Genomic DNA, 72,089 nt, shown 5'->3' with positions numbered 1-72,089 from the left:
AATAGCACAAATAAATTAAAGTACATAGTTACTCTTATAGAGTGCGAAGTTAGCCCTAAAATTTTGTATGTATCTACGTCTTATTCGTGTGTAAATAAAAGGCTAACGTATATAATAAGTGTATATTTTGGTATGATTTAAAGTCTATCATATTAATTGTTTGATATTGATTTTTATTTGTAGATATAAATATGTAGAATTAATCTAAAGTGTTATAAATAAAATTTTATTTAATTACAAATAACGACGCTTTTGAAATTAAGTGCCGTTAATATTGTCAATGTTATGACACTTCATATTACTGTCGCTATATGGAATAGCTATTACGACGTTTTGTTTTGAAGTGCCGACACTTTAAAAGGAAGTGTTGCGATATAATACGCGCAAATTGATTCACGCGAATTATTTTTTGATACGATGTCGCTTTTTATATAAGCGTCAATATATCAATATTGTAACGGCACTTTTCCTAAGTGTCGCATTTTTTTTTTATAATTTTACCACACTTGGGTAGAAAAGCGCCGACAAAAAGCATTGTAATAGCATCCAGTTCTTGTAGTAATATCTAATAGAGAGAGAAGACAACGAAGGCAAGAATAGATCTAATACAGAGAGAAGAAAAAGAAGGCGGAAGTTTTTGTGGGGGAGCAATTATTGTGAAGGTAAAATATAATTAGCTTATTACATGTACTTAAAAGTTAAACGATAAATTTTTTTTGATTGACTTAGATGTCCAAAAGTCACAAAAATGATACTGGCTTGGAATTGTCTCTTTGTAATATTGCTTAATTTTCGCCTTGAAGACACTTAATCATCATAATCACATTTTGTTTAGATAGGTCAAATATCGTGAATTGATAAAAAAAATCACTTAACCTTTTTGCATTAACTTTTGGTTTAACAAGGCTTTCCACACAAATTTCTCTATTAAATTCAACATGAATATTCTTCATCTTTCATTACTTGTTTTTGACATCATAGTTTTCTTTGGGGCTAAATTAAAATTGAACTATAATAAATTTATTAGTTTGAAGTATGTCTTAATATTCAGGCGATTGCAGATGATATAACTAGTAAATACGTTCCTCCTCATGTAAACATATTTTATTGTTTAGGGGGAATAACGCTTACTTGTTTTTTAGTACAAGTGGCTACGGGGTTTGCTATTGGCATTTTGCTCTTAGCCAACCATTACTGAGGTTTTTGCTTCTCTTCAATACATAATGAATGAAGCCAATTGTGGTTGGTTAATCCAATCAATTTATCGATGAAGGAAAATATGATTATCTAAAATTTTATCAGAGGTACAATTTCAACTAAAAATTTTGCCTTGACTAGGAGCATATCAACAAAATGTTGGGAAGACATGGACTAGGAGAGGAGACCCCCCGCTAAAGAAAGTTACCATCAATGATTGTATTGAGCTCCAATGTCTGAAGCTTGAGTGTTTCTTTTATTTTTCCTGTTTTAGAGACATCTTAGTCACTTGTTTTAGTACTGAAATATGATCTTGTGCATTCCAACAATGTATCTCTAGAATATTTGATTTTAATATATTGTTTCGTTTGATTTTGAATATTTTTATAAGCAAAAGCATTTAAAAACAAAAATACAATAAAAATGAAACAAATGAATTCTGTACAATACCGGCGGCTTAAAATACAATAGCAGCGGTTTAAACCGCCACATAAGATTTTAGTGACTTTTTTCCAATGGTTTCAAAAAGCGTCGCAATAGGTACAGTGACACAGGCTATAGCGACACTTATAAAACCGCCGGTAACATAACTTAGTAGTGGTTTTTTTTTATATATAGAGGCGGCTTAAACCGCCGCTATAAACTCCATTTCTTGTAGTGCAACTTCAATGTTCTTATTTGAAATCACATGTCCTAAAACTATACCTTGCCTTATCATGAAGTGGCTCTTATCACAATTAAGAGTGAGGTTCGTCTCTTCACATCTTTTAAGAACTAAGGTTAAATTGTTAAGGCAGTTAACAAGTTATGTTCCAAAAATAGAAAAATCATCCATGAATACCTCAATAAACCTTTCAAGTATGTCAGAGAAGATTGACGTCATTCATCTTTGGAAAATAGATGGAGCATTACATAGGTTAGAAGACATTCATCGATAGACAAATGTACAAGATGGACATGTAAATATTATCTTCTTTTGATCCTCTAGTACAATTGTTATTTGATCATATCTTCAAAATTCATCGAGAAAGTAATAGTAATAATAATTAGTTAAGAGTTCAAGCATTTGATCTTCTTTGTGCCTCAGATGTGGTAAAGTTTTAAGCTCTAGTGTAGGAGGAGAGACAATGGAAGCACCAAATTTGGAATGTGGAAGTTCACCATATTCGATTGTGGTGTTAGGATGAGTGGCAAGGGTGTAAGCTATCAAAGGTGATCATGACTTCCATGGTTTCTTCATCATTCTTTAATCTTCTTTTTTCAAAGTCAACGCTGCCCCTAATTCATCTTGTGCTTCTTTCTACAAGAAACTAGAGAAAACAAAAGAATCCAAAGTGTCAATTATAAAACAATCCAAAGAATTCGAGGGATGAGATAAAGATTCAAACACTTTGAATTTCACGGTTTGATCTAGGACTTTCATTGTAAAAATTCCATACTTCACGTCTATCAAAGTATTTGAGGTGACCATGAATGGATGCAAAAGTAAAATAGATTGTTCATGAAAAATATTTGAGGTGACCATATAGGGCACTTCAAAACCAGCAAGCATGCACAATTAATCTATCAACTTAAACTAGAATATCCTCTACTATACCTCTTGGATATTTGAAAAATCGATTATAAAATTATAAAGATATTGTGGTTGACTTCACCTCCCCCAACCGTAACTAAATGTGCGGAGTATGACATCAAAGTTATACTTGCTCCCAAATCTAGCATTGTCTTTTTAATCTTCTTGTCTCTTGCTGTTGTATTGATGGTTTACTTATGGGATTCTTAAGTTTTGGAGATAGCTTCCTTTGAAGTATGTCACTCACATTCTTAGAGACCATTACCTTTTCATGTCGCCCATACTTGCATTTGTGTGCCTTCAACTCCTTGAAGATTTTGCATACATTGGTATGTTCCTGATCACATCAAGCAAGGGTAAGTTAATATTGACTTTAGATAATATCTCACAAATTTCAAAAAATTACTTATCTAATTTACTATGCTTTAAGCGATCCAGAAAAGGAATCGGGGGGAATGTAAGGGGTTTGGAGAACTATAAAGGTTTTGAAGAATTGAGTTTTAATCATTGTGACAAAAGTATGATAAATGAAAGTCAGTTAAGAGCGATTATGAAACAGACAAAACCAAGTGTATCGAGAGTATTCTTCAATAAAAATAACAAAATACTTAGAACCACTTATTATAATAGTAGGGGAAGGATTCCAAATATCATAGTGACTTAAATTAAAGGAGCAGTGAAATTTTGAGAAACTTTATTAAAGGCTAAAATTGGTTGTTTGGCTAGTTGACAAGGAATGTAATGATAGTTGGATGGCTTAATTGATCTTAAATGAAGATTAGCGAGCAAAGAACTAAGAGTACTAACAGAGGAATGACCTAACTGATGATGCCATAACTTTGATGAGGAAATGAAACTAACTACATCATCAACGCTAGATGTAAGAAATCTAGTTGGAAGATGAAGAAAAACTAGTTCAAACAATTGACCACGCCCACGACCTATCCGAATTGTTTGTCCTATCACTGGATCCTGCACAATATTATTAAAAGAAGTAAAGTCTAAGGTAAGACCCAAATCACACAATTGACCAATTGAGCTAAGGTTGAGAGACAACTTTGGAATGTAGTACGTATGAGGAATTGTGAGGGAGGAAATAGAGAAGTGAATTCGGAACTTTTTCGCGAAACTGCGCATGCTGTGAATAGTACTTCCGATCGATCGGAAATATTTCCGATCGATCGGAAATACAATCTGTCTCCACGAGTTTTTTAGTGTTTTGGCAGGTCCGATCGATCGGGAATGGCTCAGATCGATCGGAAATCAGTTCTGGAGTCCAAATCTTCATTTTGCACTCTTTTCCTCCCTTTTTTGCCTTGGCACCTACAATATGCAAATATAGTTTTCTTAGGCAATATCAACTCTTAATCAACCCAAAATGGGATGAACTTATGTGTAAAGGATGTGCAAATGTATGTATATATTTGACACATCAAGGCCTCATGGGACAATGCCAATTGAATGCCTAGTATCGTCATGGCAGTAGCAATATTCAATAGAGGGCGTAGACCCAGTAGATTATTCAGTAGATGATATCCCCACAAGACATTGAGTGGAGTTATGAAGTATATGGTAGTGGTGATAAGTAATAGTTGGACAAATGAACAAATAATGCCCATATTTGCGACAGTGCTTACAGAACGATTTATCAGAACAAAAAACTCTTGCAGAGGCAGCGAGATCAAAATCAATGTATATAGGAGGCATAGTGCCTACATGGATCTCTTCAGAATTGAGCTGCTGAAGAGCAATATCAAGAGTCGACAATGGACTTCGCTGAAGAAGAGAGGCCTGAGTTGCTTCATATGTAGATAGAAGAGCCTAGGGAACTCAATAAGACGAAGTTGATCACGCATACTATAAGAATATTGAAAAGACAAATTAAAAACAAAACAAGAATTTACGTTGTTCCCTCAATTGAGTCATGTCTACTTGCAGCGGCAATCATAAAAAAATTCACTATGAATGAAGATATTATAGTACACCCAAATCTCTCTTTCACATAGAAAATAAATATCACTGATTTATTCTTCTTTCCTTCTGCGACTTACCTATGGTAGTTTACGAGTTTCTCCTAATTCTCTCCTCTTCTTCTCTCTTAATTCATCTAAATTGCATACCTATTTATATTAGTCATGCATAGGAAACCCTAAACCCTAAGTGGGTCACTCACTTAATTACTTAACTTAAATAACTAAACCCAACAAAATTCTTGAGGATTCGGGAGGACTCGTGCCTATGATCAGTGCACCATTTTGGTGCATCAAAAAATTTTAAAATTTTTTGAAAAATCATCAGAGTGTAGTACTTGGCATAATGAACCCAATTATATTTTTATGTCCGAAATAAAAATCGAATTCAACGCAATCGAAATATTGAATGCTTATTTGATGCGATCATAGAGTTGTGCATACACCAATCCAGTTCTCCTCTTATGTATAAAATCCTTGATCCAATGGGTACTATTCAAATATGCGTTATGTTTGATTGGAGTTATTGATTCAATCGCCACTTGAATAAACTAATTTGTTTTTAAATCATATGAGAAAATAGTGGATACTGACATCATAATATATTGAGTGTATTTAGCAAATACCTCACAACTCACAAGATATAATATTTCTAACCAGCCTCCTACTCTTGACTCAGTAACCTTGCTCATGCTTTGACCAGCATTAATCTTTTTTTTATCAAACGCAGAGTACATGTATTATTGTTTATACAATCAGAAAAATTAAATTTATTTCTTTTTAAAAAAGAGCATGTGTTCCTAGATTGTTTTTTTGTTTTTATTTTTTGGTACTAGCCACTAGGCTTTTTTATTTTTATTTTTTTAATAGATAGAGTAACCACTAGGCTTGATCAACAATAAAAGGAGGATGATGATTGTCAACTTCAATGTTTCTTCATCAATTAAAGTACAAACTATTCATCATCACAAACCTTTTGCTTAAAGCAAAACCAGTTATGATGAGAAAGTAAATATAAGATTATGAAATCTATGCAAACTTTAAGTAATGTATTGGGACCCCATTAACCCTAATTTTTCAATAAACTCGGAATCCTCAAAAATAATGGGTGTTACTTAAAAATGGTCCTTATTGTTAAAATTTTTAAAAAATGACAATTTGAAGCATTGAAATGGATTGATTCTCTGTAAAAAAACTGACAAGGATGGATGAGAATTTGATTTGATAATTTGAATAATCAAAATTAATTAGTGAATATTTTACTATTCAATTATTATCCAAGTTGATATACATATATATAATGATACTTAATCAACTAAAATCAAATATAAATTAATAATAAAAAACGTTTATTATCCACCCAAGTTGTTGCGGTTCCACGTGGTAGCGCAAAAAGATATCAAGAAACGACAGCTGTAATGTATGTGGGACCCATTTATTTATTTTATAGTACTGAAACTGAAAGGAATATATTCTGAAAGGAAAAACTCTGGTTGAGTTTGTTTGGTTTTGAGAAACTCAAACTGAGCATGTTCTACTTTTATCACTTATCACAATTTTTTTCCTTCTATCTTCACGGGCGGATTCTTTTCCTCTTTCCGTTTCTTAGAAACTCTGTCACACACATGGCCTTTTTTTTTTTTTAAGTAACTTTTCTTCGTCTTTTAAATTGAATTTCTCTGCTGATATTTTCTGCAAACTGTTTTGTTAAATTCTAAATGGGTTTCTCTCAAAAGGAGGAGCATTAAAAAAAATCCCAACCAACCATATAGAAATGCATTGTAGATTAGTAGTGGAGGAGACTTGCAAGTTGCAAGTGACCTCAAATTACTGGCCGCCTCTTGTGGTTGAGTGAGGAAATCACTGGGAGCCGTTGGCTGTCTGTTGGTTGGGTTTTTGTTTTTCCAAGGAGAAATCTCAGAGATTTTGAAAAAGAGAAATGGAGCCCGGAAATCAATACAAGTCTATGGAGAGAGCTGTTTCACAGAAGGCACTGCAAATGGGTAGCTCATTTCCATGCCAAATTTGTGTGGTGGGTTTTCTCTGTGGAGTCTGCCTCACCTATTTCTTTCTGGCTGCTCTTACTTCGTTGGGCTCTTTTGGGTTTGGTCCTATTCCATTCTCAGTTTTTTCAGCGGCCAATTCAACTTCGACTTCAGAAAAATTGGGTAAATTAGTCCTACATTTCCTGCTAATTGTTGATTCTGCCCTCATGCATGTGGCACTGTGACATACCCATGTGTGATTTCTTCTCAGTTTGTGCTTATGATGGACTTTGACTGGTTTTCTGCTGCTGCAACTCACTGATTACTGTTGAATTCAAATAAGTTTGTTAATTTCTTCTTCAAAAAGAAGCATGAAAGACCTTTTCATCACTATGAGGAACTCTGAATTTAGAACTCTGTCCATTATGTTGGAAAACTTCATGTTCTCACATATTTTGTTGCCAAAAGTTTAACAAAAAGTTGAATGATTTATGAACGGATATTTGAGATTTAGTCAAAATTGGGAGAAATTCTATGATAAGAAGGAATATATGAATAATTGAAGTGTCTGGGCTAATGCTAATGCTAATGCTTTGGGCAAATTAATCCTACTCTTACTCTGTTTTTTTTTATTTTTTTTATTTTTTATGCTTCTGTTAGTCTTATTCATGTGGCAATGCAACATACCCATGTGTGATTTATTCTCATTTCATGCTTACGGTGAACTTTTGACTGGTTTTCTGCTCCCCAACTCACTGACTTCTGTTGAATTCACATCAATTGTTGATTTCTCTTTCCAAAAAAATGCATGGAAGATCCCTCTATAGAGGAACTCTGAATTTAAAACTCTGTCCCTATTTTTGAGATTTTGCAAAATTTGAAGAAAATTGTGTATAAGAAAGAACAGATGAATAATTGAAGTGTTTTGGGGCTAAAAATAATGCTAATGCTTTGGTCTTATGCCAAAGAGTGTTTTAATACATTTAACTGGAGATATTGTTATGACTACAGATTGCAAATTTCAAGTAAAAGAAAGAGAGAGATGGGCTGAATTGCAAAGAAGTAATAGAGAGACTGATGATGAGAGAGTTTCATTATTACATTCTGCTTGGAGTGCATTGCTTCCTGAATCTGCCGATGAAGAAAGTAAGTTCTTGCAAAGTGTTGGCCTGAGCAAATCCATTCTGCCCAACGCTCCTCATTTGGAAAACTGCAAATTGAGTGCTCAGATGAATAAGCATCTCGATCAGTATGCTGAGAACAAGAGTTTCCCTACCTGGACATCCTGGAAGGGATTGTTAAACATGTATCCGGCATCTGCAAATCAATCGAGTTATTTTAGGCAGCAAGATATTTCAGAAGGTGCCTATCCTCCATGGGTATGTTTCTATGTTGACACAATCCAAGCCTGATGCATTGCAGTAGAAACCTAACCTTGCGTGCTTATGTGTGATTTTACTTGTCAGCCTATAGTACACATACCAAATCAGAGTATCTGTGCCCACATGCAATTTTTTTTTTCTTTTCGATTGTTCGATGGGGACGGGTATTCTAACCACTGCCCTTAGGCTGGGTAGTGAGGAACGTGGATCACTTGAACTAGTGCTCGTAGTGCTTGCATTTCCTTATGCATATAGTAGTACTATACAAAGTAATTCTTGCGATTGCTCAAACAATACTATAAGCAAATCTTGCCTTTTGCTATGACTTGCTGTTATTATTACCAGCTTTATGCACACGAATTCTGTTGTATCATTCCACGTACCATCTGAATGTATATATATCATTTCATAATTGAATATACCATCTGCGAGGGAGCTATACTTATGTCACTGTTAATACAAACTTCTTGCATACTAATACAAATTTCTATGGAACTCATATACTGTTTTGAACTTTGTGACGGAAGTGCTATAAAATGCTTAATATTATATTGGGAATGACCTGTCTGGAATCATTTTGAAAAAAAGGAAATATTCTTTAGTACATAATCATTTCATTGTCTTTCCTCACTAATACATGAGCTTTTGCAGGTCACTGGATCGGATGAAGACAATTATCCCTTTACAAGGAAAGCGCAGCGTGACATATGGATTCATCAGCATCCATTAAACTGCAGGGCTCCTAGTGTAAAATTCCTAGTTTCTGACTGGGAGAGATTACCCGGATTTGGCATTGGTGCTCAGTTTGCAGGGATGAGTGGCCTTCTTGCTATTGCAATTAATGAAAAGAGGGTACTTGTTACCAACTACTATAATCGGGCTGACCATGATGGTTGTAAGGGTATGGAAACTAATAATTTTCTTGCAGTTAATGTTGAAATTGATCTCTGTTGGATTCTAATATTTACTTTGTAATTGTTGTTGGGCTATGACGTTGTGTCAGAAAAACCTCTGTGATAACCTTTTACCCATGAAATGGCATCATCTACGAATTCAGTGAGACATGTACATGCTCTACTCTAGAAAACTTGTTCTTATTGAAAACTTGCTTATATTGAATGAACATGGACCCTAAAATCCTATATAAACCGTTAACATTTTGAAGACTTCTGGTCATGGCTTATCAGCTTTATCAACATTTAATAGTAACCAGTTAGCTAATTCGCCACAATTAGTTAACATCTCTGTCACTATGATATTAAAACTTCATTTGCTCTGGTCTAGATGCAAGCGTCTGTGGGGAATAGCTGTTTTTAGATATTATATCACCATCATTTCTGATGAAGACAGGCAGGCTTTTTCTTTATAGATTCTTAACATATTAAAACTTCATTCCCAACTTAATGTTGGCATATATAATATATAATACTAAAAGAATAATATATTCTGGCATATATGCAAGTTAAGGCTGCTGTGAGGAAGAACTGATTTTAGATATTATTTGGCCATCATTACTGATAACCACAATATGGTTTAATACATGCTCATTGTGTGTTATCTGCTTTATTAATACTTACAACCGACTACTTGTAGCTTTTTCACCACCATTAGTCTATCAATATGATACTAAGAAAATTATTTTCTCTTGCCTAAATGCAAGTTAAGGGCCCCTGTTTAGAAAAAATCAGAATTAACTTGGCTATTGTTATTGATAAACACAATATGCTTTTGTATAGGTTCTTCACATTCCAGCTGGTCTTGCTACTTCTTCCCAGAAACTTCTCAAGAGTGCCGAGATCATGCAATTGAGCTAATGTCCAGTAAAGAAGCTTGGGAAAAGGGTATCATAACTGGAAAAGACAACTATAAATCAAAGGAAATCTGGGCTGGCCGGAGTCCTAGGCAAGCGATTTCAGTAATCTCTACCTATTATTCTATTGTAGTTTATTCATTGAGTTCATCACCATTTCAGATCTCAAGTAGTTTATGTGAATTTATATAATCCAGGGTTTGGGGTGACCCGTGGAGTTACTTGCAGCCAACAACAGAAATAAATGGTAGTTTGCTGGCCTATCATCGTAAAATGGATCGACGGTGGTGGAGAGCGCAGGTATGACTTATCTCTCGTCTGGAAATTAGAGATTACTTCATTTTTTCAATTATTTTGTACGAATGGTATCATCCAGGTCCATATTCCTTTACCGAAAGTAGCATTCTAAATGCTAATTTCTCAGTGGGGGAAGGAAAACTTGAAGTTTTGAATCTTTATGAGTTTTCAATGAACACCATCCTGTAAATGATATATGATACAACTCCTTGCCACTTCGTTTCTCCTACGAAAAAAAGGAAAAGTAACACAATCCCCTTCAACTTGAATGCAATAGGATATTAGGGGAAAATGATTCGTTCGAAAATTTACTGCTGGTATTTTGAGCTACAATATAGTGAGTTCTGCATTTACTGTTGGTTCAACTTAAATGTACTTTCTCGTAAATATGGCACTTGATGCCCTCTGTTTCAATTTTATCTAACCTTGGCTCTCATATACTGTTTATTCTTTATAAAGCTCCTTTTATGTTATAAATGCTTACATGCGTAATTCAGTGAAGCTTGTATGGGACTTGCACTTGTACTTCCTATATATAATATCATCTTTTTCATTTTCTCAGGCAATACGCTACTTAATGAGATTTAAAACTGAATATACATGTGGCTTGTTAAATGTTGCTCGCCACACTGCATTTGGAAAGGAAGCTGCAAAAATGGTTCTCAAAACTCTCGATCGAGATTGGCCAAAGGTTTGTCGTGCCTTTCTTATTTGCAGCAGAATTAAAGAAAACAAAGAACATACAAATTTTTATTTCGACCCAATGGGAGTGTCACTCACGCACATTTGGCGGAACCGGATTTTATCTGTATCAGTTAGTTCCTTAGTCATGAGGTGAATATTACATTTTCTCATAGGACCTCTGCTTTGACAGGAAGCCACAAACAAGCCCATGTCAGATATTGAAAAGTACGTCTGGTCAAACCACGGCCCATTGATCCCCAGACCATTACTTAGCGTGCACGTAAGAATGGGAGACAAGGCATGTGAGATGAAGGTGGTTGAATTTGATGAATACATGCAGCTCGCTGAACGCTTGAGGAACCGGTTTCCGCATCTTAACAGCATTTGGCTCTCTACTGAAATGCAGGTCAGAATACTTTATACAATTTCTTGTTTATTCTGTTTATATTTTCTCCTGCATTTTTGTTAAGATGATATATTCTTTTATATATAGGAAGTTATCGATAAATCAAGACGTTACCAGCATTGGAACTTTTACTACACGAACGTGACACGACAAATCGGAAACGCAACAATGGCTGTGTACGAGACAAGTCTTGGAAGGAAAACCAGCACAAATTATCCCCTTGTTAATTTTTTGATGGCAGTGGAATCAGATTTTTTCATTGGAGCATTGGGTTCTACATGGTGTTTTCTTATAGATGGCATGAGGAACACAGGAGGAAAAGTAATGGCTGGTTACTTGAGTGTTAACAAAGATCGGTTTTGGTAGGCCATTATAAGATTTATCCTTAATTAGCCAGCACATCTTGTCCTTGTATATGGGTTGTTTCTTGTACATAAAATGAATGGTGATTGAAACTTACTATCAAAATCAAGAACTTGTAGACTATATTTATCTAGATGTTTATAGGTTGTGTTTCAAGTCCAAAGCCAATTGAGAATGAATCTCATGCATGTGCATATGAAATCCTAGTGTTTGATCTTCTATGCAATCCATACTCTCAGCAATTTCTTTGGAACAAGCAACGGGTCAAGTGCAATTACTAGCTTTCTTCACAATACATGATCAATTACACTTTAAGATGTTGACCTAATTTTCAAGAAAAGGATGTTACTATCTGTAGGCGGTTGTCAGTTTAGGTGACACGTCTGTTGTGGGTGTAGGCGGTTGTCAGTTTAGGTAACAAGTCTGTTGTGGGCGGCAGGCGTGACATAAGCTGGTATGATGTTTGATATTTCATGATGTCTTATGGGTATATGGGTATCTTGATGGATGTTAGATTGAATGATGTCTTATGGGTATCACACTGCATGACATCTGGGATGGGTGGCTGGTGGGCCTTGACCTTGATGAACTTGCAAAGTTACATAAAAGTATTGGGGTTGAGCCAATGTTTTCAAGGTTAGTGGGCTAAGGGCCATAATCTTGTATTGATTTGTACTATAAACTTAAGGGAAATTTTATCTACACACCACAAAAATACTATCTTTACATCATTTTTTGAACATGATAAGTTTACATTAAAAAATTATAAATCTACACACAAAATTATAATGAAAAGACGACTATACCCTTGATTTGTAAAATATTAAAATTTTTATTGTTAAGTTTACACACATATTGTCTTTCTAAACCCTAATTCAATCACAGCCTCTCTTACCAATCTACACATTACCTAGATGATTTCGCAGACCGATTATACAATCTGGATTCGAATTTCTCTTAAAATGACTTCTGAAATCTATGTAAACCCATCAATTTGTATGAAAAAAGAAGAAGAGCATTTTGTTGAAAATTTTGTGGGAATGGGGAACTCCGATGTGTGATGTGTGTAGAATCAATCATATTGTGCTCTAGCTTTTTCGTAATGGATTGCATTAACCATGATTCTTGCTCAATTCTAGAATCCTTTGATTGCCATTTTTTTTCTTTCAGTTTGTCGTGGAACAATTTTTTTTTCCTCGTACTTTCAAAATTACCATCCCTTTTCCTTCTTCTTTTTTCAATTTTACTTCTCCTATTCTGGGATGGGAACTCATGTCTTATTTGCTTTGCTTGGAACTTGTCTTTCGATGGTGTTTATCAAGGTTGGCCACCTGGATATCAAGAGGGGGCGGCTGATTGGGATGAAAATTGGGATAAGTTTGAAGATGAAGGTTGTTGGCGTGAAAATTAACACATTTTTTCTTAGAGAATTTTGGTGTAAACTTAGTAATCACTAATTAATTATGTAAAATTAATTTATTTTAAATTATTTGTTTAAGGGTTAATATGTCATTATATACAAGAATATTTACGTAAACTAAAAAAAATTAAAAAGTGGTGTAAAGAAAGTATATTAATGGTGTGTAGATAAAATTTCCCTAAACTTAAATGTATTGGGCTTGGACCCATGTTTTCAAGGTTAGTAGGTCCAAACGATTTTTGACCATTACAGTTTGTTCCCTACTCTCTAAGTTTGAAGTTTCAATATTGGAGAGTCGTTTGAGTTAGACAAAAGATAGTCATGTCAAAAGAGAGCCATCGAAGGTGTCTAGAAGTTGAGATTGACATCAGCTAAGGGCATCTCCAACCATAAGTTGAAAATTGGGGATGCAATTTAAATTTTGCATCCATGAATAGTGTAGTACCCGATTTTCGTCCGACTAAAATACAAAAAAATACAAAAATGAGAAAAAACACAAAAATGCAAAAAAACACATTTGTTGTACCTATAAGCCCATAAATATTCTCTTTCTTGGATTCTTAAGCCCACAAATACTCATATCTTAGCCCAATTCATACCAACCTATGTTCAACATTTGTTGGCCCATTTCATGAAGAGCTAATTTGCTTGTGTCCACTACCATCTTGACCAATGTCTTGATTATCATTTGAAAGCCCACCACATGATTTGTCAAACCCATTACTATTTCCACCTATACATATATACACATATATGTATATCTCTCTTGACATCATTCCATGCATCACCATCATTTTAGTGCAAATTGATGTGCAACTCCACTTAAATTCAATGGTGGTGACTCCATTTACATTCAATGGTGGTGAATCCATCATTTTAGTGCAAATTCAATGGTGGTGACTCCATTTACATTCAATGGTGGTGAATCCACTTACTTAGTGCAAATTGGTTATTCAATGGTGGTGACTCCACTTAGGTTGCCATGGTTGGTCATTCAATGGATGGGTAGCTCCTAATTTCCTATAAATAGAGAGCTAAGGGAGAGAGCTAAAGGAGGAGAGCAAGATAGAGAGCTAGGGGAGAGAGCTAAGGGAAGAGAGCAAAAATAGAGAGCTAGGGGGGAGAAAAAGAAAAAGAGAGAAAGAAAAGGGGAGAAACTTCTTGCCATCAAGTTCATCAATCATCAAGCTTTCCTGTTATTTTTTTTTGCTACAACAATCTTCTCCAATGCGAGCCTCTACAATCAAGGACTTCAAACTGCAGGATTTTCAAGACCCTAATCTGTCCGAGATTAGCAGACTGCTTTAAACTTTGAATTTTGCTCTGAAATTTTGATATAGTGTTTATTGAGGTGTTGTGACATTGTATATAAAATTTCGTTGCATTTCGACCTCATTTGATAGGTGAAATCAGAGTTGAAAAATCTGTGCGCAATGTGTGGTTTGACTTATCTGGATTATGGACCATATTTGATTTCATTTATGAATTTGCCATAAGTTGGCAATAATGGATTAAATTGGCAAATGACATTTTTTCCAAATAATCATTTATACCATAAGTTGGTGTTCAAAATTAAACCTACCAAAAGTTGGTAGGGCATTTTATCATTTACATCATAAGTTGGTGTTCAAAATTAAACCTACCAAAAGTTGGTAGGGTATTTTATCATTAACACCATAAGTTGGTGTTTAAAACTAAATCTATCAAAAGTTGGTAGTGTGTCTCCAAATAAAAACTATCATAAGTTTTTAGTAAAATTACAATTTTTTTTAATGCTATCATAAGTTGATAGTATTCTTACAAATCTTTTCCCAAAACTATCATAAGTTGATAGTGTTATTTCAAACCTATTTCCAAATAAAAACCATCATAAATTGATAGTAATATTCCAAGCTTTTTTTCAAACACTATCATAAGTTGATAAGTGTGTTGAAAGTAATAATTCAAACTTTAACAATTACACCTTGTAAAGAGCAAGTTTCCATAAGATCATTTATACCATAAGTTGGTATTGAAAATTAAACCTACCAAAAGTTGGTAGTACATATAATCATTTATACCATAAGTTGGTATTTAAAATCAAACTTACCAAAAGTTGGTAGGGCATTTTATCATTTATACCATAAATTGATGTTTAAAATTAAATCTACCAAAAGTTGGCAGTGTATTCCCAAATAAAAACTATCATAAGTTGATAGTAATATTCCAAACCTTTTTTCAAACACTATCATAAGTTGATAAGTGTTATTTCAAACCCTTTTTCCAAAGCTATCATGAGTTGATAGTATTTTTCATACCAACCTTTTTCTCAAAATAATTATATCTTGCAAAGAGCAAGTTTCCATAAGATAGCCATTAGATTAATCCGGGTAACCGTTTTCAAACGGGAGTTGTGGGGTGCCTAACACCTTCCCCACACTCAATCGATCCCTGTACCCTTTTCTCTGGTTCGCAGGTTTTTTACGGTGTCCAATTGCACCTTAAATCAATTGGTGGCGACTCTAAACATTTTTCATCCTTTCAAACGTCGAACTGCGTCGTGACCCCGGTTGCGACAAATAGTTGTGTTTCAGGGGTTGGAAATTTTTTTGATTGCAATGGAGAGTTGTATAATGGAGATGCAATTCAATATTTAAGACTAAAGCCCAAATTGAAGGCCCATTGTAATTCCGGCCCGATACTATTTATACTTGTTAAATATATATATGATTTGTCTAAAAAATAATATCAAAAAATTACTTATTTAATATTTTCAATTTTCCCGCTTAAGTGAATTGGAATGTTTGAATTTTTTAATTTCATCTCGTCCATTTTGTATCCCACCTAAAAAATGTTCGCCTTGTTTTTACTTTTGAATTTTAAACCCAAAATTTGAGAGGCAAAAGTTGGCTATATATAGTTGATGTTTGTTCAATAATTCAATATTGGAGCAAACAAGAATCACCATCCTCACATCAAATTTTCATTTTCTTTGACGTTATCCTGATATCTTAGGTGAACTTCTCAATATAGATGAGGATTTTGATGATGATCTTGATATTACGGTGGCTGTCATGTTGGAAGAAGAACAACAACGTTGGAATGCAACAATTATGCGCCACCGTGGTTTTGTTCCCGGCCATCGTGTTATCAACCGCAACCGGGAGGAAGGCCATCAAAGACTGTGGCATGACTATTTCGCGGAGGTTCTAGTATTTCCTCCTCATCTTTTTTGGAGATGTTTTAGGATGAATCGACTTCTCTTCTGTCGTCTTGTGGACGACGTTGTCGTTTGTAACGATTATTTTCGTCAGAAAAGAGATGCTCTGGGAGTTCTTGGCTTGTCATCACTCCAAAAGGTCACACCTGCAATCCGCATGTTGGCATATGGGTAACCCGTAAATTCTGTTGACGAATACATTCGGATAGATGAAAGTACTGTTATCCAGTGTCTCTGCCATTTCGTCGCTACTGTTGTTGACATTTATGGCGATCATTACCTGAGGGCTCCTAATTCCAATGATATTGCTAGATTACTCACCTTCGGAGAACAAGTACTATTCCCAGGCATGTTGGGTAGTATTGATTGCATGCACTGGACTTGGAAGAACTGCCCCACTGGATGGCAGGGAATGTACATTGGACATGCTTGTGAACCTACAATCATACTGCAAGCAGTTGCCTCATCAGATCTATGGATATGGCATGATTTGTTTAGGATGTCGGGTAGCATCAACGACATTAACGTCCTTGATAGAACTCCTGTTTTTGATGCTTTGTCTCAAGGTCGTACCATTGCTGTTAACTATGTAATCAACGACCATGAGTAAAACATGGGATATTACTTAGCCGATGGTATCTATCCAAAGTGGGCTACTTTTGTGAAGACAATATCGTGCCCACAAGGTTGGAAGAATAAGCACTTCGTCGCTATGCAAAAGTCTCGACGCAAAGATGTCGAGCGTGCCCTCAGCGTGCTCTAGGCACGATGGTCGATTTTTCATGGACTGGCACATCCCTAGGACGTCAATACTTTGGCTAATATAATGAAATCATGTATTATCCTTCACAATATGATTATCGAAGATGAGGGTCCTACTGTTATGGACACTGATTTTGATATTGTTGGAAATAACATTCCAACAACTTTCTCCAGTGGTCAGCATGCTGTAGTGGATGAAATGTTTACGACGTTGGGACGTATTAGGAGTGGAGAAGTGCACAACCAACTAAAGCAAGACTTAATTGAGCACTTATGGGAAACACATAGCAACCGTGAGTGATTGGGTCGAGTGTTCTGTTTTAGTTAAATGTACTAATGTCAACTTCATTATTCTAGTGCTATTTAGGGTTGTTATGTTGTACTGTCTACTGTATGACTTTAAATCATATTCCATCAACTATCCAAAATCAGAGTGAAAGATATTTAAAACACTACAATATTAAAGGATACATTCGATAGTAAAGGGAAAGGGAATAATTAAATGAAAATGTTCAATACATAATTCTCACAAATAAATAACAATATTCATAACAAACATAATAGCTGGATCCATCGGCTATACCACACTTCTTCAATATCTCCATCTTCATTGTATCATAGTATGCCGCCGAGGAGGGATCCATGGTGGTCGTATCCTTGCTCATGATCTCCATTTTTGCCTTCATTTCCTCGATCTCGAGCTATTTTTCATGCTGCCTAAAGGTCCTCTCTTGGCTTTCAACCTTTGCCTTGTCCATTTCCTCTTTCTTGGCCCAATATTCCTAAGTAAATACAGAGGAATTAATAGAGGAGATTGAGTTACCTTCACTGCAGGATATTTTTCTTAATTCCTTTGCGGCCTTTCTTCCGATTGGTCTACCCTCGGATGCACTTGGGGAGGGGTGACCAACTTCTTCACTAGGTACATCCACATTAACTTCAAGAAGTTGTCTGGCCTTCTTGTTTGGAAGAGTTAACTGCCACTTTGGATCATCTCTAAGGATTTCCCAACAATGCTGGTAAGGGAAACATTTACCTTCTTCATAAGCATATAGTTGATGAGCCTCAGTAATCTACCAATAATATTTTCGATAAAGTGATGATCAATCGGGAAGTTTATATTAGCAAGGTAAAAACATTTAACTATGAAGCAAAGATTTGTGGACTTACCCTTCCTTGCTCTGTTTGTCCACTTTGATTTAACCTTTCTATCTTGTTGAGACACCCAACAAACTTGGCATACTTTTTTGTTAATGTCACTCCACCGGACTTTGATAGATAACTGAGTTCGTGGGAAAGGTGTTCCACCATTATTTTCGATGTTTTTACAAATACTTCCCCAGAATGTTGTGGACTGTTGGTTGTTCCCGATGACTGGGTCCTTTGTGGTGTTGAGATATGCAGACACTATCAGAAGGTCTTCTTCACGAGTAAAATTTTTACTCCTTTGGCTTTTTCTTTCTCGTGGAGGATAAGGACAACATCAGGAGCACTGACCTCCTCTGAAAATTTATGTTCACCAGTGAATTCCAAATGAGGATCATCACTGAGCAGGAGGCTCTAGAAAGATCCATCATACCTAACTGGATCCATTTGCATGGTAGAATCTGGAAATTAAGAAAATTTCATGATTTATATATATATGATCAATGTAATGGTATTGAAAATACTAGTTAAGGCATTATGGTATTGAAGACACCTTGAAACCCAATTCATGGTAAATAATTAAAGAAAATCTTTTTTAATTGTTTTTTAACAAGCAACAAGAATTGCTTATCAAAACAAAACAAGTAGCGAGAATTGACCCACTGACAGCCTCTCCCCCCGTAAAGAAACCAATAACATAAACCCACCAATGATATCTGCATCCAAAGATAACCTCAGGTACTCAAAGAAGCCTAAACAAGAGACTAAGAAAGCAAACAAGAGAGTAAGAAAGTGGACAAGAGACTAAGAAAGCCGTGAAGAAGATTATTACATAACAATAGAATGTTGTTTCATAGAATCTCAAATATGTCAAGCTCTCATACACCCAAACGTGGGTTTCAAATTTTTAATACAAACTTCAATAATGATTAATTACTCTCACTAATTATTCCAAAGAGATGTTTAGTAATTAGTAGCAGAGCAACATAATCAAGCATTCTACAACAATAATTCAATTGGTCACAATAACAAAACAAAGAAAACGAGGGGTTGGTTGAATTCAACAATAATAGTCAAACAACACAAGAAAAGGTACATAATTTAGTGAAACCAACGCCAAATTGAAGTCAAACCAATCCAAACGACACAATTAACAACTTAAAATCCCACTCATCCGTCAATCCATCAACAAAACTAGAAACCCATCAACCAAAACTGATCTAATCATGGACATGGAGCAGGTGAAACCCTAATCCCTCAAATATTCATTGAGCCACTTCCAGTCCCAGTTCAGCAGAGAGAGATGTAAACAAACGCTTAAAAACTCAGCAGATCCTAAGCCCTATTTCGTAAACCAACTTTCAATGAACAAAATCTTGAACAAAACCTGAAAGAACTAGTATACCCTAGTATACAATGATCAATTCATACCTAATTCGAAGACGGAGTTTGGTGAAAATCACAAGCTAATTCCCCGGATGCCCATCGCAGTGTAGTTGAGGATTTTCGGAGAAAAGAAGGTAATAGATCGATTACAATCTCAAAAACAAGATGACTAAACATAGAAAACTTGAAATCCATACCGAAATTGACGCAAACCAACCTGGAATGGAAGCTTCAAGATGGTGATGGCGGATATGTGTTCAACGGAGAAGAGACGAAGAAACGGTTGAAGATAACCCGTGTATTTTTCATCTCAGGGAAAGGAGGTGGAAATTTGGCACCTAAAGCCCACGGCTTGCATAATGCAACCCCATTTGTAACCTGGGTTGGAGCCTTATTTTTTGGGATTCGGTTTGTATAATGGTAGTTGGGCCTTTTACAACTCCATTTGCAACTTGGGTTAGAGATGATCTTAGAAGAAGCCTTGACGGCTTGTGGAATTCGAAAATGACTTCAGCTTAGAGGAAGCCTTGATGGCGTGTAGAAGCTAGAATTGAGATCAACTTAGAAGCAGCCTTGATGACGTATGGAAGTTTGAATTGACATCAGCTTAGAGGACTACTATATATCTTCAACCAGTATGTGGAGGCCTTTGCTAGAGGGAGTCAATAAATGTGTATATATATATATATATATATATAAATGAATTCCTAGCATTTCAAGTGTAAATAGGCATGGTATTTTTAAGGTGTTCTTTGACAAGTTAAAGGTGAGTGAAAAAAATACCATGAGAATGCAGAAATAAGCTTTTAAGTTAACACGTGTTAGATTTTGGATCATTTAGTATTACTGCGTGTATCATAATGAGTTATAAATAGGGGTGGAAGAAACCCAACCAAATCGATTTAAATTTTGTCAATTGGTTCGGTTTTTCAGTGTACAGTTTGGGTTTGGATTAGAGAATTTGTAATTGTCAGTGTTCGTGTTCGTGTTCGTTTCGAAGGTGCACATTTTGGTCTCAAATCAAAAAACTGAACCATAATTGTGCCAAGTACTAACATATTTTATATAATATACAATACATCTTTTTTGGGCCTAATATTGTCTATTACTTTCAAGGGACAATGACAAGCCGGTAGCTATTAGTGTATTTTTAGACATTTAAGTCCAACAAAAAAAATACATGGACATAAAAGCACTCATGAAATGATTATTTACCTTTATACCCTCAACCTTGTTCTTCTCTTTCTTTTCTTTCTTTCTTTCTTCTCTGTCTCTCTTTCTTCTTTTTCTCTCTCTTTCTTCTTCTTTGTCTCTTTCTTCTCTTTGTCTCTCTTTCTTCCTTTTCTTCTTTTTCTTCTTCTTCTCTCTAGATCTATTTTTTCTCAATTAAAGCTTAAAAAACTTTAGATATATGGTTTCTATTATTCCTCATTTTCATTTAGGTGTAGATGTCGGGTACATGATTTTTGTTTAAAATTTTCTTGAGTTTATAAGTGATGGATCTGAAATAATTAATCTGTCAAGTTCTGTAAAATTATTCAGACATGTTCATGTTACTGTTTCAAACAGTAACGTAATAAACAAAACCACTGTCACAAATCTAGATGATTCCGGTGACGGTTCACTACATCACCACCACTGTTAGACTCCCCTTACTGAGATGCACAATGCCCCGCAGATTTTGTCTAAAATGACCACGGAAAAGGGAGACTTGAAGTTGGTTCGTTTTGCTTGTGTAATGTTACTGTTTGAAACAGTAACATACGATCTTAGATTTGTAATAACATTGAAATAGTAACATACGATCTCAGATCTGAACGATTATCTTACGATCTCAGATCTCATATTACGATCTCAGATATCATATTACATTTTAGATTTGACAAGATGAAAATGAAGACTAATAAAAATAAGAAAAAGCATAATAAAAAAATGAAGAAGATGATTGTAGAGGTGTGATGTGGTGGAGGAGCGACGGTGGTGGTGGAGATGGAGGCGGATAGTGGTAATTTTGGAGATGGAGAGCATGTCTCTTAGATCTAGGTATCTTTTAGATTCATGCCTATTGAAGAAGAAGGGTAAATGTGGGATTATGTAATTATTAATTTTTAAAAAAGGTACTTATGTGGAAAACATGTACTTATGTGGAAAAGTGAATTTTTATTTGATTTATGTGTCCAACATTTGTCAAGTGGGTATTAAAATGACATTTTTCATACTTTTAATTATAAGTTTGTAGGAGTATAGTTGTATGGGCCATTGCCCAATAGCATATGTGGCCCATTGTAAACATAATTGTGCCAAGTAGTAAAAGCAACCACAATGGTAAAATTTTGTTGGGTCAACAAAAATGTAATGGATTTTGTATTTTGTTAATGTGACTGTATTGGGAGACGTGTTTTGCTGATGTGGTTGTATTGAGATTTTTTGTTTTGGTGTAGTTTTGTTGGGGGTAACATGGAGACATGGAATGTTGTTGGCCTCCATATTGGGTGAGAATGTATAATGTATAGAAATTTGTGTTTTGTTGATGTAGTTGTATTAGGAGATGTGTTTTGTTGATGTGGTTGTATTGGGATACGTGTTGGACTTGACTTTTTGTATAATAAAGATGAGATTTTTGTTGGTCCAGCAAAAATGTCTTATTGCATTTGCTTTAAGTACTTACTTTACTAAAACTAAAAGTGTAAAAAACAAAAATAGTTTAAATTAATAAATTGGTTCAGTTGAGTACAACAGACACTATCGACCACGAACACGATGAAGTCACGAACTACTAAGTCGAGAAAGAGGGGGAGGGCCAAGGAGTGAGGGCAGAATCTGAGTCGCTCATTTGCATAACCAATCACCAGTTGATAGGAACATACAAGTGACGTGGTTTAACATTGGTTAGTTTAAGTCGGTGCTGGTGTCAGTATAAAACCTGATGATGTTCTTTTGGAAAGGTATTTTATGAATGAATAAGAATTTGCAGTATTTTTCATCTCATTCTTCTGAAGTGGACCATAATGATAAGTTCTTCTGCTAGTTGGTTTAACTCTTGGAACCAAGGGTATCTTATGATCATGACTTCTAGAAGGTGGTAGAGATGTTGAACTCTAGAAAATGGAGTCATAAGAAAACAATAATGACTTCAATTCATCCACTTGTTGTACTGATAATTCTTCAAGCAATTCATTGTTATGAAATTCCTAAGAATACAAAAGTATACCGCGACAGGTACAATTCAAATCCTTCTTAATATGTTGAAAAGAGACCTCCTGTATATTCTTGTAAAAAATGAAGTATCACTCTTCAGTTGATATGCCTAACCTTCACTGTTGAATTCCATGGTCAGAAGTTTAAAATTCCACAATATGGGGCTTACAGTTGTCAACCATTGTATACCTAATACCATATCACAACCCCCTAATGGTAGGGCCAAAAAGTTAGTTTTGCAATTATATTCTCCCATATGTATTGGTATTCCTTTGCAATAACTTGTTCTCTTCACCTTACCACCATACCCTATCATAACCTCAAACTCTTTTGTTCTTCCAAATTTCAACCTAATTGCTTGATGAACCTAGCTTCCACAAAATTATGTGCTCCCAGATCTATTAGAATCAAAATTGGATGTGATGTAATAAACTTCTTACTTTCATAGTCTTTACTGACTGATTAGCTGCCAATCCATAAAAAGCATATGTACGCAGTTCTAATTATTGAAATTCTGAAGCCTGAGCTAATCCCTTTCCATCCATAACCACTTATTCAATGAATTCTTCTGATTCATCAAAATTAACCTCAAGAAGTAAGAATTGTTTCTTAGCACATTTATGGCCTCTCATATACTTTTCATCACAATAGAAACACAACCCCTTAGCTTCCATTTCTTGAACTTCCTCTGGTGTAATCCTCCTAGTAGGCAACTTAGATATTGAAGGCTTTTTATTCATATTGTTAGTTGTTTTAACAGGGTAACCACCAGTAGACTTAGCAAAATTACTACTAAGGTTAACTGGTTTCGGAAGAATTGATTTGGACCCATTAATATTAAAATGATTCAACTTAGCATCTAATTGCATTTCCATAACAATTGCTTCATGAACATCTGCTGGTTCAATCTTCGCGTCAAACTTTAATTCAGCTTTTAATCCCCCTATAAAGCAACTTTTCAACATACCTACACTAATCCATTGAGTTCTATTAGACAACCTACAGAACTCAATCACATATTCCTTCATACCAACCACTTGTTTCACTTTAAACAAAGATTCAAGACAATCTTCATAGACCAGAAGAACCAAACTCTTTGCAAAATACAGTAACAAAATCATCCCAACGTGTGGTGGATTGCAAGCAATCCATCCACCTAAACTATTTTAACACATCACCATCTAAGTTAAAGGAAATGATTAGTACCTTTTGATGGTCTGGGGTGCCATAAAAGGAGAAATATTGCTCAATTTTTGGAACCCAAGTCAAAGGATCTTCCCCTTCCACAAATTTGGCAAAATCAACTCACTACCGACTCTGTCGTTGCTAGAAACCCTTCTGCTCTGTCTTTCATTTCTACGAACTCCCCGATTAAGGCCTAGTTTAGATCTATCATCTTCTTCAGTTTGGAAAATTTATGGGTCCTTCTATTTGGTGAGTCCACGTCTGATCAGATGAACTCCAGCCATTAGTTTAGCTTCCAATTGCGACTTAAAATTTGTCGACATACTTGTCAACTGCTTTGCAAAGGTAATCGATAGATTCTCCACTGAAGCTTCAACCGCCGTCATCCTATTTTTCATTATTGTTGATCTTCTATTGTGTCAAGTCATGCACGAAAGGAACAATATGCACCAATGTTAAGCTTTGTCACCTGTATGTTCCTATCACCAGATAACTCGAGTCAAATTGACAGAGGGGGAGGGCTCATTTGTAGGGGTTCCTGGGGGCTGCTGTAGCGCTAACTGTAGTTTAATCCTACGGTGAGTATTGATCTTCACAATCGGATGGCCAACAATTCATTTATTTTTATAATATTTTTTGACCAAATTAAATCACTTAAGACATTGTCTTTTCCTCAAAATCCCTCTTCGTCATTCCCTCTTCCTCGTTTCCCTCTTCTCAGGCCACGGTGGTGCACAGACCCACGACCACCAACTACCACCCACTGACGAGCCAGGCTTCAACAAAGTAGGATCCGACCTTCCTCATCGTGCCTGCTTGTGAAGCCGCTGGGATCCCGACATGTTTCACAGATGCATCGTGAGCTTCAAGTTTTCCTGTTGAACCTCCTCTGCACAAACCATGAGAATGTGGACCTACCGGACTTCTCCTGAGAGTCATCAGGCTGATTCCCTTGTCTATTTTTTTTCAATATGATCCCTTATCTCAGAGAATTTTTCATTAAATTGAATTGGATGCTTTGAGTGGAAATTGTCAAACATTACCTCTTTCTACTCATGCGTCGAACTGATTTTGAATGGAATTCTCTGTTTGATTCTCTGAATTTGCGTTGAATAGGATTCCCAAATCCTGTTCTTAGGATTCAAGGAATGGAGAACCTCTCATTGAAGACGCATCACTTGACCTCCACAAACCTTGTTATATTTAGTTATATACAATCATCTTACACAAAATATGCACAAGTTGATAAACAAGTACATGCAGTGGCATGAGCCATTTTGAACCATCTTACACAAAAATAAACACAAGTTGATCCAATCCTTACTTGGAGCCTTTGTCTATGTTGCAGTGGCATGAGTCTTCTTACAAAATTAACTCTTAGGAACCATTTTGAAGAGAGTCACTGGAGGGACCATATAATGAAGGGGTCAAGTTATGCAGTGGCATTCTAGCTTCACATAACATGCTCATTTGTGGATGATTCATTGGGGTGAATTCCCTGGAAAATAAAGGAAAATTAGCCATTAAAAAAAAGAAGAAGAGGAGAATCAGAGAATTTTCGTTGGATTACCTGACCATGGTGTGGATAATTTGGAAATTGCAATGACATCTTGGGATCATATACCACATTGGACCATAGATGAGGGGTTGTATCATAAGACTGTAGGCAAAAGGAAAAAAAAGAATCACCATCTTATTTAACTGCATGGCTACACAAAATACTTTAAGTGCAAGGCTACACAAAATACCCACTCTCTTGAATTTTCGACAACTATAATTGATAAACTCCTTCTTTGGGTCACAAAGTACTTTAAACTCTCTATCTTTTATGTCATGAAGGAAAACAACATATTCATGTGTGGTTTGAGTTTCATCCTTCATTTTAAACACCATTCTTAATGCACGTCGAGGGTGAGTTTGAAAAATTGCGAAAATTGGTGGCCGCTTGTTGTAAAAGAGGAGAATCAGAGAACTCCACTAGAGGTACCCTTTGGCAAGCTTTAAGCTCAGCCTCCAACTCTTCCTCACGCTTCTGCTCAACCACTCTATCAAAATTTTTGAAAAAATCAGTGATATTGAAGTCACACTTCAAGTAGTCTTTCAAGTCACTATTCAAGCTTTCACTAAGTTGTGTGCTTCGTATACCCAACGTAAATGCATACTTCATGTAGCATCTTGCCCATTTCTCCTTCAAACTATACATACGAAGTAACCACTCATTATCCTTCAAACTATATTTCTTAAGCAACATCTTCCATTCCCTTTCAAATTCAGCCTCCTCGCCATATTCAAACATAAATTTTTTTCAGTTAGTCAAAAATGTAGAACCTTCTTTCATTCGCCAACCCAAATGCTTGATTCCATTTTGATTTAAATGCCAAATGCCAAATGCATAACCCATGTCTTGTATCAGGTCACACTCTCTGCAATGCATTCAACATAGCAGCATCTTGATCTGTAAACACGGTTTAAGGCCTCTTACCACCATGAGCCTTCAAGAAAGTTTCAAATAACCATGCAAATGAATCAATAGTTTCATCATACATAAGAGCACCACCAAAAATCACCATTTGCCTGTGATGGTTAAGACCAACAAATGCACCCAACGGTCTTAACTCTTTGTTGGTGCCATACGTAGTGTCAAAGGTGAGTACATCCCCAAAGTAAACATAATCAACAATCATTCTCGAATCAGACCAAAATATATTAGTGACTAATTTATCACTATCAAATTGCATAGAATAAAAGAATCCAGGATCCTCCGTTGTTTTCTCCTCAAAGTATTTCACAATATTTCCCAACTCACCATATTCCATATTTTTTTTCTCTGTTTGATCGCAAATAACTCCTTTGATCTTCCATGATGAACCCAAGTTTTGCCCTCCCCTCTGCTTCTTTACATAATAATTCATGGGTTGCTCTAGGAGTGAGTTCGGAATCGCTAGCCAACTCAATTGCCAAACCATAAGATGCACTCACTTCTTTGTAGGATCTTATCATATGACAAGTCTCTGGAGGCTCAAGTTCATGATTGTGTTCCTCAACAAAATTTTTGATCTTGTATTTATGACTCCCTCTGTCCAAAGCTATGTTCACCTTTACATGGCATTGTGATCTTGTTTCCCAACGATGAATGCTACCAATCCTCCGTTTGTCCTCCTGTCTTTTACCTTCTTTACAACAAACAAAAACTGCACTAGTACACACTCCATCCTTTTTGCTTTGATTGATGTAATCCTTTCGCACTCCAAACCCCACAGATTTCCCATACTTCTTCCAAAAGTCCCAAGCTTCTGCTAAATTGACAAAACTCCATCCCAATTTTAGGCTTTCCATCCCCTTATTCCTCAATAATCTTTTTTGTATAATTTACTTCTTTATCTACACAATAATCCTTTTGAAAATCTTCAAAATCAAGGTCTCGTGTAAAATAAACATATAAAAAACCATTACCAGTCTTGCAGTGGTTTTGCCCTGTAATCATGATCCAGTATTAGTGGGAAGGCCAATATCATTACTAGACTCGCTATTTTGAGAAAACTATTGTCTGTGATGTCGGTTTGCATATTGACACCGGCCTCCATTTGATACATCTCCGACATTGTACAATTGAGGAGGGGGGACTCGAGTTCTGCATCTCCGAAATGGTACAATGGAAGAGGGGGAACAAGCTTTCCAAAAGAATAGGGAAACAAGGAAGAGGGATGTCGTACAATGGAAGAGGGGGAATGAGTTTTCCAAAAGAAGAGGGAACGACGAAGAGAGATTTTTGGGAAAAATCGGCGTCTTAAGTGATTTAATTTGATCAAAAAAATATTATAAAAATAAATGAATTGCTGGCCATCCGATTGTGAAGATCAATATCCTCCGTAAGATTAAACTACAGCTGGGGCTGCTGTATTGTCGAAACCCTAACGTAAAGCTGTCGCCTATCGTTCCTCTATACTTCCTGCCTTGTTACAATTTTCTAGGTTACTAGCTTTGAATTCTTGTTTAATAGGATACAAATCTGGTTTCAAATGAGCTAGTTAGAGATTTGAAATTTGATTTGTGCTTTTATCATGATTTGAGCTTGAGGTTGGTGTTTTCATTAGTTTTAAAACTTTTGTATATGAGTTTTTTGCGTGTCGATACTGGATCAATTGCATGTTAAAGGTATGACTTTATGTCTTTATATGGGTTCTCACGTGTCAAATTTTGGACACTTTATCTTGTGAATCTGCATGTTACGCGGGTGTTATTTATCTTTAACTCTGTATGTAGATAGGAGAAGAAGTTTTGAAGTAGCTATTGATCAGAAGTTTTAGTGTTTGTTTATAAAGAAGTTGAGAATCCAATGTGTCGGAATTGAAATTCCAATGTATTTGAAGTTGTGGATAAGACGCAAAGTAACTACACTTTAGTTTATTTAGAAACCAATTTATTCACAATTTTTATATAAATCATGAGATTCATCAATAAACACGACTTTACAAAAAGATTATGAATTATAATTACATAATCAATCCAAATCCCAGACTTTAAAAGTCCATATAGCCACCAAAGATCCACATTGAGGAACATCATCAAAAAACATAAAGAAATATGAGATTGATAGATTACCATAAAACAAACTACCTCATATCCATATTACCTGATCATTCACATTGGTTACTCCACTGTTACTAGGCATATCAACATCCTGTTAGAAACTTCCCTTACAATTTATCGAAGTCGAATATCTTTTTCTTGCCACTTGGAACTTAATCAAAGTTGAAATCTTATGTTGCTGACACTGATTCCTAGGGGATGAGAAATTCATCTCCAACGTTCTCATCTTTCTTCTCCTTCTTTTCTCTTCTTCACCTCTTTCAAACTCTAACCTCAACTACTCTCATACACAATCACTCAAAGCATAATATGTAATACCCCGAACTTCTTTTTCTTTAGAAATTAGGTAGGACCAACATGTGTTGAGTATATATATATATTTAAAATCATTAGAAATTAATACCGAGTGATTTGAGGGTGTATGAGTGGTTTTAAAACTGAAATTTGTGACTACAGGTGTAATTGTCCTGACAGCTTTGTAAAGCTGTCCGGACAGCCATAGAAGAAATTGAAACAGAGATGGTTTCAGGCAGAGGTGTCCGGACGGCCATCCAAGGTGTCCGGAAACCTTCCTAAAATCTACAAGCGTGAATTGTTTTAAAAACACCCATTTCACGATTTCCACTCAAACACCCGACCAAAACAAACCCTAAACCCCATTTTCTCTCAAATTTCCTCCCTTCCATCAATCTAAGATCATCAACCAAGGTAAGATTGTCCTCTTTCAATTGTTTCAAGTTGGATTCATGACTTCTCTCTCTAGCTTACATGTTTTTAAGAATTCCTCTCTTTGTCCTAATCTTTCAAGGTTTGAACCCAAACTCAAATCCATGAGTTCCTACATCATTTGAGGCCTAAAGAAAGCTTGAGTTCCTTCCTTCCACTTGTCTCTACAACCTTGGTAAGTTTTCTTAAACCTAAAAGCTAGTATCTAGAGATTGCGTGATTTAGGATTCTAGGGTTTTTAGGGTTTTATGGGTTTTATGGATTTGGGGGAAAAACTTTAAATTAGATGAAATTAGTGATTTAATAGGTTGTTTTAGACTTGTTTATGGTTGTATTTCTAGATTCTATTGTTGATTAGAGTAGCAAGTTTGAGTAGGTGAAGTTCAAGAACTTGGAAAGTTTTTGGGAAAGAGAAGGTAATGGTTTCTTGATTTATTGGGTCAGTTTGTGATAGATATGTGAAATTGAAGTTGTTTGTATATTGATTGGAGGATGGGCTTACCGAATAATAGGTTGGTTGAGGCCGAAAAATTCAAGGTTGAGTATTGGTTTACATAGCTAATTTTTGGAGTGTGAGGTAGGGAAACTTCACCCTTTGCTATTCTATTTGAATATTTCTTCCTATTAAGAATGTTTATCTTTTCTTATTGTTCATTATGATTCGTTCTCGCCTTACTTGCACCTAAGGGAATTGCTGGTGGGCCGAGTCAGGATTCCATATGTGCTCGAAGCACCATGCGATGATGTCGTTAGGCTGTTCAGGTCCCGGTATATATAGGGATATCGGTGGGCCAAGTTAGGATCTCGTATGATGTGGTTATCTACTTGTGTTTGGTGTACATGATGTTAGCTATCATATTGTTGCATTTGTGCCTTTCTTATTACTTCAGTCTTATATTATTCACTTACTCTTTATTATTCCCTACTGGGCCTTTCGTTCACCCTTTTCTTTTCCTTATTCCCTCCTCGCAGGTGAGTCTAGTTCCAGTACCAGGGTTGCAGATCAGGAGGAGCGTGCGCCTATAGACTCGCATCACCAGCAACCCCTGTTAAGCCTGAGGCAGCTTCTGAATCTACCCTATCAATTCCCTTTCTTGCGGAACGGCTTGAATGAGCTGTGACATGGATAGACCCTTAGAGAGTAATAAGACTAGATGGTTCTAAAATTTGATATGTTATTAGTATTTCGTCATACCTATTTTATTGATTGAGACATGTTGTGTGATACCCCAATTCGATGGTGGGATGGACGATTGGGAGAGTGCTCCATGTGATTGGGACTCCCGAACCGGGTTTGTGGACTTTGTATCCTGACGATGACTTATGCTTGCAGGATTGCTCCTTACATTGGTTGTGGATTACATATGTTATTGTGTGTGGAGAATTTATGTGTGATTGTTAGGAGGCTTGAGGCCCTGCTTAGATTTGAGAATTTATTGATGATATGATTTGTTAGGTGGCCTAAGACGCTGCTTAGACTTGAGAATTTAACTGTGATATGAATTGTTAGATGGCCTGAGGCCCTGCTTAGGTTGTGAATACATTTGTGATATTGCTGCGCGTTTACTCCAGGTTGACATCTCCCGTATTATGGGGAGGTGTTGTCGAAATTTTCAATGATTTAATGATTGAATTAATTAGTAGATTGATTAAGATGACACCAAAAGTAACGCATTCTGGGTCGGGGCGTTACATAATAAGGTAAGGAATCTCCAATTCTCTCATTAATCGTGAATCTAAGATTGGTTTCTTAATTGAATCTCATCCAAGAATTATCTCACTCTCTCTCTAGCTGGACTTCCCATTCCAAGGGTGTTCAAAGAATTCAGAGGTGTATGAGAAGACGTTCAAGAGGCTCAACCTCTTCATATTCTTGGATTCTATAACTTCGTATTTAAGTTTTGGTTAGGATTAGTAAAGAATGAATTCTAGAGTTCTTGACTCAATTTGGAGATTTTGTTAAATGAGTCCTAGGCTTGATAAATTAAGACATAGTATTTAATTTTTTTCAATAGCTCATTGGATAGTGCTTGAAGCTAGAAACTCGTCAAGATGTAGAAAATTTCCTCTTATTGTGGTACCATGTACTGGAGATTGGTACCATTTCCATCAATAGACATTATATATCACCTTTTCATGTCTAGTTCTATTGTTGTTTTCCCTTTAATTATTTTTTTTTGGGGTACACTCTTTTATCTACTTGTTCCATCCATGGATGCTCTTTGACTTTTTTCCCCATGGGTTTTACTCCTTGGATGATGTGTGTAATTTTGTTATGTGGTTTTCAAACCTTGTAGTTTTTGGGTAATCCTCATATCCCGATGGTGTTAGCGTCCTCACATAGTTTTAGGACTATTGTTATTTTGCCCTTGTGTGGTCACTCGACCATTGTTCATGCATTATGATTTTTCAAATGGTTTTCATAATGATTTTCATGAAACTATTTTTTCTGTTTTAAATTCATTTATGGCGTGTGTTAAAGATAAAGTTTGGCTTGGGTTTTTGTGCATTGACTTGAAGATATTAAATAAGTTAATTTATTTGTACCGCTAAATCTTCTTGTCAAGTTCAGCAAATTGAAAATTTGGGAGTAATGTTGGGGCACCTGCCTATACATAGTGCAAATCTTAATTGGATTTTGAATATGAGGCCAAGAAAGTCAGTAGCTGAATATGAGGCCAAATTCAAAGAGCTATTGCGTTATGGAGGACACTTGGTGGCTATGAGGAGGAAACATATTTAGGAAGATGATGTTTTCAGACCATTCATCGTTAAGTTAACTATCTCCTAAGTCCCATTCTTTTCGGACCATTCGTCTATTCCAAAACAGCTCATTTGCAATCCATATTTTCTTAGGATTCCTGAATGATTCTCATGATAAACAGGTGGGAGATTTTTTCGCTCTTTGAGACTTAAAATGCCTATTGTAAGAAACATATTTTGGAAGATGATATTTTGCATAGGTTTGGACTCCCTTTCTAATTGTTATAGGTAAATCAAGATCAGAAGCAATATGAGTGAAAGTTGACAAAGAAGGATTAGAGTTACTTGGAGTATTAGATGGAATATTGCTTGGAGACAGTGGTTAGTCTTGTGCTAGAGTTATGGGAAAGTCTCTATTTCCCTGATGATTACCCCATCTAGTGTAAACGCAAAGTTTTGAGGTAGAAATAACGTGATTCTGTCTTAGTATTTCTCCCTTGTTTGTGAGTCATCTAAGTTTGGCAATGCTAGGCTAGTGTTTCCTCTTTTTCATTATTGTTACTACCAATTTCTTGACTATTAGAGGTGGAAGGATCATGAACAAGTCCGGGAAATAAGGTATTAGGTAACTGAGCTTCATTATTTTCTCTTTCCTCTTGAAGACAATTTTATCAAAGTAAGGTCGCCTCTCTACCAAAGAGACATCCATACTCACAAGTTTCTTTTGTTCGGTGCATAACTGATGAACACACATTTTTCAGCCCTAGGATGAAGTTTGGTTTGAAGCCTACTAAGTACATGGATAAACACAAAGCATGAGAAAATCCACTAAATCAACAAAAAGGTTCCTACGGTCAACTCTAAAATTTATCTTTTTTAACTCTTTAATATGATTTTTTACATGAACTATTTGATTGTATGAGTTGTTTGATTACATGAGATGATTGATTGCATATATGAACTAATGGCTTCTTTATGCCAAATAAATTAATTTTGATGATATGTATACTTGTGCTAAAATGTTTGTGAGCTCTATAATTGAGTCTTAATTGATCTTTCTATGAAAATGACATTAGATAGAGACCTATAGAAGTTTAATTTTAGATTACTCAAATGAATATGACTTACCTTGAACATTAGAGATAATTTGAACCAAAAGGTGATATTTTGCATAAGAAGTGCTACTGTACTCGAGTATAAATTCAATTAAATGTTTGAGTCTTATATTATGTTCTTATAATTGATTGATCTTATTAATTGAGTCTTATATTGCTAAAATGTTTGCACGACTAACCTCCATATGTAATGATTTGCAAAGTCTTGGAAATCCAAGAGGCGAAGGATCTTAGGACATTGAAAATGAAGGAGTTTATTGGAAGCTTGATGAAACGAAATCACGCTCATGAAATATGATGATATGGAGGTTTGATTGCATTAATTAGAAAGTGAGTGAGAGTCTTGGGAAGAGCATGAGACTAAAATTTTTGACTTCTTCTAATAATTTAGGACTAAAATTTTCGATAGTTGATAGGAGAACAATTCTCATAGAATCAATACTTTACTTTCATTGTGTTAATTGAGCGATTTGTATATTTGCGATATATGTAACAAGTCTTTAACACCGTTGTTGTGGAGTGTTTTATTTTTATGAATATTGATACCAACTTGTTTTAGATTCATTTGAATTTTATTGTTTTCCATATTATTTTCTCTTTATTTAAGTTTAAGTTGCTTGTTGTCTTCTCAATTTTCTGGTGTTTTATGTCTCGTATGAGACGCTTGAAAAGCATGGACTTTGTACCTTTTGATTTGGATATTGAACGGACTTTTCGACATTTGAATAAAGAAAATCAAGAGGGTTTGACAGGCACACAACTAGCCATGAACAATCTTATTCAAGACGCTGATAACCAGAAGACTTGAATGGAGTATGATATACCTTTGGTGACCGGGACAACATCGAGCATAAGGCGATCGAATATTTCTAGCTAACAACTTCAAAATAAAGCATGCCATCATACAAATGATCCAAACATCAGTGCAGTTCAATGGGATGCCAAGTGATGATCTGAATGATTACATCGCTAACTTTCTCAAGATATGCGATACTTTCAAACATAATGTAGTTTCAGATGATGCAATAAGATTAAGCTTGTTTACGTTTTCATTCAGAGATAAGGCAAAAGGGTGGTTGAATTCCCTTCCAACAAGGACAATCATAACATGGGCGATCTTGCCAAAAAGTCCTTGACAAAGTTTCCCCCAACAAAACAACAAAGTTGCGAAACAACATCACCTATTTTATCCAGTTTGAGATTGTGTTCCATGTTGTCTCGTGGTGCAAACCTTTTACAATGGTTTGGCAAAATATATTCGGTCAATGATAAATGCTGCAATAGGTGGAACTTTGATGGGAAAAAGCCATAAAGATGCATACAAATTATTGGAGGAAATGGTTGTAAGCAACTACCAATGGCTATTAAAAAGGGTGACACCAAAAAGGGATGCAATAAGTTTTGAAATTGACATTCTCTCTACTCTTGCTACTCAACTTGCAAATATGACAAAGAAATTAGATATTATGAGTGTGAATTAAGTTCAATATGCTAATCTTGTTAGTGAATTCTATCCTGGGTGCACAAAATCATGTAGATAGAAAGCGTTAGATGGGAAGTCCTTTCACCACCAAGAAGTTAGAGCAAGCTAACTTTATGTCTTACCATCGACAACAAAACAATTCCTACTCCAACAACTATAATCAACTATGACGGAACTACCAAAATTTCTCATTGAACAATCCTCAAAAAGAGTAAGTGAAAGCCATAACTCCGCAGAATAGAAAAGACATTGTTGGGAAAGATGAAAAGTAGAAGAATAAGGAAGAAGGTCGAGACATAGAGAGGGGAAAAGTGATCAATCCTTCATTAACAAAACAGGATGAGCAAACTTTAACCCTTACACTCCTATTCTTTTCCCTCATAGATTGATAAAGAATATGTTAGATAATAAATTTTGCAAAATTTCTTGATCTATTTAAAAAGGTGCACATTAATATTCCCTTTGCAAATGTCAAATTACATGGAATTTATAGAAAGAAATTTTTTCCAACAAGATGAAATTGAGAGAGTATGAAACTGTGATGTTAATTGAGGAGTGCACAACCATTATGCAAAATAAATTGCCTCCAAAGTTAAAGGACTCAGGGAGTTTTACCATCCCTTGAACACTTGGAGACTTTTATTTTGAAAAAGGTTTGTGTGATTACGTGCAAGTATAAATTTGATGTTGATATTCTCAAAATACCCCTCATAATTGGAGAAGGTCACGTGGCAGAATAAGTACCAGCAAGGCCGAGGTGGTAGAAGAACCGAAGGGTACACTTTGGTTCATAACCGAAGTATACACCTAGGTACAAAGAGGAAGAAGGCACTTTGGTGCACAAACCGAAGACCACGCCTCAGTGTATAACAGAAGGGGGTACTTCAGTAACCGCACTACAGAAGCGAGTATATACGAAGTTTAGCCGGTGAAGAGTCCTCATGGGATGTCAATTCTCAACAGAGTCCTACTCCCCTTTGGAGGAGGGCATGGAAGTAATTTACTTCTAAAAAGCCCTCCAGGAAACCAATGAGAGAGAGTCTGACTCCTATTACAACTCAAACACTTCAAACTTATATAAAAAGGGAACCTCTGCCCTCAGGTAAGCTCTCGAACTCTCACTCTAAAATACTTACTGAGCAAGAGGCAACGCTCGAAGCACCGAGTACACCATCGGGGCCCTACCGAAGCTTACGTTCACTTCTTACGCAGGAAGGAAGGAAGGGATCACGTACCAGCAAAGGAGAAATCGGTCGTTCTTACTCAGCCTGACTTGGCTAATTCGTCTGATTGGGTGAGCTTGTTTTAGACATCATTTGTTCGGCGTCATCTGTGGGAAGGAAAATAAACTTCCCCAAAGAAACTCACAATGGTCAGACTAAGGAAGAACGTCACATTTACTTTTGAAACAAGCCGCCAAGTTATAGACCCCGATGACCCTAACCGGTAACATAGGGGCCATCCCCCTCCTGGGGAAGTTGGAAACCAAGGGGAAGGAGCTCGAAGAATCGAACTGCTGAACCCCCAAGCTGGGCAGTACGACGTACCTTGCACTCAGGCACAGTTCCAACAACTCTCTCAGCAGGTACAAATGTTGACATAACTGATCCTAAATCAACAGTCAAGTGCTAATCAAGCTGTGGGTCGACATGAAATACCCCCACTGAATTAGGGAGTTTGGAATAATGAGGAGGTACGAAGTTCACACTCCGGAAGCTCTAAGGAATTGACCCGAAAAGGTAACCAGTAAGGTACTATTAGAGAAAGTACTAAGAAGGGGACAACCTATAATGAAGATGTAGGTTGTCACTTGGACGAAATGAACAAAATGATTGCCGCTCTACAAGGGGTGACCTCGATGGAGGGAGTATGGGACAGTACGCTTACCCCTTTAGTACCTGAAATTTTGGAAGTTGAAATGCCCTGTCACATCGTCGTTCCAAAACTGGAAAAGTATGAAGGGTCGACTGACCCATGTGACCACATACAGGGTTTCAAGTCAATAATGGAGGCAGTGCCCTAATAATGTACAAGATCTTCCCTTCAACTCTCTTTGGGCTAGCTAGAACTTGGTTCAATTAGCTGCCAAGACACAGTGTGACCAGCTTTGGAGACCTATCTGAGAAGCTCGCACTTGACTTCTCCGCTGCACGAAGGACATCGAAGACTAGTATAGACTTGATGAACCTGGATCATGAGCCTTGAGAGTTACTTTAGTCATTCCTTGCAAGATTCAATAGAGCATGCCTTGGGATCCCATATGTCTAAGTAGAAGTAGCCATTTCATCACTAGTAAGAACGGTAAGGGTTGAAGCGTATGTACGCTCATTAACCAAGAAACGCCCAAAGACTATGGGAGAAATCTATGCAAGGGGCAATAAGTTCATGCAGTTAGAAGACATGATGAAGATCTCCCAGTTCTATACTTCCTTGGTCCTGCTAAGAAAGGCTCGAGCACCCCGGGAAAAACTGAGAGAGATTTGCCTCCACTAAACAAGAAGCAAGGAATAATTAAATGAAGAAGTGATAGGAGAAGGGAGGAATAATCTAGTAAGAAGATTGACCAGGGTCCAATCCCTCGGTATAGTTCTTACACTCCACTCAATAGTTCATTGCATAATATCCTTCTAGAAGTAGGCAACAGGGATATATTGAAGTGACATAAGAAAATGAAAGCCCCGGCTACAAAACATACTTCAGATAAGTATTGTCTGTTCCACAAAGACCATGGTCACGGTACTGAAGATTGTAGACATCTAAAAGACGAGATTGAAGGTCTTATTAGATGAGGCTATCTAAAGCAGTTCACTTCGGACAAAGAAGAGAAGGGGAGGAGAACCGACGGTGATGATAGAGATGATGATAGAAAGAGGTAGAGCAGAAGGGATAGGTTTCCTCATTACCAGAAGGGGACTGCTGGAAGGATCAGAGTAATTGTAGGAGGTTTGGCGGTAGGAGGAGAAAGCTCCTCAGTAAAAAGGGTTTACGCCCTGATTAATGAAGTTGGGAAAGAAAGAAATAAGGCAAGAAGGGATTGAGAGAAGATAACCTTCTCAGAGCAAGATGCAGAAGATATCCAAGAACCGTATGATGACACCCTTGTAGTAGAGGCTGTCATCGCTAACTTCACAGTGAAGAAGGTTTTAGTGGACAATGGTAGTGCAGCAGATATATTGTTCTACCATGCTTTCAAGAAGATGGATATCCCAAAGGATAAATTGAAGAGCTTCTCGATTCCTTTATATGGATTCGTCGGGGAGTCCATAATACCCAAGGGAGTCATATCCCTACCAGTTACTCTGGGAACCTACCCAAGAACGGTTATGCATATGATCGATCTTCTGGTGGAAGATGTACAGTCCCCCTACAACACCATTATCGGCACTCCATTGTTGCACAAGGTTCGGACGGTGGTCTCTACTTACCACCTCAAAATAAAGTTCCTAACTTCTAATGGGGTAGGAGAAGTGAAGGGGAACTAGAAGTTAGCTCGAATGATGTACTATACTGATTTTAAGGATAAGAAGAAGTCCTCTATCTCCGTTGGAAGCCTAGATGTTCGCGAAGAAGAGAAGATACTAAAGCCAACACCAGCTGAAGCACTTCTTCCCATAACTGTGGAAGAAGGAACTGAAAAGAAGTTATTCTTTGGGTCTCAGTTAAATAAAGAGTTAGTTGAGGAGGTAAACAAACTCTTCCTTTCTAACATTAAAAACTTTACATGGAGTGCACACGAGATGCCAAGGATTAGTCGGGAAGTTATCTCCCATAGTTTGAGCATCCTATTGAGGACTAAACCGATCAAGCAAAAGAAGCGTAACTTCACCTCAGAGAGACAAGTCGCTATCAAGGAAGAAGTGGGGAAGTTACTTGAAGCTGGCTTTATCTGAGAGGTTCAGTACCCAGATTGGTTGGCCAACGTGGGCATGGTGAAGAAGGCGAATAGGAAGTGGCGTATGTGCGTTGATTTCACAGATCTAAATAAGGCTTGTCCCAAGGACAGTTATCTTCATCCCAAGATTGATCAATTGGTGCATGCAACTTCAGGCTAGGAACTCCTTAGCTTCTTGGATGCTTAATCAGGGTACCACCAAATTAAGATGAACCTAAGAGATGAGGAGAGTACCTCATTCATAACTCCAGAAGGGACATATTGCTACAAAGTTATGCCCTTCGGACTTAAGAATGTTGGTGCCACTTATCAGAGGTTGGTAAACCATGTCTTTGCTGATCAGATAGGAAAAACAGTAGAAGCATATGTGGACGACATGGTCGTGAAGAGTAGAAAGGATGAAGATCATCCTTCAGATCTTCAGAAAGTGTTTAACACTTTGGCTAAGTTTCAAATGAAGTTGAACCCATAAATATGCGCATTTGGAGTAAGCTCTGGAAAATTCCTTAGTTTCCTTGTCACCAGTAGAGGAATCGAAGTGAACCCAGAGAAGATAGAAGCCATACTTCAGATGGATCCTCCAAAGTCTCCAAAGGAGGTTTAGAGATTAACGGGAAGAGCAGCAACACTTGGGAGAGTCCTTGCTAGGTCAGGAGATAGGTGTAGACCCTTCTTCCAGACCTTAAAAAAGGCCAAGGAATTTCAATGGACTGAAGAGTGTCAAAAGGCATTTGAAGGTTTGAAGGATTACCTTGGACACCCTCCACTACTAACATGTTCGAAAGATAGGGAAGTAATACTTATACCTTGCTACAATAGAACACACAGTAAGTACAGTCCTTATCAAGGAAGAGGATCAAATGCAGAAGCCGGTCTACTATATTAGTAAGGTCATGGTGGATGCAGAGACCCGCTATACTGAAGTAGAGAAGTTCTTCTTAGTTTTAGTAACTGCTGCTCGAAAGCTAAGACCATACTTTCAAACACATACGGTAGTAGTACTCAGTGATCAACCACTGAAGAACATACTCTAGAAGCCAGATACATCAGTGAGGTTAATAAAGTGGTCAATAGAGCTGAGTGAGTTTGACATTCTGTACAAACCAAGGTAGGCGATTAAGGCTCAAGCCCTAGCAGATTTTGTAGCAAAATGCCTCCGATCGAAATAAATAACGCCCACCGAAGAGGACTATCCGATGTGGAACCTTTTCGTGGATGGTTCTTTCAACCAGGAGGGGTGTGGAGCAGGAGTACTCCTCTTCGTCCCAGGGGGCATATGTATAGAACATGCCTTGCACTTTTGCTTCAAAGCCTCCAATAATGAAGTAGAGTACGAAGCAGTATGATGTGCCAAATATATACATGCATTTGTGCATCCTTTACACATGAGTTCATCCTATTTTTGAGTTGATTAAGAGTTGATATTGCCTAAGAAAACTATATTTGCATATTGTAGGTGTCAAGGCAAGAAAGGGAGGAAAAGAGTGCAAAATGAAGATTTGGACTCCAAAACCAATTTCCGATCGATCGGAGACATTCCTTATCTATCGGACCTGCCAAAACACCCAAAAATTAATGGAGACAGATTGCATTTCTGATCGATCGGAATAGTGTCTGATCGATCGGAGTTACTATTCACAAAACGCGTAGTTTAGCTAAAAAGTTTCGAATTCACGTGTTTTTGAGCCAAAATGACCCCAACTTATTTGAGAAACAACATAAGAGTTTGGGAAAGCATAAAAGGGCATAAAATAGGGTTTTAGGGAGGTTCTTCGAGCTGGGTTTCATTCTACCACCATTGGAGAGCTTAGAGCCACCATTGGAGCTTGGAGAAGAAGAGGGTCTACAAGGGGGTTTTCTCTCTCTCCTTTTCTATCCTAGTTTCTATGGTTGATTTCCTTTATTTAATAATGTATTTTGCTTTCATGAGTGGCTAGATTTCTTACTAGGGTTTTAATGTAACCAAACCTTGAAGATTCAATAAACTTGGTTTCCTTATTTCTTGATTTCTCTCTCTCTCTTAATTGTCTATGGGTGTGATTAATGCTTTTGAATGTTTGGTCATCATTCAATTGATTTGTTGCCTAGATTGAGACCTGAAGGAGATATATAGGGTTTGCCTCAAGCCATAGATGACATAGGGTGCATGAACCATAGGAATATAGGTTTGTGACTTATGCAATCGTTAAATGATTTTCATAATTCTTAATGGTTTTTTGATATATTAATCCGATTGTTAGGAATAACAGGGATTTATATTGAAAATACGTTCGATGTATCTAGGAATAGAACATTGAATAGGTTGGGAAATCGATTGTCATTATAGAAAGAGGAATTAGGGATTAAGGGACCAAGGGACCAAGGGAATTGAATTGGATAGGTGGGGTGACGTTAAGTACCCTAGTAATTTCCATCTTTGATTACATACTTGTGTTTGATTTGTCTTTGTTCTTTTGCTTTAGTTTAGTTTAAAAACAAAACCAATCTCGAATCTTTTTCCCCAATTTGCGTAGTTGTTACTGGTTTGACATTGATCTTGATTGCCATTATATCCTCGTTGGGAACGATAATTTACTCATCTCTTTATTACTTGTGCGATTTGTGCGCTTGCAATTAAATCCATATCAAGTTTTTGGCGCCGTTGTCGGGGATTAAGACAATTGTTTTTTTGTATCAAATTAGGTTTTCAATTGTGTTAATTGGTTTTTATTTTTCTGCAGAATTTATTTCTCTTGTATGAGCTTGGGAAGGCATACTCTTAACTCAGAATTGATTGATATTGATTTGGAAATTGGGAGGACTTTTCACAATCTTAGGCGGGAGCATATTGATAGTATCATGGAAGGCATGGGAGACAATATAGCAAGGAGGAATGTTGGTGAGCCCGGTGGGGGCATGAATGTGAATGATGGCAATGGTAATGGTGGAGGTGCTAATGGAAGAAATGGTGGTGAAGAGGTTGAAAACCCTCCTAGGCAATTTGATTCTCGCTCTCTTGAGGATTGTGCTAGGCCAACTTGGGATACAAATCCTTCAAGCATCCGCTATCCTCCTATCAATGCTACTAATTTTGAGACCAAGCCGGCTATCATCAACATTATCTCTAATTCGGTGGTTTTCTATGGTCTTCCTAGTGAAGAACCCAATGTCCATCTTCGCTCTTTCTTGCATGTGTGCACTACTTTTGGGATTAACGGAGCTTCTAAGGATGCTATCTTGTTGAGGTTATTCCCATTTTCTTTAATGGACAAGGCTAAGGGATGGTTGATGTCCTTGCCTCCCAATTCTATCACCACTTGGGATGAGATGGCGAAGCAATTCTTGGCAAAATTCTTTCCTCCAGCCAAGGCGGTGCAAATTAGGGCGGATATCATGTCCTTTGATCAAAAAGATCTTGAATCATTTTATGAGGCTTGGGAGCGCTTTAAAGGCATTATTAGAAGCTGCCCAAACCACGGCCTTCCGGAATGGGTGGTATATCAAGCCTTTTTAATGGTTTGAGTATGCATACTAAAGAGGCTATTGATGCAGCCGCGGGAGGTTCATTCATGACTAAAAATCAAGAGGAGGCTTGGGAATTACTTGATAAAGTGGCCAAGACCACTAACTCTTGTCCTCGGTGAGGGGGAATCCAAAGCAAGTGGGAAGTTGTAGAGATGATAAAGTTATGTCTACCTTGGCTATTATGGCAAAGAAGATTGAGACATTGACGCAAAATCAAGCTCAAGGGGTACATGCTATGCAAAGCACACCTTCCTACATTTCTTGTGATTATTGTTGTGGATACAATCCTACGGAGGAGTGCCTTATTGCTTCTTCTTCTAACTCTAGTGAGCAAGTGAATGCCATTGGTGGAGGCAACTTCAATCAACCCCACAATGATCCTTATTTCTACTTCTACAATCCGGGATTTAGGAATCACCCCAACTTCTCTTGGAGCGATACTCAAAATGTGCAAAATCCTCAACATCTATGACAGCCCCAAGAGAAAGAAAAGGGATATTGATGAAATGTTCTCAAAGCTTGCTGGAGGCCTAGATACACTTACAACTCATACCTCCCAATTTACGACAAGGACGGAGCAATACATGAGCAAAACCGATGCCACCTTACAAGCTCAGGCAAATTTGATGTAAAACTATAGAGCTTCCATCAAGAATCTTGAGGTACAAATGGGGCAAATAGCTAACACTTTGTCATATAGAGAAAGAGGTACATTGCCAAGCCAATCGGAGGTGAATCCAAAAGGGAAGGAGTAAGAGCAATGCATGACAATCACTCTCTGGACTGGTAAGGTGGTTAAAAATGCTTCTGATTCAGATGCCAAAAAGGCAAAAATTTTGCAGGAGGAAGAGGAGTGCAGAAAAGAAGCTGAAAAGTGTCCAGGAGCTATTTTTGATCGATCGGAAGAGGTTCCCGATCGATCGGACCTCTTTGGTGAAAATTTACCCGAGGCAAATTTCGATCGATTGGAACCCATCCCGATCGATCGGCCAACTGTAGTACATGATGAAAATTACAGAAATGAGAAAAATGTGCAGACCCGGTATGCTATGGAGTTGGATTGGCCCGATAGTTCTCTTTCTGCACCTCCAGTCAAGGCTTATGTGCCTCCAATTCCATTTCCTCAAAGGTTAAAGAGCAACAAGAAAAATGATGATCAATTCTCTAAGTTCTTGGAAGTATTCAAAAAGCTTCAAGTGAACATCCCCTTTGCCGAAGTTTTAGAGAAAATTCCTAGCTGTGTCAAATTTATAAAGGAGATCTTATCCAAGAAGCGGAGGTTGAACGAGCATGAAAAGATACAATTAACCGAAGAGTGTAGTGTCATTGTGCAAAGGAACTCCCAATCAAACAAGAAGATCCGAGAAGTGTCACAATCCCGTGCACTATAGGTAACACCTTGATTGAGAGATCCTTGTGTGATCTTGGAGCTAGTATCAATTTGATGCCATTGTCAGTTGTGAAGCAAATTGGAGTGAAAGAGATTAGTCCAACCACGGTGTCCTTGCAAATGGCGGATAGATCTATAAAGTACCCTTTTGGCATAGTAGAGGATGTTCTTGTGAAGGTGGGTGAGCTTATGTTTCCGGTGGATTTTCTTATCTTGGATATGGAAGTCAAGCCCATTACTCCCATAATCTTGGGAAGACCATTCTTGAGCACGGGAAGAGCTTTGATAGATGTTGAAAACGGGAAGCTTACTTTGAGAGGTGCGGGAGGTGACCAAATCATTTTTAAGGTGCTTGGAAATAAAAGGCAAGAAAAGGTTTCTCAACAATGCCTCTAAGTGGAGCATATTGACATGGTCATCCCCGACACTCTTGAGAAGGAAGCTTCATATATTCCGGTGGAAGTTTTCCTATGTCAAGATTCAAAAGTTGAATATGAAGTTCCCAAGCCAGCCTCCCAAGTTGAAATTGGAGTATCAAAACCTCAAGTTGAAGAGCCCAAGGAGAAGAAAAAGAAGAGCAAGAAAAAGAAGAAGAGGAAGACTAAGAAAATGAAGAAAAATGTCTATCCTGAGGAAGAGATGGTGATGAAGGCTTGTGCTCCTTGCATGGCACCTAAGCAATCCAATGTTAATCCTAAGAAGCCATCAAGGGGAGTCTACACCACGACCCTCAAGGATCCCAGTTGAATTCACAAATGGGAGTCGGGCTGAAGACTTTCAACCAAGCGCTTTTGGGAGGCAACCCAGGTTTTATTGTTCTATTTCTATCTTTTTATTTCTATTTTCACCAATTCCATGCATTGAGGGCATTGTATATTTTAAGTGTGGGGGTGGGAATTTAGGTTTCTAGTTTTTGTAAAAAAAAAAAAAAATTTGACTTCAAATGCCTTATTCCATGTCATTCTTGAGTGTATTTGGATGAATTTTGTGATCTTTGAAGCATTGATAGATCTTGCTATGGACATTCTTTCCAATTGAGTTATTCCTATCTTGAAAATTGTTTTGTCCATTGTGTTTTTGTGATATGAAACACTTGATTATGGGGTATGAAATATGACTTGACTTTGGCATTTATGGTTGTTTGAGATCAATTTGATTCTAAGTAACACTACTTGAGCATTGAAAAAAAAAGAAAAGAAAAAAAAATTGTCTTTATGAATAAATGGTTTCTTTCATAAGTTTTCTGCCGAGTAACCGGGCCTCTTGCCTAGCAAGCAATGGGTTTCACGAAAAAATGTAGGAAATGAATGTTAGAGTACCTTGGTGACTAGTTTAACCTCGTAGCCTTTTTGACTCGAGTAATTAGATCCGTTGGGGTGTCTTAACACCTAGTGCCCTAAGCCAACTGGATTGGGAGTCATTGGTCAAACGCTCATTACATGGGTCATTTAGAAAGCTTAAGGAGGTTGAACATTGCACAAGTCATCTTTGAGAAGAAAAAGAAAGAAAAAAAATTTGAATAAGAATGAAGTTTGAATAAATGCTCATTGTATTTGCTCTTTGATTCTTATTGTTCTTGGAAGACCACATGACCATTGTTTATGTCACTTTGAAGCCAAATATCAAGTGAAATCCATTATGTGCATCAATCCTTGAATTTATAAGCAAAGTGGCGGAGATAAGATTCTTGAAGGAATGTTTTTATTGGTTTGAATGCCCTAATGCTTGGTTTGTTAGTGTGGATAAGGTTGCAATTGAGAATCCATTTTATACTCTTGTTGATGACATGAATTTTGGCATTGAAGTTGTTTAATGTTTGTGGGTATCATTCTGGTAAACCCCCGGAGACACAACTCCTCCTACTAGGGGCACCTAGGGGTTTAAAGGCTTGTGACACATGCTAAGTGTCATCATGAGCCCTACGAAAGTGGCATAGATTAGTTGCTTATTTATAGTAGGTCTTAGTTGTTTTATTTTTCATTTGAGCTTAACATAAAATACTATTTCCCTCCTTTATTCATTCTCAATTTGCTCGACGACGAGCAAAGGTTAAGTGTGGGGGTGTTTGATGTGCCAAATATATAAAGACATTTGTGCATCCTTTACACATGAGTTCATCCCATTTTTGAGTTGATTAAGAGTTGATATTGCCTAAGAAAATTATATTTGCATATTGTAGGTGTCAAGGCAAGAAAGGGAGGAAAAGAGTGCAAATTGAAGATTTGGACTCCAGAACCGATTTTCGATCGATCGGAGACATTTTTGATCGATCGGAGACAGATTGCATTTCCGATTGATCGGAACAGTGTCTGATCGATCGGAGTTACTATTCACAGCATGCGCAGTTTCGTGAAAAAGTTCCGAATTCACGTATTTTTGAGCTAAAACGACCCCAACTTGTTTGAGAAACGACATAAGAGTTTGGGGAAGTATAAAATGGCATAAAATAGGGTTTTGGGGAGCTTGGAGCCACCATTGGAGCTTGGAGAAGAGGAGGGTCTACAAGGGGGTTTTTTCTCTCCTTTTCTATTCTAGTTTCTATGGTTGATTTCCTTTGTTTAATGATGTATTTTGCTTCCATGAGTGGCTAGATTTCTTACTAGGGTCTTAATGTAACCAAATCTTGAAGATTCAATAAACCGGAAGGAGATATATAGGGTTTGCCTCAAGCCATAGATAACAGAGGGTGCATGAACCATAGGAATATAGGTTTGTGACTTATGCAATCGTTAAATGATTTTCATAGTTCTTAACGGGTTTTTGATATATCAATCCAATTGTTAGGAATAACAGGGATTTATATTGAAAATACGTTTGATGTATCTAGGAATAGAACATTGAATAGGTTGGGAAATCGATTGTCGTTATAGAGAGAGGAATTAGGGATTAAGGGACCAAGGGAATTGAATTGGATAGGTGAGGTGACGTTAAGTACCTTAGTGCTTTCCATCTTTGATTACATACTTGTGTTTGATTTGTCTTTGTTCTTTTGCTTTAGTTTAGTTTAGAAACAAAACCAATCTCGAATCCTTTTCCCCAATTGGCATAGTTGTTACTAGTTTGACATTGATCTTGATTGCCATTATATCCTCGTTGGGAACGATAATTTACTCATCTCTTTATTACTTGTGCGATTTGTGCGTTTGCAATTAAATCCATATCACAGTACTAGCTAGATTGAGATTAGCTGTTGAACTTGAAGTCAAAAATTTATTGATCAACAGTGACTCTCAGCTAGTGACTGAACAGATGAAGGGGGACTATGAGGTGAGGGCCCAAAAATGGTCAAATACTTGGCTGCCGTAAAGAAACAATTGGCTAAGATTCCCAGAGTAGAGATCAATCGAATACCTAGGGAAGAAAATGCGAAGGCAGATGTGCTTGCCAGATTAGCCTCAGCTTGTTTGGCCAAAAAGCCTACCTCAGTCAGAATAGAAGTACTTCCTTAACCAAGTATTTCGGCTAAACTAGAAGTGGCCCAAGTAGATACTGAACCATGTTGGAAAGATCCAATCAGAGACTTTTTGCAAGATGGAAAAATCCCTGAAGATCGAAATGAAGCAAGAAGTCTACGAAAAAGGGCAGCAAGATATACTTTGATTGATGGAGAATTATACAGAAGATCCTTCACACTCCCCTATTTGCGATGTTTGGCACCAAGGGAGGCTGATTATGCACTATGGGAAGTACATGAAGGAATTTGTGGGAGTCACATAGGAGGATGAACATTGAGCTATCAGGTACTTGTCGTGGATACTACTGGCCTACGATAATGGCAGATGCCAAAAAGTTGGTTCAAAAATGTGATAAGTGTCAGAGGCATTCCAACGTACCCCACCTTCCTCCTAGCCATGGTGTCCATTCAGAGCCCCTGTCCATTTGCTCAGTGGGGGCTTGACCTTCTTGGTCCTTTTCCCCCAGCATCATGTCAAAAGACATTTTTTATAGCAGCTGTGGACTACTTCACAAAGTGGGTAGAAGTTGAGCCACTAGCAACTATTTCTGAGAATAAGGTAATAAACTTCATGAGGAGAACCATTGTCTGTAGATATGGGATACCAAGGGCCCTTACTGTTGATAACGACAGACAATTTGTCAGAGGAAAGATGAAGAAGTTATGTGAAGACTTGGGGGTCGATCTCAGAGTCACTTTGTTAAGCCACCCACAAGCTAATGGGCAAGCCGAAGTGACAAACCGAGTGATCCTATAAGGTTTGAAGACAATGCTAGATACTGCCAAAGGAAGATAAGTAGAAGAACTACCAAGTGTGCTATGGTCCTACCGAACCACAACATGGACTTTTATCGGAGAAACACCCTTCTCCCTGACATTTGGCTTCGAAGCAGTGGTACCAATAGAGATTGGAATCCCAAGTACAAGGATCATTAACTTCAATATCCAAGAGAATAATTAGGCACTTCTGAACAATTTAGATCTGGTTGAAGAACTTAGAGAAGAGGCTCGAATCAGAACTGCTACATATAAGTAGAGGATGGCCCGGTATGACAACCGAAGGGTCAAAGAAAGGAAGTTCACCCCAGGGGGACCTCATCCTAAGGAAAAAAGAAGCATCTGGAAAGCTTGGGGAGACATGGGATGGATCCTACAAAGTGATTAAAGCATCCAATGAGAGGACTTATCGTATTGAAGACCCAGAGAACCCTGGGAAGGAGATGTGTCCTTGGAATGTTGACAACTTACGTAGATATTTCATCTAAGTTAACAATGTTTATTACAGTGATTGTTTACTTTTTCATTAGTTCAATAAAAGCAGTTCAAAAGTTATCTCAAGAATCCTCCAAAATGAAGCCACTTCAGCACAAAAATAGGCCGCTTTGGCCCACTTAGACCCTTTGGTCCAATCAAGCCACTTCGGCCCAAAAACTTAGAAAAATTTCTAAGTCTCAAAATTAGGCCGTTTCGGCCCACTTAGACCTTTCGGTCCAATCAGGCCACTTCGGCCCACGTAGACCGCTTCGGTCCAGTTAGGCCACTTCGGCCCACTTGGACAACTTCGGTCCACTTAGACCACTTCGGTCCACTAAGACCACTTCGGTCCAATTAGGCCACTACGGCACAAACACTTTGAAAAATCTCTAAGTTTACAAAGAAGGTTACTTCAGCCAAAATGGACACTTTAGCCAAAGAAGTTGCAAAATTGTTTAGAGAATGAAGGAAGGACACTTAGGCCAAGAAGGCCACTTCGGCCAAAAAGAGTACTTCGGCCAAAAAGGCCACTTCAGCCAAGAAGAGTACTTCGGCCAAGAAGGGTACTTCGACCAAAAGGACACTTTGGCTTTGAAGTACGCTTCAACCTCAAAATTTTGCAACAGTTTCTAAGTTTGAAGAGCAAAAACAATAGAGTTGGGGTAGAAGTCCCCACTTCGATCATAAATTAATTAAGAATTAAAGATCAACAAAATATGGAAATATCATTCTAGAATAGTTCAAATTTGTTCATACATAGTTCAAGGAATAAAAAGCAACAAAAACTAAGTACGTTCGGCTGGAGGGTTTAGCTCAGTCTCCAGCTACTCCGGCACATTTGCTTCAGTCAGAGGGGCTTCAGGAAAGTCTGTTAGAGAACCTGTATCAGGAACGACCAAAGGGACTTCACCCAAGTCAGATAGACGGACGGGGGAATTGCCTAGAGCTTGATCCACATGAACAACATAAGAAGGATCTTCATCTGATGTGACTGCGGTAAGGTCAACAGTTGAAGGAGGTTCATCCTTATCCTCGAAGTCCACTTCAGAGTTCTCCTCATCTTCAGCCTAGCGCCTTATTTCATCCTCAGCTCTGGCAAGTTCAGCGTATATTTCTTCCTTTGCTTCCTCCAATCTGTCCTTCCCAACTAGATCCGGGCAAAGTTTGTCAAGAACACTTGAATCCTGCCCAACATCAATCAAAGCCTTCCTAGACATCTTGAAGGCACCTCGGCCACTGAAGTAGCCTTCTTGCCGTAAGTTCAGCATGTTTTACACTATGATGTCACATTGACATCATTAACTTATTTTTTCTTTAAACAAACTTCAAAACGTTTAATCTCTCAATGTACATCGAGGATTAAAAATATATATATTCAAAATCAAAACGGAAAGCTCTTTCCAATGAGATCTATTATCGATATTTTTCATAACCAAAAAAAATTACAAAATTACAAAAAAAATGTTCAAAAACATTAAAACGCTAATTTGAAGTCCTAAATAGTGAAATTTGGTATTGATGACCAGGCAGAATCGAGTTACCCAAAATTTCACGTAATTCTGAGCTCGTGATTGTTCTAGTTTAGGCCAAATTTCACTGTTTCTATTTCTAAATCCATTGTTTTAATTCCACTATTTTAGGCCTAAACTTACTTTATTTTCTTTTTGCAATTCCACGGTTTTGAAACAAATCTCACTATTTTTGAAATTTCTCTATTTTGAAAAATAGGAAAATTTTATTTTTTTATAACAGTAAAATTTCACTGTCTTTCGCCCATAATATTTTAGATTGTTTATAAGATTCTCACCATCACTGTTTTTGATCCAATAGAAGACTATTTCCCCTACAAACCACACATAACTTGGATTTTGATTTTTCCTTCTTTGAAAATAGTGAAAAAAATTTATCTTGAAAAAAAATAAATGTCACTATTCCCATTCACTGTTAGGATCTCCGATTTTCATCCATAATATATTGATTTCATAGGATTTTTGATTCTTTACAAAAATCATACCTTGGTAAGAGCCTTACTGTTTTTAAGCCCAAAAATGATGCATTCACCTTCAAATCATACACAAATCGTGATTTCATTTTTTTTTCTTCTTTGAAAACCATGACATTTGACTGTTTTATACCAAATCTCACTATTTACCAAATCAAGGGCGATTGTCGAAAGTCGTCGGCGCGTGGTGCTTCTGTCTTGCGCGTGTAGCTTTTCTGGGCTGGATTCTCTTGATTCTATATGCCGATTTTTCAGATCTGGTGATGAAAAAAGTAGTGGTATATTCAGTTTGAGTGGAAGGGTGCTTTGGGTTTTGTGTTTCCCTTGGTTGTTTGTTGTAGGGTGTTTGGGTATAGCTCCTCTTTGCTGTGGGGCCGGTTTTTGTGTGCTTAGCTTTTTGGGTTTCTCTGTTATGGTTTTGAGGCTTAATCATCCCCTTAGGAGTAGTGGCAGTGGCCAGTGTGCGTCTAGGGTTTGTTGCCCTTATCTAGGTTGCATGGCTATCACAACAGTGTAGGTAAGCGGGGCAATCGTGGTCTGGGGATCGCCTTTACTTATTTTCGTGCCCACCAAGACAAAGTGCATTTTCATTCGGATGAGGCTAGAGGTCAAGTTTGTCGCTTTCTTATTGTTGATCGACCGTGTTATGATGCTTTTGAGGCATTCTTGTGGTCGGGGAAGCTGTGGTTTTGTGGTATTTGTTGTGGGATTCATTCTTGAAGTAGGAGTTGCCTTGATCTCTGGTAGTCATCTACTCACCCGGGGCCACTCAAGAACATCCATGGCCCTGAGGTAGTTATTTTGCATGTGCTGAGACTTGTGTGCCTCTCTGGCCCTCCTCCACAGCAGTCGAGCTCTGTCACCTCCTATGATAGTTTTTTTTACTCTGACACCAATTTGCTGCATCCAATGTTTAAGTCCAACATTCAAACTGTGAAAAATATCCCTCGCTCATGTCGTTTATTGTTTGCTACTACTTTCTTGGTGAGTTTGCGAGCTATTACAGCTAGCTCGTCCGACATTACATTGCTGGTTGGGTTCGTCTCTTCCTCTTGCCGACCTGTACATTATCAATCTTTGTGCCTTCTACTCGTCAACAATGGAGGTCGGCTAATCGTCAGAGGGAGCAAGAGCTTAAAATCCTCCAGAATCTAGCCACTTGGAATCAACCAAATGGCATTTCTATCCTAATTGTGAGTCTCGGCCATGCCCCTGAGATGCCGTCTAGCCGCTCTCGTCCTTTTGTTGATCATCTTGCAAGGTTGCATGAGAACAGGGTTATACGAAAGATGTCCGATGGTCATTACTCAAGGCTATTAAGATTTTGCTATCCTCTAGTGTTGCGACTAACTCAACTGAGAGTCGTCAGTCTCTTGAGTTGAAACACCCAGATTGACCAATTCCACGCTTGCTTTTCACCCCAATTACTGAGCCACCACTTTCAACATCTGCCACCAAAGTTTTAGAATGTATTAGTTCCTTCCTCAAGGGACCAGCTGTGGTAGTGATGGTTTTCGGGCTCAACATCTTCTTGATGCTTAAGTGGGTCTGCTGTTGCTATTTATGGAGATGTTTTGTTGGGTATTACTCATGTGGTTGACTTGTTTCTTGGGTGGTTCTGCCCTGCCCCTCTCGCTAAGTTTGTCGCTAGTGCTCCACTTACTCAATTGTTGACAGCATATGTGGGCATCAGGTCGATTGCTGTTGGAATGATCTGGCATCGGTTAGTTTCCAAGGTTTCTATGGGTGGTGTGAGAAAAGAGGTAGTTGATTATCTTCGGGACTTTCAGTTTCATGTTGGTGTTCCAGGAAGTGCGGAGGCTATACTACATACTGCCAATAGGTTCTTGCCACATGAAGGCCTTAATAAGAAGTTGTCTCTTCTATCAATAGACTTTACGAATGCCTTCAACATGGTGGATCGCTCTACCATCTTCAAACAAGTCCGTTTGAGATGCCCTGCTTTGGCCCCTTGGGTCGAGTTTACTTACAAGCAGTCTGCCCGTCTTTATGTGGGGATTGACTACATATGGTCAACTACTAGGGTTCAGCAAGGTGATCCGTTGGGGCCTCTTCTTTTTTCGCTTTCCTTGCACCCACTCACTCATCCATAGTTTTTAAACCCGGACCGACCCGTCGATCGGACCGTGAAACCCGCGAACTAACGGCCTCCGTGGTTTTTTGTTTAAAAAAAGACCGTTTGTGCATTAACCCGTGTCAAATCGTGAGTTAACACGAAAAACCCGTGACCCGGTGGGTTAAAAGAAAACCCGTATGTGCTGTAACATGACTTAAGAACAAAGAATATTTTATTTTTTTTAATGATTTGTGAGGCCAAATGTGTAATTTACCTTCAATGGGCACAAAAATATTTTAGTTTTGTTAATGAATTTGAATTTTGTGTTTGGTTTATGAATTGTTTATTTTATTTGCTTATTGCTATAGAATTTAGTAAATTTTTGCAAAAAAATTAAAACTGAGTTGTACAGGTATGCTCCTCTAACTTGTTATATAGTATATAACCATTAAAGTATAAATATTTATTATTTATTAAAAATCCCGCGGTTCAACCTCTATCGTAATGGTTGAACCTCGAAACCCTTGACCCTTCAGCCTTAACTGTTCGATGCGCGGGTTAAGTTTAAAAACTATGCACTCATCTCCTTCAACGGTCTTGTGATTTGTCCTTTCATGCTTGGTATTTAGATGATGGTACTCTTATTGGGGACTCTATGCACGTTGCTAAGGCTCTTAAAATCATACAAGAAGTGGGTACTACTTAAGGTTTGGTTGTAAACCTTGCCAAAATCAAGGTTTTCTTTCCCACTGTTGATGTTCTTTGTTCTGAAGCTTATGGCCTTTTTTCCTTTGGGTATTTCTAGGCCTAGGTGTGGGATTAAACTTTTGGGAGGAGCTATCAGTAATGACCCTAGTTTCATATCTAAGTTGGCTATGGAGAGATGACTAGGGCCACGAGCACTATGAAAGCCATTTCTATGTTGGAAGATTCGTAGTGCGAGTTATTGTTGCTAAGGTCTTGTGCTGGTCTCGCCAAGCTTATTTTTGCTTTGCGGACCTTTACTCCTCACCTTTTTCAGCATGTTGCAGTGTCTTTCGATGTTAATCTCAGAGCTGCTCTTCAGAAGATTATGGTTGCTTATTGGGTCGGGTTTGGGGATGTGCAATGGCACATTGCCACTTTTCCTCTTCGTCATGATGGGTTGGTCATCTCCTCTACTTGTGACACTGTCAGATTTACCTTTGCAGCCTCCAGGTTCCAGACAGCGGGTTTACAACGTCATATCCTTTGCTTTTTTCTAGTGTGCCCCATGTTGACTCTTTTTGTGTCACGACCCTACATCATTTTATACAATATTTCCCCAATGACAGTTTCCAGTCTTTTTTTGAGATACACACTGCCCCCACTCATCCCCAACATTCTTTGGCAGGACCATATTTCAAGAAAGCGACTGAGGATTTGTTATTGATGGAGGGCTTATCCTGCCAGGACAAGGCTATCATCTAGTGCCTTCAGGATGATCATTCGAAAGACTTCCTTTTGGTAGCTCCAATCCATGGTTCGGGGCAGTGAATGACTTTGATTGAGTACCATTTGGTTCTCAAGTATCGGCTTTTGGTCAAGTTGTATGAGGGTGGCCATCTTTGCCCGCTTTGTCGTTCCGTTGAGTTGGATGTGTTTGGTGACCATGTTGTGGCTTGCAGGAACTCTCCAGGGACCAAGCATCGGCATGATCTATGAGGGATGTGCTCTTTGACATATGTCGTCAAGTTGGGATCCAAGTGCAAAAGGATGCAAATGTTGCATTTTTAGCGGAGGGAGCTCGTCAAAGACCTACTGATATTTTGTTATACAATTGGTCCCAAGGTAAACACGCGTGTTGGCATTACTTCTGTGTCCCCATTGTGTAGGATAGGGTCTACCTTCACTCATGGTAAGGCTGCCGATGGCGAGGCTCTAGCTAAGATTGCCGTATTCGTCACCTTCATGCCTTTGCCCCCTTTGCATGTGACACTTTCGACATCCTCTCCATCAACGCAAAGGACCTTTTATTGTGTATCCAGTATGTTGCCAAGGTGTTCGCACCTCAAGAGTCGTCATTCCATTGGATTTTTGGACAACTTGGGTTCGCTATTCAACAGGGATTGGCTGCCTCCCTTGTGACACGCTTGCCTTAGGGTTTTTGTCTTGTTTTCTCCTCTGTTTGTACCTTTCTAATGATTAGTATATATATACTATATGGTATGACGTATATCAATTACTATTTCATATGTCACATTATCTTTCAACAAGATATGTTCCTTGATCCCAAGTACCATTACGTGAGAGGCTCAAGGAAGAATAAAGATGTGTGAGCACAAGGTATTTACAGGAATTGATAAACGCAAAGCAAAAAATATTATTGATGTGAGTGGAATATAATTTCTAACATGGTATTGGTGCATAGTCTCGATCCAGTTGGACGATCCTCTACCTATCCACTTGTTGGGTCTAGCATAACCTAACCATAAGTGCGGGGGAGTGTCAAGACTTGTTAAAATGTTTACCCAATCAACATGGTTTACAAGTAAATTCCCACGCATTCTCCATAAACACGGTTTTTTCCTTGGTCCCAAATACCATTAAGTAAGACGGTCCAAGGAAAAACAAAGTCGTGCAAATCCGATGTATCCACGAGAGTCGATAAACCCAAAACGAATAATATTGTTAATGTAAATGAGATGAGATTTCTAACACTAATAACAATGAAATTTCAATGCTGTTTTCCTATAGCTTAATAGTCAGTATCTTCGATTTTTGCCTATAATAAATCGATTTTATAGAATTTTCAATTCTCTACGAAAATCTCACAAAAAAACTTCTTCCCCTTGAAATCGATCAAAAATCGAGATTTCAAAAAAAAAATTCTTCCAAAACACCTACAACAGATCAATAATACATCCAAACTTACTACAATATATCAAGATTCGTATAGAAGTGAAGATTTAGAAAAAAAAAAAATGAAACGATAAACTCAAAAGAAAAAAAACCAAAAAGAAAGAGATTTTCGTAATTCAAAATAAAAGAGTCGAATCTTAGAGAAGAGTAGAGAGAGCCAAATCTTGGAGAAGAAGAGACATGAGATTGAAAAAGAAAAGAGAGATGCGAGTTCCAGAGAGAAAAAGGAGAGAGACGTGAGGTAGAAGATGAAAAAAAAACTGTTTTAAAGTTAAGTTTTATCTTCCAAATAAATTTGGAGAGCTCGGTAGTTCTCCCATATATATAATATCCAAAGATGCAAAAAGCATTCATTTCCAACCCAGTCAAAAAAAAATGATGATAAACATTATAATTAAACTTCCTGAGACTTACAAACTCCCAGCATTCAAATTAAAAAACGTCTAAATCAAAGAGGGAAGAAAACTTAGACTTATTACACCTGGTAAATTGAAAATAAAAATTCTAAATTGTTCTGTACTTAAATCCGGACTAATCTGAATTCAATCCATCACCTTTCAGAAAATACCTTCTGCAGGAATCAAAGCATCATAAACACAGCTCCAAATTGCAATGTATTGATTGATTGTCATATGCAGTGGTCTGTATTTCTTCTCCTGGTACACCAAAAATAGTCCACATGGCTACACTTGTACTTCTCTTTGATGCAAGAGACATCTTTGTGGTGCATTCGATAAATGATTGTTAGGTTGACTGCTTGTGTCCGGCAGCTAGCGAAAAAGAAGAATCTTGCCACTGCTTAACTGCATGAAAATCAAATTAACAAATCAACTACAGCCATACTCCATGATATCCTTTGTACGTACAAATAAGGTTATTACAAGAGTATGTAGTTAGGGATGAAGAGAGAGGAGAGATCTTTTCCACTACCACAAGAATTGTTTCATTTTCACACAATCAAATAATGGCTGAAAAGAATTTAAGCAGTTGATTCTCATTGATTTATCTTATAGACTCATGTAGCAAACCCGAAATAATTTGGGCTATGGCTTGGGTGATGATGATTCTGCATTCAGCATAGCAGGGTCATGAGGTCTGACTAAATATGTTTCTATTGTTGGCGTAGAAATATTTTTCCTAGTTTTGCTACAAGAACTATGATATGAACGAATACAAACAACCATGGTTCAAATAATCCAGTATCCTATATTTTCTTTAACTGCTCTATTTAACCTATAACTTTATATCAAACTGAAACATCAATGTAATGCTATGACGACAAACAATCAGTCCATAAGGTAAAGAATACCCAAACCCAAAGTAAACCAAGCCAGTTTTGGTATTTAACTTGAAAAATTAAAGGGTATAAATATTAGGGACCAACGGATATGTTTAACAACAATTTTCCTGGCAAACATCAAATGAAGTGTCTTACCAAACAGAACTCAAAATGGAGCCTCAAGCGATTCGTCCCAAACTTCAGCACTTCCATTAGACGCATCCTCAACATCTTCTTCCATTGAGAGTCTAATATATTCTCTATGAGCAAAGCGATCCCACTCTGTCAATGTTGGATTTTCACGTTCCTGTTTTTGTCACAGTGCCATCAGATCAGCATCAGTTAGCAATAGACACCAATACGAGTTTCGTTGCACAGGTATCACTGAAGAGTAAAATGAAATAAAATTAATATTCACCTGCCGAATGAGAAATGGATCACGGGTCTCAAAGGCCATAAATTTGTTGAGGTTGAAGAGTATATTGAAAACACTTCCTGAAAGTTTACAACCTTGAAGGTCGTGAATTGTGATATAGCTCTCATCCTGCAAGCCCCAAAAACTGAATTGAAAAACAATGATAAATTCTATATACATTTTCAAAGCTATTCACAAGGCAATACTTAATATGGTCACCTGAGTCAAAGTTATTTGTTTGGATACGGAGGACTAAGTACCACATACTGACAGCTGAAAATTAACAAATCAAAATAACGTGCTTAACGTACAAACTTATAAGACCTTTTGGATCAGGTAATAATCTGATTTTTACGGTGTAATTTGACAATATTTTAGATACTAATTGCATTATTGTCTTTATTCATGCCAAGAATCTTCAACAAGTACCTAGAAGGTTTACATGCCATTCTTTACATTTTAATTAATTACGGAGATGGCACTACTTTATCAACTTTTCTTTACCCTCTATTAGTTAACAAGTCTCTACTCTCTACCAGTTAGTTTCCTACTCAACAAGTGCTTGCCTACTCCTTAAAATCAAGAAAAGCCAGATATTTTGAGACATAAGATTAACATTTAGTCCGGAATGTCTAATGTATTTTTCTATGAATTTTGGGAGATGAAAAATATCCAGTATTCAGAAATAACAAATTCTAAGTCTTTTCTCATGCAAGCTCTTTACGATAAATAACCAATTTTCCCAACAGTAGACCATCAAATTAACCCGTTAGTATAAACATTTAGATTTGCCCAGCATCATGAAGGGAAATGGAAAGCAAAATAATTGCCAATAGATAACTCACTTTTCCTTAAACATGCTTGTGTGCCCCGCTTAACAAGTGTTAAGATTAGTTACTTTGTCATTCAACCCAATAAGTTAACTTGTTAGATTGGGGCATTTCACATCTTTTATATATATTTTAGCAATCCCCCTTATGTGTGGGCTGGACAATCCGATGGTACAACACGTGCGCAAAAAACAAGACCCAACACTAGGGCTACTCATACAAGGCCTTGACTTGGGGTACACAAAGGCCCACTCGTGAGGCAACGATAAATTGGGGTTTAAATTGCGGAAGCTAAGGTTTGAACCCAAGATCTCCGACGTTGATACCATGTTAAGATTAGTTATTTTGCCATTCAGCCCAATAAGTTAACTTGTTGGGTTGAAACATTTCACATCTTATATATATATATATATATATATCCTATCAACATGAAAGAAGATGTATTAAATCAGTATAATTACAATATGAGAAAAGGGTGAACCTCTGGTCCAATCATGTCAATAATCTGGCACAAAATATCCTCAAAGAGCACAGGCTCTTGCGCCATGCATTCCATTCGATGCAATTGTTCCTCAAAAAAGAATTGCATTTCATTCCGTGTCACAACTCCATTCCCATCCAAATCTATGCACTTGAACCTATTGAAGACAACTTAGATGTCAAAAATACGGAACATTTTATAGCATATTTCCAGATAGTTCAGTTAATGAGCGTCCTAGACAACAGATAAGAAGTACAAATATACCTACACACACAAAGATGAAACTTACTACCACCCTTAAGTATCCAAAATATGAGCAAATATGCAAATAGTCAAGATGAAGATCAAATGCCTCATCCTTACCAATACTCAAGACTCGGCTCTGATGACTTATCCTCCTCTGACAGTATAAAATACACAAAATCTTCATAGCCCATCTTTCCCTCAACCTTGCTTGTAAACTTTCTAGGAACCTGAGATGATAATAAAGCCGTAACAGGAGTGGAATCTCAAACCTTTAACAAGAATGATAACAATAAGTATCATCTGAACAAAAACCTGAGAGAATATTCTATCAACAATTCTGTAGGTTAGTGCATGGTTGCCATATCTGATAAGGTTCTCTTTGTCGATCAAGAAATCATGATCTGTATCCAGCTCCCAAAATTTGCAGTATATAACGTAGAAATGTTCATAAGAGAAATACCTGTGCAAGGATTATATTAGGACAAGGTTCTGCAGCGAAAGAACTCAATAGTATGAACTGACGGATATTTCCAATGCATAGTGTATTAAATTTGTTGGGTTCTTCTTCAAGTACTCATAAGGTAAATCTACCTCAAAACTTTATTGATATCCTCCTCCTCATCAGCATGCTGCATTGCATCAATTAGATTTCCACGTTTCAGCTCCCTCAATGTAAGATGACCATTTCCAGACCTATTTATGTAGTAAAATATTCTGTATATTACAGTTTCAGCTGCTCCAGAGCAATAATTGTAAGTTAGAGGAAAAAAAAATACGTCTGATGAAACCAGTAGCTTCTCTAGTGAACTAAAAAAAATGTGCAAATCCAGTCTGTAAAACAACAAGGTTCACATGGGTGTTTATGCTACCTGTCAGGCCTGTCAACCCCATGTAACACTCCTCTCATGAAAATGTGCAATAAGAAACTCTTTTGAAAATGTCACAAAGAATAAGCCACCATCATTGATAATAAATTACATAAAAATTAGAGTTCAGAATGTAGAGTTGTTCTGTAAAATAAATAATATCATTGCCTATAGTAAAGACTAAAGACGCAACCATCTACATCTTTTACATATCACATCTCCAGTTCTCATTGTTTCTGCGACTCAGAAAGTTCACAAACATCATTTTCTTCTGTCCTTGGGGACGAACTTGTTCATATATATCTGTGTGTATGCGTGCGCGCGCATGCACACGTGTGTGTATATATATAGAGAGAGAGAGAGAGAGCAACTAGGTCTCATATTTAACCTCTCCCATAGTTTTTTCCGCTTCCTCTACGGCTCCATTTTCCGTGAGTTTAATTGCTGGCATGGCATTTTTATGGTACATTTTCTAGCTGGATAACTTCAACACAGGTTCATCGACACATGTTTACCATGTTTAGAAGCCAATAAAAATTGGATGTGTCATATCATTTTCAATTTTAAAAAACTAAAGCCACACCATAAATAAATATGACATCAGCAATTAAATGGCAGCAAGGGACAAAAGGAGTTTGTTTAAAGCAAAATTGAAAGTAGGAGGCTTGTTTCGTCGAATTGAGAATAGCAGGTTTTGTTTTGATTATAGGGAAAAGTAGAGGGCCCAATTGTGAAAGTTATCCCTTTATTAATCACCTCTTCTGCTGACACAAATTTGACAAATAAGAACCTCACTTCTGACTTCTCTTCTTTAACATGTGAAACATGTTTCCCTAAATTATTTATCTACAATCATCCATACTCAAGTTCTATTTCTATCATTCCCGTATGCCAGTATGCCAAACTTAAACATGTCAATGCAACCTATTCAACAAAGATTTTTATGGGGTCCAGTTATTAGGAAATCATTAAGCTGCTCAAGAGGCAAGGAGGATTGGGAATCTCCTCTTTATTCTCCTCCACCTTTGCCTCATTACATGAATGGCATTGGAAATTTGGTGTCAATAAAAGTCATCTCGGGAGAAAAGTAACTGCCATTAAATATGGAGCTTCAGAGGGGCCCTTATGGGACTAGTTGCTGAAAGCATATATGGAATGCCAGTTAAAAATAGGCTTTGAAGTTTGAATGTTATGAGTTTATGACTTATAAGCCACTCTTTGGCCAATGAGCTTTCAACCTGGAGTCTTTTGGAACACAAATTTAAGCAGAATACAGGGCTTTGCATCTCGTCCCACTGGCTACTATGCGGTTGATTTGGGTAAAAAGGAAAAATCGACTTTTCAATGAGAAATAAACCACTTTAGATACCTTCATAGATAATTCTTTCAGCATCTACGTGATGAGTAAGCCTTCAAACTGGTGGCAACAGCAATTGGCTAGGAAGCTGTTTTGTTGTAAACTTCGGTTATTATTTCTCTTGTAAGGGTGGACACTATCGGTGCCTCTTTAACTAAAATTTTCCCATTAAAAAAAGAAACTTAAACATGTCCTAGATTCTCACCTTACCCATTTATTATTTCATTACTTCATAGACAGATAAAATAATCCTACATTTGATCAAAGTACCCACCGATTCCACAAGTTTAGCTGCTAGTGACTTTAGTCTCCATGGTAGCACCTAACCTATAACCACGACCCACTGATTCCACAAGTCCAGCTGCTAGTGACTTTAGTCTCCACGTAGTACCCTAATAACCAAGACCCGCCTTTTTACACCCACCCGCACAAATTCCATTCATACGTTTAAATGGGAACCTGCGCTATCTTTCACTAAGTCTGAGCATCAATGTCACATTTTGCTTACAGGAAATGGCCTAACTGACACTTTCCCAAGTCTATTCTGCACGAAACTAATTTCATCAACTATTGATTTAGCTTCCTCAAAACAAAACCATTGCGAGATTTAAAAAGGAGTTACTGGATGATAACTTTTAAAATAAGTACAGCTTATGATTTTAACCAATAACAGAACATGCAGTGCTATGGCGCACAGACCTGGAATGATGACATTTCATCTCTTAAATGGCGACATATACGAAAAGCTGAGATTAATTCACAAAAAGGAAACAAGGCCAAACTGAAAATAGTCCGAGAACAAACCATATCTTTCTTGGAACTCAGGTGTACTTTGTAGGAACTCTAATCCTGGATGAGTCGCCAGTAGTTCTCGAAGAACAGGTTTGAAGTCGTCCTATTATCAAGTACAAAAAAGCATATACATGAAAGTGAATAGCATAGTCAGGAAATAAAACATGTCTAGTCAATGTAGCAAAAATGTTTATTTTAATTCTAACAACTAATTACCAGTTTTTCCAAAATTGAATCAGACAATGAAAACATCAAAATAAAAAACCTAGGCAGTGATTGCAAATATGATATTTTGAGTCACCTGAGTGAGGTATTTGAGATTTGGTTGCTTCAAAATTGCATACATTTGGGTTGCTGTGGCCATTGTCAACATGTTGCCATTGATCCAATAATCGATGAATGCATCCCTACCAATAAATTTTAAAACTTGAAATGAATCCACGAGATATTCACAGTTTTGTGGTGCAACATAACTCAAAAGTAAGTCACGATCAAATATTTTCAAGCAAAAGAAGGAAGTTACAACTTTGTTCAGGACAAAAGAAACCCAACACAATGTACCCAATTTCAGTCACGCACTGAAAGATGCAAGTTTCATGAATGATAGCTAAATTTATACAGAAAATGAAAGTTGATCTGAGAAATCAGATTAATTTGTGAAAATATTTAATCATCATCATCATCATCCGGGCCTTTATCCCAAAAGTTTGGGATCGGCTACATGAGTCTTTGAGAACATCATTGGAAATCCACCACATGTATTTGTTTTCTCCATGCATTTCTATCATGGATCATACATTCATCCACTCCTATTAAATTCATATCATTTCTTATAACTTTAAGCCATGTCTTTTGCCTTATGTAATAATAAGACAAAAGTAAAAACATTGCCCAGTGCACCAAAAGGTGATCACAATTGGGATCTAACCAATAAATCAAGATTTTTTGGTTCCGAAACCTACCACATTTGTTAGAGCAGCTATTGCCTACACCTCAACTGACACAATCAAAGGTACGCAACTTGATGTCTATCATTCAGATATAAACGCAACTATTGCAGACTTATACTGTCCTGACAGGAGGGGCTACAAGTGTCCAACGGGTTTCACAGTATAAACTTCCTACGAGCCTGCACAACCAGGTTCAAATCCCTCAGTATAAATAAACAAACTATCCTTTATTGTATCCACTTTTCCAAATACCCACAGCATATGAGATGACCTCTAATATATTAAACTTGTGAGAAGCAAAATATAATTCGCAAAAACTTTCCACCATCAGAAAGGAGACATTCAATGAATAGTATTTCTGCAATGATGGTAAATGGATAGCCACTGAAAGAGAAGGCATTGTAACCTCAAAAATGAATCAAGCGAAGAACAAAATCATCATGAATAGGTTCACAATGAAGACCCATGTTGTCATTGTCTACAAAATTACTTTCTTTAACTGCAAATGAAAAAAATATATATAAGCAAGAGGGGAAAACAAGCTTACCTTGTCACAAAACCAGTGCCATTAACGTCAACTTTTCCGAAAAGAGATGGAGAGAAGAATGATGGCAGCTTGCATATTTCCTTAGTGATAGATTTAAATTCTGACATTGAAAAAAAAAGTTAAGAACTAGTTGTAAGAACGCCATAAACTCTTGTGTTTTAATTTCTCACCGTGTATCTGTAATCCATCTGAGCGGCCATAGAAAAAGTGATTGATACGAAACAAACATTGTTCTTTTAGCTCATTCGGCGGTGGAGGGCCATTTTGGAAGTAAAACTGCAACGATTTATGTTAAAATAATCACCTACTCAACCCCAAAAGGATAAATTAGGCAAATTAAGAGAAAACAAATTAAATGAATAAAAAAGCACATAAAAGCAAACAGATTATTATATTCCATGTAGACTATGCATATCAGAGTTTCAATAACCTGAGGTATCAACTCTTTTACTGGCTTGCTGACTACTTTCAGAGGAGAACCTAAGTTTGAAGGACCAGCCCTCTGTTTCATTACGCGGGGAGAACCAGAAGAACTTCTAGGAGAAAGTGGAGGTGCACTACCGGCTGGAAACATGGAAGGTAATGAATTGCTGGCAGTAGCATTAGCACTGGAGGAATTTCCGGGCACATTCAGTGGAACACCTGCCTTGGCATCACTAAGCAGTGATGTAACCTACCAAAGGAAGAAAAAAATTAATGACGTCATTTATTACCCCAGCTCCGAGGTAATCCAAATAACCTTTGCACAAAAGTGGATGCTTTTTACCCACATATTCTACTTTCACACAAAATGGCCCCATATGACATTTCACCATTGCATATATTTTAAAAACTACACAAGCTTTTAGAAGAAATAGAAGACATGCCTGAAAAATATATTAATTCTCATAATATAACATTTTTTTGCTACTTTCATGAGCTTTCCTACTTATGTAGGCAAAGCAAATTAAAAGAGAACCACCTTCGGTCGTGCAAGGTGTCATGAGTACATTTTGAATGGACAAAACATGCCATCCACAGCAATCAAAAAAGAGCAGAAACAAAGGGAAACAAACAACAGCAAGATCTAAATGAGTAACTGTCTCACATTAAAGTTTAATCTCATATATGGCACTAAGCACTAACTAATGAAGTATGTCCATCATTAGTTCATGTAAAATAGAAAGATACTTGAGAAGGGCACGGGAGAAAAGTCTTATGCAAGACAGAGAATACTTTGTGACCATTAAAAGCACTCTTGTGGAGATCCATCATTATCATTAAAGAATCCCTCCAAAATGGTTGGGGGCTACATGATAACCGAACGAAAATAATTTGGACGATTCTCCTTCCTTATTCAAGCAGTGTGAAAAGCTAGAATCTACACTAACCATTATTTGTCCACGTCCTTTTTTTTATATAAAATGTTATTGAAGAATATAATGCTATAATATATCATTGTAAACCATCTCGCCCTGAGGACAGGGGTGTAAATCCCCCCATGCCTGTTGAACTATCCCAAGAAAAAATCAAAAACCATAAAATTGTAACTTTGACCATAATCTTCTGGTAAAGATCTTTTTTTCCTCTCTGCATAAATCTACAAGCCCATAGCAACTTAATGAATGAAAATATTAATAGAACTTCTATTTGTGTACAAATTTGATAATTGGAAGAACTTTTCACACTGGCATAATCGAAATCCTGCCTCCATGATGGATACATGTACATTGCACACATGCCTACAATCATTGAGAAGTCTTACATTGATGTGATCTCCTTTGCCATTATTCGTATTAAATCGATTTTATTATGAAGGGGAACTACTAAAATCGATGACTCTGAACTATGCCTCTTTTGCTTTAACAGTGACATAAGGGTAAGGCCAAAAAAAAAAAGATTCTCACTCTCTATGTTCCATAAAAATTCTCAGGGTTAATATATAGTAGCATTTCGATTCCAACTAAAATTCTCAAAGTACATACATGATACATTCATGACTAGGGCGCTATTAAAGTAAAAGTTATATATAGTATCTCAGCAGCAGTCTGAAAAAGTGATTTTTTGGACAAAGTTGTCATTTCCCAAAACCTTAACAATCGACAGCCACTCTCTAAGAAAGTCCTCTATTCCATGCCTGACATATTGCCCCTGCTTATCCCATGTCTTAATCCAGAGAGCCAAATTAACAACCCAACACCACAACTTTTTCACAGTTAGTACTTGTATTTACTAAAGCACCCTCCTCTATGAACACATACATATGAAGATATTAATATTTATAATAACAATAGTAATGAAAATCTAAGATAGCCAATAAAGAGCAATTCAATCACAAGAAACAAATCCAATACATCAAGAAACATACTGCAGATATCAAACACAATCTTCGAATAAATAATTCCCAACAAGTACCGTCCGGTTGGCTTCAGGAAGCGAGAGCCATTGGTCAAAGAGCTTCTGTGCAAATTCGAGGTTCGATTTGAACGCCAATGGAGCCAGCTCCGGCAGCTGCAACAGCTCTGCGTCCAGCATCCCCACATCGCCAACAACATGACCCTCCATACTCAATTAGATCAAATCCAAACAAGAACCACATACAGATCGCCAAACCTAGACACGGGTAATTGTAATGAACCGAAAGTGCGCGCTTATAGGCTATCGAATTGAGATAAATGTTACGGGGAGTATCAGATTTGAAGCTCCTAAGAAGAAAGAAACCCTAGATTTCGACAAAAACACGAAAGCCGAATTTACATGTGTTGGGACGGTTAGGGGAGCAAAATGAGAGAGAAGTACAGGGAAATATTGATGCGATGCAAGGGGTGGAAATTAGCTGAGAGAATGCAGAGATTTGGAGTGAAGAGAAGCGATAAAAAGATGGCTCATTTTCTCTCTTTATGAAATTGCAGGTGAAAAAAAAAAAAAAAAAAGTGGGGTGGGGGTGACAGTGTGACACTTGTCCTTATGGTCAAGTCTCTTTTTTTTTTTAATTTTATAATGAAAAATGACAAAAAGCCCAAACTTTAGATAGCCCAAATATTTTCTCTCTGAAAGCTTAGTCTCTTTCTCTGTATGTTGATTTATGTTAGTATTTGTTCACTAGTTCGTCACATACAGCACATATGTACAAACAAATCATTTGTGTGACGTTCTTTTGTATTGTTGTTTTTACCCTTCTTATTTCTTTCTCTTTTCTCGTTTTTTGGTTTTGTGATTTTGTCAATTCTACTTGCGATCTATCCCGCACATGGAGTGACAAGTTCCCTTTACTCGGAGGTCGATTTTTATGTGATTTTGTGATTTTTTTAATATGATAAAGTAGGATGATGATGATATGATGAATTAAGGAAGCAAATCCATTGATTTTCCAATTCCACTAATAAAATCAATGGAATAGTCCAAATTCACTGATAAAAATTAATGCAACCTTCTTCAAGAGATATATTATATCGATTTTTAATAATGGATTTATCTGTTTTACTAGTTTAAAACAATGAATTTAGTTATTCCACTGGTTCAAAACAATGAATTTAAGTGCCCAATTAGTTCTAATAAATGAATTTAACTGTTTCACTGGTTCAAAATAACGAATTTACTGATTGTAATAAATGAATTAGCTGTTCCACTGGTTCAAAACAATGAATTTAGTTGTTTCACTGGTTCAAAACCATAAATTTAACTGGTCAACTTGTTCAAACAAATGGATTTAATTGTTCCACTGGTTCAAAACAATGAATTTAACTATCTAACCAATACCACTCCTGATTTCTAAAAAAATAAAAAAAAATTGTTCAATAACTATATTTCTTACAAAAAAAATCAACAGGATGATGTCCAAATCAGTGGAATGAGTAAATATATTAGTTTATATCAATTGAATAAACAGATGTCTCAAAAAAAATAATGGAACGACATACGAAATCAATGGAATAATTATTCCGACGACTATTCTGGTCGTTGAATAGTTGAAACCTGCAAAGCTCAACAAGATGAGTCCAACGGTGGTAGTGGTTCGCGGAGAGGTGGCTTATGGTGGTTAGATCGGGTTCAAAAAGTTTCGTTTGGCCGCGACTTCAAACTTAGATTCAGGCGAAATAGGTGGCTGTTGGCGACAAACGAAGGATGGGTGGGGGTGAGTCATAACCCTCCGGCGCTTCAGTTCGGTGGGTCGACGTCTCAGATTGGTGGGCATACGGTGGACTTTGGGTTCTGGCAATGAGGGAGATAAGAGAGACAAAAAGAGAGGCAAAGAGAGAGAACGTGAGAGAGGGGAGAGGTGAGAGAGTGTGGTATTTGTTTGAAATTTTTAAAATTCAAAATTTGTCTTATTTGTCACACATGTTTTTGGACTACCATTTTCTTTTACATCCAGTCAACATCTTAGTCACACTGCTACATAGATTTGAGTTCTTTTGGGCCACTAATTTTTGGGCTACCTAGCACTACCGTTTTATAATTCATATAAAAGAGGTATAACAAATTAATGGGTACGAAAATACAACCCAAAATTGAGGAACCTTTCTAAATATAAATAAAACACCAAGGCTAGCATATATGCTTCTTAAAAATGGTAGCATATGTACTATTTGGAACACTGATAGTATTTGATTCAATCTCTGCTGATAGCATATATACTGTTTAAAATGGTAATGTTTGGTTGGTAGCATTTTTGCTGTTGAAATTGTTTTGACAATTTACGTGTAGGGGTATATGCTGTTAACTTGTAATATATTGAAATAAATAGTAAAATAGGGTTAAAGAAGTAAATTTATATCAAATATCCACAAAATTGTCTTAAAATTGTTCAATCTTAAACAATTACAAAATAATAATTTTGGACCATCAAAATTGTCTGGGAATTTGGGTCACAAAAGTGTTGTTTGGTGCACCACCAGCATTAAAGCTACTAAGTAGCATTAACTCGGGTGTAAAATTGTGCACCAAACAAGAACTACGTACATGATAGTTGTAACATGCAAATAAATACTAAAATAAATAATAAATAATTTATTAATTAAAATTAAATTTTGATATTCTTAACTATATACATTACAAAAATAAAGATAAATATTTAAAAATTATATAAATAATATGTCTTTTACTCTTCTAAGATCCATGATTGTTGCAATCACTCCCTTCCGAAGGTGAAGGTTGTGGTTACTCCAACCAACTTGTAATTTTTATTGCTTCTTTGTTATTTTTAACCATCATTCTTTTCTTTTCTTCAAAACCATTAGTAGGTGAAGGTTTCGATGTCTATGTAGGCTTCGATCTCCATCTCTCATAGTCGTTGCTAAGCCCTCCATCTCGATCTACATCTCTCAAAAATTGATAGTCGTTGGTAAGCTCTAATCCCATCCTCCACCACCGGGTTGCTACACACCGCTCGACGGCAACACAAACACTTTGTACAAAATTTGCGGCAAGAACCCAAAATCGGAGCTAGACCAAGTTGTCATTGATGGTGGAATTGGTGACAGTGGTCTTGATGGTGGAATTGGTGACGGTGGTCGATGTGGCGGTGTCGTGGAGTAGGTCGAAGCGTTAGCAGAGTTAATTTTTGCCACATGATTAATTTCAATAGTCCATTAATGAGACAGAGACATCGGTTATGAAAATTGGAATGCTACCTTTATTGTCATAAAATGGCCCAATACCATTTTGGAATGCTACCTTTATTGTTCTAAAATTGCTTGCCTCAAAATGGTTGTTTGGTGAGAAAGTAGCAAACATGCTACTAAATATTACTTACCAAAATAACCCCAAATCAAACATAGATCAAAGAAAGCATAACCACAAGGAAAGCAGCTTGTAAAGAGCATAACCCTTTGACCTAAAACTACCTCTCCCCATAGGGTTTAACAACGCGATTAAATGAAAGATATCTCGATAGATATCCAATCGACTCCCTAGAATTTAAAAACACAAAAAGGGTAAAGATTTGGTACCAACAATTTGTAAAAGAGTGGTTAAGTTAAGCATGTGCGAAACCAGTCCAAGGCATTTACGATCAATACGATTAGCAAATAAATTGAAAATCAAAATCAATCACACATCCACGAATTTTATTGAAGAAGTTACAAGCACTCTCTCAAGAATTCTGTTTGAATACAAGTACTTATTCTCACCCTCATAGGATTTTAGAAAATTTATATGACGGACAATTAGGGGTGTCCACAACCGAACCTCAAATCGAGAACCGATTTGTAACCGTGGTTATTCGATTTTCGGTTACGATTACGGATATTGTAATGATTTTAGTAAAATTTCAGATATTTTTTCAGTCACGGTTATAGCCGAAAAATATTAATATATATTATATACTATATAATATAATATAATATATCTTATATAATATATAATATATGTTAAAATATATATATATATATATATATATGTTACATATTGGAATTGTTGAGATGCCATGGGTGGCCAAGTAGTATTTGTAAAACTCTGATTATGTCTCTATAAAAGATTATAACTTAAGATATCAATAACCTAATCATTACACAAATTATAAGTTAAGATTGATTAATTGAAACTCATGGTGACTATCATTTTAACTGTGATAAGATAATATATTTATTATCACTATCATGGATTTTTATCAAACTTTGTTAGATGGAATAGGTGTAATGCACCGTCTTAATTAAAAGGAAGGAAAAATATAGAATAAAAAAAATTAATTAATTAATTAATGGAACTTAGTTATGAAAAAAAATAAAATGTGTGGAATGAAATTAAAATGTTATAAGGGCTTAAAAAGGAAACTTGAAACAATTTTGAGGTCAAAGTAGAAAAATAAAAAAATAAAAAAATTTAAAAGATGAAAAATAAAAGGCATTTAGCTATTGATTTAGTTAAAAAAAAAAAGGTAAAGTGGGTGAAGGTCTGTGTGTTTATTAAAACAAAAGGGAAGCTACTCTTTTGCACCCTCTCTCCACCACCTCTGGTCAGCCACTTCCGGCGACTTTTCCAGCCTGTAAGGGTGCTCCAAGCTTGAAACCTACACCCACACTTCATTTACTTAAAGAAAAGAGAAAGATTAAGGAAAATTTTTGGTTCTAGGGTTAGGAGTTAAATGGGTTTTGGGGTTTTGATTCTTTGAGAGTTTTCTTTGTTCAATAACTCAAAATTAGGTTCTAATCTTCTCATATTTCTAGGTTCAAGTGAGGTATTTGAATCAATTCAAGAGAAGCCTTTATTATCTTGATTTGGTGGAATTACCAAGCTTCAAGGTAAGGGTTATTGACTCAAATTGCTTTAATTAAGTTTGGGTTGGGATGAAAAATAATGTTGTGATATGATTTTAATTGTTTAACCTTAGAGAATTAAGGTAGAATATGAATTTAGTGGAAATGAGGATATTGTGGGGTATGGAATGTGGGATTTGAATGGGTTGATGAATATGGGAACTAAGTGGAGTTTATTTCATTAACTAGGTTTGTGAATTGGAATGGAGTGTACATTGCTTCTTGGTGAGAATTTCGAGTCCACTTCGAGGTAGGGATTTCTTATCCTTTTTATTATGAAACACTTTCAAGCCACCAAGTTGCTTAAATGGAAAGCTTTGGTTTCCGTCTCGATCCTTTCCAAGGGGAAACAAGCCTTGATGGCTTACCATTGTCTCTTTGTCTTATTGTCAATGATAATGTTATATGTGATTTAACTGGTGAATATATAACCCATGAAATGCTTGGCAATAAATTGGGCATTGTGTGATTCTTCATGCATCATGATGAATGGATGTTGTATTTATATCTGTTGCATGAATGACATGAATTGTAGGATTACATTAGATGTATGGTGTGTTCCGAGGATGGACTCGTGGTTCACGTTAGGTGTTGGATGATTGGGCACGTGCATGGATGATGGATAGGAGCCTTGTGATGGTCCTAGGCCAAAGGATTCCTGCAGTGGAATTTGTCACTACATGCTGGCTAGTATGTGACGCTAGGCCAGGGGTGGCAGGTTGAGATATCATCGTGAGGCCAGTGGTGAGTGGTTGCGACCACGTGTGCCAACCTTCTCTCTAGTGGTTTGAGATTGACGGATATACGATTGTGGTATTGATTGGATGCTAGAGAGAGAGGTAGTGCGGTGGATTCTCGTCCGCTTATCGTCGCAGGGCGGGAATCTGATTCACCGGCTTGGTGTCATTGGTAGAGGATATGGAGGTTCGGTTGGGTCGATCGGGTGCATTAGCTTTGCATTGCATACTGCTGCATTGATGATTCGTTATAAATTTCCAGCCATACTATTGTTCTCATGTTCTAGTATTTATCCCTACTAAGCCTTCTGCTCACCCTACCTACTTTTTCCTCCCCACAGGTGAGACAAGATCTAGTGCACAGGTTGCGGATCAGCAAGAGGACGCGTGACGGGGGTGGCCTGGACATTAGTTTGTTTTGTGTATCTACGTGGTACTTGTGTGTGATTTATATATATATATATATATATATATATATATATATATATGTTTATGGCTATGTTTCAAATGTGAATATGTACATGGATATGGGTACTCATGCATGAGGGGTTGTTTACATGCTACGTTTGTGTGTGCGGGTTGTAGTACGAGAGTTTATATGTATGTTTGGATATGGATGATGTATGGATGACCCAGAGTGGTATCCCATGATTTTGGATGATTGATACTGATGATCGAATTTGTAGTTAATGGTGGACCTGAGGGCCAGTGGATTTGGATGTATTGGAAGTGTTTATTTGTTGTGTCATTGTTACAGGTGGATTTCCTCAATTTATGAGGAAATGCTGCTGAAATTTTTAGAAAATTTGTATGTTGGTTTGGGATGTAACACGTGAGATGCAAGTGGTTGTGATGTCTTCGTCCTTATCTTCACGCTTCGCGGAACGGGGCTTGACCATAGGAGTCGATCATGGGCTATTTTCTCCCTCTATTTAAGATTTATTCCTACTTCTTCTATTTCTTTAAAAACTGAAAACCAAACCGATCCGATCTGAAAAATATGGTTATTTCGGTTTGGTTATCCGAACATATATGGTCCGGTTATGGATTCTAAAATATCATAACCGAATCAATTCGGACATTTCAATTTCGATTACAAATCGAATCGAAAACCGAATGGACACCCCTACAGACAATGATGAAAACTTCAATAAAAGTGTCTCTTAGAAAACAATTTCCTAAAAGTTAGGGCCATATACAACATTCTCCAATTGACACTAAACTTCCCTAAAAACATCATCATCAACCACCTCAAACCGCCACTGTCACTTACCCCTCAAAGTTGCTCACACCTATAAAACATTAATCAAGTTCAAGTAAT

General features: G+C 37.1%; 3 protein-coding genes, 1 long non-coding RNA gene and 1 pseudogene across 5 annotated transcripts; 2 read left to right on the top strand and 3 right to left on the bottom strand.

The window, feature by feature from the left end:
* The first annotated feature begins 6,247 nt into the window (after nucleotides 1–6,247).
* LOC120008959 lies at nucleotides 6,248–11,790 on the top strand. The gene is made up of 8 exons (XM_038859366.1): nucleotides 6,248–6,908; nucleotides 7,737–8,104; nucleotides 8,759–9,008; nucleotides 9,844–10,009; nucleotides 10,115–10,217; nucleotides 10,777–10,905; nucleotides 11,089–11,304; nucleotides 11,392–11,790. Exons 1-8 carry the CDS (start codon nucleotides 6,680–6,682, stop codon nucleotides 11,668–11,670), a joined length of 1,740 nt encoding a protein of 579 aa, XP_038715294.1. The 5' UTR covers nucleotides 6,248–6,679; the 3' UTR covers nucleotides 11,671–11,790.
* Nucleotides 11,791–26,268: 14,478 nt separating this feature from the next.
* Nucleotides 26,269–27,299, bottom strand: LOC120008743 (protein FAR1-RELATED SEQUENCE 5-like). The gene is made up of 3 exons (XM_038859119.1): nucleotides 26,770–27,299; nucleotides 26,439–26,687; nucleotides 26,269–26,386 (listed from the first exon to the last, which is right to left on the bottom strand). The coding sequence occupies exons 1-3, from the start codon at nucleotides 27,297–27,299 to the stop codon at nucleotides 26,269–26,271; spliced, it is 897 nt and encodes a 298-aa protein (XP_038715047.1).
* Nucleotides 27,300–29,200: 1,901 nt separating this feature from the next.
* LOC120008585 lies at nucleotides 29,201–30,686 on the top strand. Its single transcript, XR_005470537.1, has 3 exons — nucleotides 29,201–29,261; nucleotides 29,362–29,454; nucleotides 30,252–30,686. It is a non-coding gene; the product is annotated as an uncharacterized LOC120008585 (long non-coding RNA).
* Nucleotides 30,687–41,832: 11,146 nt separating this feature from the next.
* LOC120009995 lies at nucleotides 41,833–41,933 on the bottom strand (annotated as a pseudogene).
* A 13,453-nt stretch (nucleotides 41,934–55,386) lies between these two features.
* On the bottom strand, nucleotides 55,387–65,691 carry LOC120009367 (serine/threonine protein phosphatase 2A regulatory subunit B''beta-like). Of its 2 annotated transcripts, XM_038859929.1 has the most exons (13): nucleotides 65,191–65,690; nucleotides 63,227–63,469; nucleotides 62,967–63,072; nucleotides 62,797–62,896; nucleotides 61,601–61,706; nucleotides 61,312–61,402; nucleotides 58,876–59,017; nucleotides 58,597–58,744; nucleotides 58,402–58,511; nucleotides 58,039–58,195; nucleotides 56,731–56,856; nucleotides 56,469–56,619; nucleotides 55,387–55,836 (listed from the first exon to the last, which is right to left on the bottom strand). In XM_038859929.1, exons 1-12 carry the CDS (start codon nucleotides 65,338–65,340, stop codon nucleotides 56,479–56,481), a joined length of 1,620 nt encoding a protein of 539 aa, XP_038715857.1. In that variant the 5' UTR covers nucleotides 65,341–65,690; the 3' UTR covers nucleotides 55,387–55,836; nucleotides 56,469–56,478. The 2 variants fall into 2 exon arrangements, with proteins under 2 accessions (XP_038715857.1, XP_038715858.1); XM_038859930.1 differs by lacking the exons at nucleotides 55,387–55,836; nucleotides 56,469–56,619; nucleotides 56,731–56,856 and adding an exon at nucleotides 56,881–57,000 and having other exon boundaries at nucleotides 65,191–65,691.
* Nucleotides 65,692–72,089: the final 6,398 nt, after the last annotated feature.

Source organism: Tripterygium wilfordii, chromosome 11 (genome assembly GCF_013401445.1).
Source record: "Tripterygium wilfordii isolate XIE 37 chromosome 11, ASM1340144v1, whole genome shotgun sequence".
NCBI classification, from domain to species: domain Eukaryota; kingdom Viridiplantae; phylum Streptophyta; class Magnoliopsida; order Celastrales; family Celastraceae; genus Tripterygium; species Tripterygium wilfordii.
Note: the sequence above shows the minus strand (reverse complement) of the source record. Positions and strands in the feature narration are given on the sequence as shown.

Excerpts from the sequence above, each read along its gene's own strand:
- LOC120008959 (XM_038859366.1), top strand. The coding sequence starts at position 6,680 with ATGGAGCCCGGAAATCAATACAAGTCTATGGAGAGAGCTGTTTCACAG. Across the intron at positions 10,218-10,776 it reads GACGGTGGTGGAGAGCGCAG|GCAATACGCTACTTAATGAG; the intron begins GTATGACTTATC and ends TCATTTTCTCAG. Across the intron at positions 11,305-11,391 it reads GGCTCTCTACTGAAATGCAG|GAAGTTATCGATAAATCAAG; the intron begins GTCAGAATACTT and ends TTTTATATATAG.
- LOC120008743 (XM_038859119.1), bottom strand. The coding sequence starts at position 27,299 with ATGGAAAGCCTAAAATTGGGATGGAGTTTTGTCAATTTAGCAGAAGCT. Across the intron at positions 26,688-26,769 it reads GAAAAAAAATATGGAATATG|TGATAAATTAGTCACTAATA; the intron begins GTGAGTTGGGAA and ends GCAATTTGATAG. Across the intron at positions 26,387-26,438 it reads AAGGCTCATGGTGGTAAGAG|AGAGTGTGACCTGATACAAG; the intron begins GCCTTAAACCGT and ends AATGCATTGCAG.
- LOC120009367 (XM_038859929.1), bottom strand. The coding sequence starts at position 65,340 with ATGGAGGGTCATGTTGTTGGCGATGTGGGGATGCTGGACGCAGAGCTG. Across the intron at positions 63,470-65,190 it reads TTCCTGAAGCCAACCGGACG|GTTACATCACTGCTTAGTGA; the intron begins GTACTTGTTGGG and ends TTCCTTTGGTAG. Across the intron at positions 61,707-62,796 it reads GGCACTGGTTTTGTGACAAG|GGATGCATTCATCGATTATT; the intron begins GTAAGCTTGTTT and ends ATTTATTGGTAG.